Source organism: Saccostrea echinata, unplaced genomic scaffold (assembly GCF_033153115.1).
Source record: "Saccostrea echinata isolate AGI-Se365-2 ecotype Australia unplaced genomic scaffold, CSIRO_AGI_Sech_v1 ptg000036l, whole genome shotgun sequence".
NCBI classification, from domain to species: Eukaryota; Metazoa; Mollusca; class Bivalvia; order Ostreida; family Ostreidae; genus Saccostrea; species Saccostrea echinata.
The window spans coordinates 9,265,911-9,337,999 of record NW_026889785.1 but is presented as its reverse complement, the minus strand read 5'-3'; the positions used below and the strand labels follow the sequence as shown (position 1 = coordinate 9,337,999).

The 72,089-nt window shown below is 35.4% G+C and overlaps 1 long non-coding RNA gene and 3 pseudogenes across 2 annotated transcripts in view; 3 read left to right on the top strand and 1 right to left on the bottom strand.

Moving 5' to 3' along the window:
- LOC133199757 (uncharacterized) overlaps positions 1-4,162 on the top strand; it is an 8,313-nt gene extending 4,151 nt beyond the window's left edge. For both annotated transcript variants that reach the window (XR_009722837.1, XR_009722838.1), the window contains exon 4: positions 3,854-4,162. This is a non-coding gene — a long non-coding RNA (uncharacterized LOC133199757). The remainder of the gene's footprint in view (positions 1-3,853) is intronic.
- Positions 4,163-17,125: 12,963 nt separating this feature from the next.
- Positions 17,126-28,456, top strand: LOC133199756 (putative nuclease HARBI1; annotated as a pseudogene).
- Positions 28,457-30,982: 2,526 nt separating this feature from the next.
- Positions 30,983-35,757, bottom strand: LOC133199997 (nuclear apoptosis-inducing factor 1-like; annotated as a pseudogene).
- A 23,527-nt stretch (positions 35,758-59,284) lies between these two features.
- Positions 59,285-60,303, top strand: LOC133199996 (uncharacterized; annotated as a pseudogene).
- Positions 60,304-72,089: the final 11,786 nt, after the last annotated feature.

Sequence of the window (72,089 nt, the reverse complement as noted above, 5' to 3'; positions counted from 1 at the left end):
TGGATTTTCGTGAAAATTTCAGGAATTTTGTATCATCACTTTGGCCTTCTGAGTTTTTTTTTCTTTTTGGATGTACTCACTTCCGGTCCGGAGATAATGTCGATTTAAAAACTTTTAAAGGGTCGGGTTGTCCGGAAATTTTCTCATGGATGGCTCTAAATAGAAACTTGAAACTTTCAGGTATGATAGACCTAGGTCTGTAGATATGCGTAACGCATTTAATTTTTACCGGAAATGACGCACGTCGGCGCTCGCTATGTTCCGAAAAAAGGCATATTGAAAATTTCGAAATTTACAACGCTTTTTCTACAATATTTCTTTGTCTGTAAGTAATTTGTTAAGACATGTAGAACAATATTTGTGCAAAACTACAAGATCTTTCATCGAATAAGAAAAAACGGGGCTAGCCCCTAAAATAAGGGATCTAGAGAGGCGCCGAAGGTTTTTCTCAATATTTCAATAACTATTGATAATTTGCGACACATTATTGAAGGAAATTGTTCAAAATATCAAGTAGCTGTTGGTGAGAATGTAAAACCGGAAGTGGTCAGAAAATGCACATTTATGTAGTTTTTGACACGTAATTGGGTAATCTGAGTCACCGGAAGCGCCCGATCTCATTTTTTGTTGATCAACATCACGGTTAAACCGGAAATAGTCAGAAAAGGCTTATTTTTGTAGGTATTGGCACGAATTTGAATGATTAATGTCATAAGAGACATCTTTATTTTTCGTCGATCGATGTCACTCCCGGTCAAACCGAGACTTTACCAGTGGGTTGTTGTTTTTTTTTTTTCAAACATCAGCTTGTTATTTTATGAAAAAAGTCCCTAAGACTTCTCACATTATTATAAGTCGAGTGCTCTTGAAAACTGTGTTCTTTTTTAAATATAATTTAATTTCTGTCCTTCATTTTCTTCGTAGAATTGGACGGAAGACCTGCTTGTTGCTCCAGCAATGAGCTTTGCTCTAGTATTTATTATATTTCTATATCATAAAAAATTATTTTTATAAGCACATTAGCTGCAATAATGTAGCCGCCTCCGATCATTTTTTATTGGGAAAGGGCTAAAACTCCTTAGGATCTCCGTGATTGTGCAAGTACAGATTCACTACCGCATAAATTTTGTGGCTATTTGGTTAGTGTTTCTTACCTTAACTCAAAAAATGTAGTTCTGTACACGTAAGACATGAGTTGATCCAAAAATACGCAGAATAATTCCTATATCGGTTATTTTTTGTGTATGTCAACATCACAACTTGAATATATCCACCATTTCTACTGACTTCGATCGAATTATTTTAGGCCAGCCAATGAGAATTCGGGTTCTAGGGAGCAGATCTATTAGGAATCCTCTTATTTTAAGCATAAAAATCACTGTTTTTGAAAAATATTTCATATGGAATGCTTTTAATCATCGATATTTAGTGATACCATACAACACTAGTATTAAACATAGACATTTACTTTATCAAGCCTTTCTAAATTTCAACGAAAACTGTCATGGCTGTTAAGAAAGACGACCGGTAGCCATGCAGAATTATTTTACTTTGTTTTAGTGCAGAAAGGGCTAGGTTATTGGTAATGGATAAAAAAATAAGTCTTATTGGAACGAAGTTGAATCTGAAAGTATTTTATTTTGCGTGCAGTCGCCCGTATTCAAAAAGATATTAATACCATTACGGAGATCCTGTTGGAATTGTTAGCCCTCTCCTGAAAACAAGAGATAAAAAATAGCGGAGAGGGTACATTATTGCAACAAAAACAATTTTACACATTTAAGGAACGCTTTGTTTTAATGTTATTGTGTATATATAAAATATCGAGGAAATGTACACCTAAACATGAAAAACGTGCACGAACTTAAGGTGTACTAAAACTTTGTTGTACACGTTAGTAACGCATCATGTTATATCTAACACGTTTACCATACATTTGCAACATGCATGTGGCATTCACAATTTACTACGTATTATAACAGTTTAAAAGCGATTTAATGCAAACATATTTGATATGGACTGTTGTCATAACTTTAGAAAGTAACAGGTAACCGTTCATTTCCAAAACTGAATAAATAGCAAGTATGTCCACCATGTATTACAGTTGCAACTCGAATCCTTAGTTCACAGTCTTTTGATTCTAGCGAAAAAAAAATAATTTTCAAGTCTTTTTAAAGGGCCCGTCGCCCAGTTGCTGCAGTCGAATTCCAAGATTCTGGTGTAGCACCTGAGAGACCCGTGGTCTTTCAGTCATTTTTGTGAAGATTTTTCATCACATATTGAAAAGAAACGAGTTTTTTTTATGGGGGATTCTGTAATACCTGTGACTTAACAAAAGAAACTATATATATATCAACACATCAAAAACAAATGATGTAAAATCACATTTTCGTGAGGCAATGATGCAAGCTCGTAGAGTCTAAACATTTCCATTCTAGGAGTAAACGTATGTGTGGTAGGGAAACATTGAGAAAACTATAAATATGTCCATAGGAGATGAATGCCCCGCCGAGGGTTTATCAGTTATGTAACGTGAAAATTTGTATAAGTGTATGAAGTTTAATGGGAATATCTGAATAGTATCTTTCAAATTGAAATAAATTTGATATAGATGATAAATTTCCACCAAATTATGTTCAAGTGCATAAGCTTACATAAAAATATCTTAAATGGTTTCTTTAAAACTAAGCAAAATGGAAATTTAAGAAAAGTGAGGTCAAGGTCACAGGAAGGTTTAAGATAACGCAGTTTAATAGTTCTGACTAATACGTATTAAGTTTGATAAAACATCTCGCGTGGTTTATCAAAAACTCAGCTAAACACTAATTTCACAAGTGAGGCCAATGTCAAAGGAAAAGTCAAACTCAAAAAATGTTAATGCAGTTGAAAAGCTTAGGTCAGAAGGTATGAGCATTTGAAGTTTGATAAAAACATCATGAATGGTTTCTATAAAACTGTGCTAAGTATTTAAGAAAGTGAGGTCAATGTCAAAGGAATGTCAAGGTCAAAAAATGTTGATGAGGTTGATTAGCTTACATCAATAAATAAAACAACCCTTGTATCAGAATATGAAGTTTGATTATACTATGTTGAATGGTTTCTCTAAAACAGAGCTAAATACTAATTTAAGTGAGATCAAGGTCAAAGGAAAGGCCAAGGTCAAAAAATATTGATGCAGTTGAATAGCTCTCATCAGTATGTATCAGCAAATGAAGTTTGATGACAATGTCTTGAATGGTTTCTTTAAAACTGAGCATAACACTAATTTAAGAAAAGTGATATCAAGTTAAGGTTTATAAATAATTTAATAATAATAAATAATTGATGCAGTTGAAAAGCTGACTTCATCACGAATCAGCAAGTGAAGTTTGATAACACTCTCTTGAATGGTTTCTTTAAATCTGAGCTAAACATTTAATTAAGAAAAGCGAGGTCAATGTCAAAGGAAAGTTCAAAGTCAAAAAAATGTTGATGCAGTTGAATAGATTACATCAATATGTATTAGCATAGGAAGTTTGATAAAAAATATCTTGAATGTTTTTTTTTTTTGAAACTGAGTTTTGAACCGAGCTTAACACAAAGCGACGGAAGGACATGAAAAACTCTATATGCTCCAGCCATATTCCTTGCAGGACATTATAAACATATGCAGTTTTCTGTTTCTAAATGAATTTTTCTTTTTTCAAAGAGTAAAATAGTAATTTTACTATTTCATTCTTTACAAATATATCATTCAAAGGTGTTAGTACGAATATTTGTTGTTTTTTTTAAATTGTATGTAACCCTGAAGGAAATTGGACTATATTACGCCTTTATTGAAGTACGAAAATAAAGAGTTGTATTTCATTGACAGGAGATTCACAGAGAACGGCTAGAATAGATTGCTGCTGTTGGAGCCGGTGGCGTAGGAGATGCATGTGTGCATGTGTTTAATAATGCTGAAGAAGTATTCATCTCTCTTTTATCTAAGATGTGAAAATTCGATTTAGACAAGGGCTTATGAAACTCTTTACGTGCTTTTTCCCTGAATGTTATGTTAATGGAAGTGCCTCTCTCCTTCCTTTTGTGCCACGGCCTTTAACGAATATCAATTCTTCAAAATTTTGTCTTTGGAAGCTCATTGCATAAAAATTCCTGCCTTGAATAAAACAGTGCATCTCAATTTAGAATATTTTTTATTTTAAAAAATGATTTGATTTGTCCTAAATTCGCGTTTATTTACCCAGCTTCCGTTGACTGGCATCGAAATGGGAGGTTTTTATTGTAGGGAGGTTTTTATTGTAGGTCGTGGAAAACATCCAAGGAGTTTTGATTAATTATCTTTTGACTTTTCATTGCGCTCAACATAGTATTTGATTACCTTCTCTTTCGATGCCAGTCAACGGAAATTGGGTAAATAAAAACGAATTTAGGACAAATAAATCCATTTTGACGGGCTGTGACTGTCGTTTTACAAGAAGCTTATACATTTACCTTGTTATTGGTCATTTACAAAATTATTTTGTTAAAAAGCACTCTGATTGTACGCACAAGTACTCTGAAGCTGATATTAAAAAGATGCTTGAGTTTATGATTGACAATATCTATGTAGTTTTTGGAGATCAGGTCTTCCAACAATCTGTTGGAATTTCTATGGGTACCAATTGCGCCCCCTTATTAGCAGACCTGTTTTTGTATTCATATGAAGCAGATTTTATTCAAAAACTTCTACATGAAAAAGAAAACATTTGCTGTGGCCTTCAACTCGACATTTCGATATAACGTCGACGTATTGTCAATTAACAATATTTACTTTCATTCATATGTCGACTCGATATATCCCAGTGAGCTTGAAATAAAGATATCACAGATTCTGACACAGCCGTATCATATTTAGATATTTTACTAGAAAAAGACGTTAATGGTATCCTAACAACAAAACTTTATGATAAACGTGATGACTTTAACTTTTCAATCGTCAACTTTCCTTACTTATGTAGTAATATACCCTTATCACCTGGGGTTTATGTCTCTCAGTTGATTCGATACACAAGAGAATGCTCTACGTATGAACAATTTCGCAGCTCTTTAAGGCTGCATAAAGGGGGCGGGGTCTAATTTATACGGGAAATGTCTACTGTGACATCGCACAAATATAGCAATGCCTCATAACAATAGAAAATGAAATAATTTGCGATTTCAAACTGCATAAGAGTGATAAACTACATCAAAACTTACCACTGCATTCATATTCGTCGCTAGTTAAATCACACACAGCAAGATAGAAACAAGTCACTGATCGCAATGCACTTGTCGACATGACGTCATCATGGTAAAATTTGACGCATTTTATGTGCAGTGAGAGGCGGATCAAGTAATTTTTCCACAGTGAAAAACGCATTTTATTATTAAACAGAATATTATTTGCAAATCTTAGGTAGACCATTAATACAAATCTGAAACCTTTGTTTAGTGTCATTATTTAAAAATCATAGAGAGAGTGTATTGAATTAATTCTACCATGTTTTTGTGTACAGGGTGTGCATGTTTCACGCCGAGGTGCCTCATTAAATCGCCTTTTCGCAAGGGCATACACTTAATAGATCTTGACCATTTTTTGAATGTGCATAACAGAAACATTCCTTAACTTGAGAAGTGCTGCTGCTTTCCTAAAATCGAGAGTATTACTAAATAAATAAATAAAATACATGGTAAAGGTCACACATATTTCGACTAGGGCCAAATAACTTGAAATTTAAACAAATAAAATGCGAATTCTATTTAAAGCAGCAGCACTTTTCATGAACTACAAGTTATATAGATATAATTTATTACTGAAAGTTTTAATTCTAACTAGGGTATGCCCTTGCGATATTGAAATTTGTTTATGACCTACATACAGTACACATTATATGCATTTATCACGTGACTGTCAAATAACGTGACCAAACCAAATTCTGTACAGAGCGGGGTATACAATGTTATTTCAATTAAAATTAAAGTCAAGTGATAATATAGTAGCTTTACAAAAATAAGTTCAGTTTAAAAAGGTATGTATATATGCACGTTTATATTTCGTTGATTTTTCTTCGTAGTACGCCTTAACAGTCCTGCGTTCCTAAAACGAAGCAAGCTATTGACAAAAAAGTTGATGAAAAAAGGACATCAACAGTGTTTGAAGTCATCATTTCGGAAGTTTTACGGTCGATACGATGACCTTGTCAGCACATACAACCTATCTTTGAGTCAAATGCTGACGGTTTTTATTGTTAGGCCTTTATTTATACACTGACCTGTCTACGGATTTCTCCGTTATTACCCGATCGTGACAAGGAGCACACGGCGGGTGTGACCGGTCGGCAGGGGATGCTCACTCATCCATGGCAGTAGTAGAATAGTGCTGATTGTAAAACATTAAGCCACACCCCATTTGCTATATAATTCTACTTATTATGTAGATGAGGTAAAAAACTCAAAATAAATTAATTTAATTAACATAAATTAACCTAATTAATTAACATGACAAATACTCTGCTGCTATATAATGTATATTCAGCTTAAGACTTCATCCACCTTTGACACCGCATAATATTACGATGCAAATGAATTAAAAGGCTCACACCTTATCTTCTTGCAGAAGGCTCAGAATGATTGACTCTTCAGCAGAAGGCTTCTATGTCACGATTACTATCTATTAAATTAGGTATATGGCAATTAGCAGAAAGCTTCACCCATGCAACTTTCTATATCTTATACAAATTATTATTAGTGTCTATAATTAGCTAGATATAACATGTATAATGTGTTTTATATTATAATAGAAGATTACTGCTAACAAAAAAATACAGACAGCACATTATCATTCCATTAGTTTTTAAAGTAAAACCCATTAATGATGTCAATCTCCCCCTTACATACACCTCAATATTTCCTGTAATATATAAAACAGATATTCTTATCTTTTATTCATATTAGCAATCTACCATCGAGGAATACAGTGTCATTTGCTAAAGCAAAAGATGGACAGTGTTGCAATTGTAACTAATTTAGTCGAGGCGACGTATGATGATGATTGTAAAAAATCATTTAAAAAGATTAACTAAAATGTCTGGTAGCTTATATGTTTTCTACTGTAGTATTGGTACTTGTGTGTATCAATACAATTCTTTTGGAGGATAAGGGAACTGCTGTAAATACACCAGTGACAAGCTACATTCAATGGAAGTGTGAGAACTTTACATACAACCAACCTGCTCCAAGATGCGTTTTTATTGACGAATATCCACTAATCGAGGAGGTGTATGTTAGAATTTGTCAACTTGATAGAAATATTACGGTAGATATTCGCCAAGTTGAAGATGAAAGTCTCAAAAAGGAATTCAACTTAACAAAATGCAATGGCAATATTTAAAGACTTCAATTGTTCATATATTAAAAATGAGTCAAGTAGAAAATTCTTTAACAGTTTTTTTTACAGTGGTGACTGTATTAATAGTGATTAATAAAAAGAGGTAATAAAGAATTGATATTAAATTGTGATTTATTTTCTTTATGTTTTTTACCATACATAAAAAGAAGAAACTAAGTGTCAATAAACGGTTTGTGAATTTATTCATCCTTAAACTTAAAATTCATACTTAAACTTAATACTATATAAAAAGACAATTTTTATCTTTTTCTTATCTTTTAAACCATGGAGGTCCAATTTGAATATTTTAAACTTTATCCATTGATTATCTCTGGGATCGTATTTTTAAAATATCTTCTGACTACTGTATTAGATGTGAAATAGTGCAATCCCCAAAAGTGGAACATTCATGTCTAATGGATTCTTCACAAATGAAATTACTTGTGAATTTTGAAATTGCATATATGGGGCTAGATATTCTAGAAATTTTAAAAGATATGATTCGAGAATATGGATGTGAACACAAAGAGGTGAAAACACTATGGAATTTCATGAAAACATACCCTTCTACCGATTATTGGAAGAAGGGATTATTCTTAACAAGAGGCCCATGGGCCACATCGCTCACCTGAGCACTGTGGCTAGGAAAAAAGCAAAAATCCGATCAGTATTGAAAAGCTTAAATGCATAAGTAGTCCCCTCTAAAAGGGTTGGGGGTACGGGGGTATGATTTGAACAAAATTGAATCTACACTAACTAAGGATGCTTACATATTTCTTTTGACTAACTGTGGCTTCTTTTCCTACAAGTTTAAACTTTCATTGTGGCCCCACTCCCCCTCCAGGGATCCTGATTTGAACAAATTTGAATGTACACTATCTGAGGATGCTTCCATATAAATATGACTAATCATGCCTTTGCTGTTCTTGAGAAGAAGATTTTTAAAGATTTTCCCTATATATTCCTACGTAAAACTTTGATCGTCCATTGTGGCCCACCCTACCCCCGGGGTCATGATTTGAAGAAACTTGACACTACACTACCTGACGATGATTCCACATGAGTTTCATCTTTCCTGGCCCATTGGTTCTTGAGAAGAAGATTTTTAAAAGATGCGATTAATTTTTCGCTATTTTGTAATTATCTCCCCTTGGAAGAGGGCGTGTCCCTTCATTTGAACAAACTTGAATCCCCTTAACCCAAGGATACTCTGTGCCTAGTTTGGTTGAAATTCGTCCAGTGGTTCTGGAGGTTCAGTGGTTCTGGTGAAGAAGATGAAATTGTGAAAAGTTAACGACGACAACAGACAACGGACAAATTTTGACCAGAAAAGCTCACCTGAGCCGAAGGGAAATGGAACAGCAGGCTAAATATCAAGACATTTGCTAGATAAAGCTATGAGTGAAAAAGAGAAAACTAAATTTTTGGAGAAGTACTATTACAACATATGCAATCCCGCAGCTTATACAACACCAGACAAACTTTACCAAGCCTTAAATTCAAACAAGACTTTCAAATCTACCAAATATTTTATTTCAAAATGGCTAAGAGGACAAGACGCATACACTTTACAGCGTCAAGTGCGTCGACCCAAGAAAACACCAAACATTCGTGTAAGTGGCATAAATGTTCAATGGAGCATGGATCTCATAGATGAGCAGAATCTGTCAAAAGAAAATGATGGTGTTAGATTTTTGTTAATATTAATAGATTCTTTTTCAAAGTATTTGCGCATAGTAGCCCTTAAACAAAACATAAAACGGCTGTCGAGGTTTTGAATGGAATTCAGCATGTTTTTGAATCTTGAGTTCAGTGTGAGACAGGTTATACTCGAAAAATTCGGCCAAGAATTAGAGCCATTCCTAAATTAATAAGCCTGTATTTGTGTATTCAGATGTTTGTGATTTCTCAAGTGTTCGTGGACAAGTGCAACCTTTATTAAGAATCATTCAAGCGGATCCACCTTTCGGATGGAATGAAAAATTTCATCCAATATACTATATACCTTAAAGAGTCAACAACCTATCCAATATACATTTTTATTTAAAGGATGATACCGATTCATTAGCCACATTCATTGATTCAGACATGTGGATAACACTTCATTTGATTCGATATCCATTTTAATTATCAGTGCACACAAAACGCTCTACGTACCTGATCCTCAAAAATGGACTAAATTTTATTTGCAAATGCATGGAGGAAATGTGAGTCCATATGTCGATCATACAATGAAAGGCTATCAACGTGGTAGGGGATTACGAAATAAAACATCTCCTTTCATGTTATCCATTGACAAATATGTTATCGATTCAAATGATAAAAATATAAAATTAAATGTGACTTCTCCTGCGGAACAGGTAGTTGATCAGGCAAAAAGTGAAGCGGGAGAAAAGTATTAAAAAAGATATAACAATTCCTAAACGTCGCAGTCAGGAATCAACCATTGCAAAGAACGGTCCTTAACCAAAGAAGGCAAAAGTCGTCAAATTAAAATCAGACGTATTTGGCCTACACTGAATCATGTCGATTTTATCAACTGAAGGATTTAGAGAGGCAATACCTAGTCAACTTTCTCTTTTTGACATACCACCAACACAGACTGCTGTAGAAAATATTTATTTTCAAGATGTGCGACCTGTTTCTCAGATAACTGGAAACTCACCAATTGAATTTCTTCTTTCTGTACAGAATGGAATGGACTACATCGATAGAAGTAGACTTTATGTTAAACTTGGAATAATGAATAGAGAGATTGCTTTAGTTGCTGATGATATTGTTGGTCCTGTTAATTTACTGCTGCAATCACTGTTTAGTGAAGTAGATTATCGATGCAAAACAAACCCATAAACAGTTCTGGAGAGCTTTATCCTTATCTAAGTATATTAAATACTCTTTGAGTAATGGCTCTGATGCAAAATCGTCTCAATTGACATTTCAGTTATGGGAAAGTGATCATGCGGACGAATTTGACGATGCTGACTCAAAAGGTGGAAAAAATTCTGGGTTATTAAAAAGGGCGGCATTAACTAAGTTAAGCAAAACCATAGACCTTGAAGGTCCTATTATGTATGAACTTTTTCAAATGGATAGATTTATTCTGAATCAAGTCGGGATATCTCTGAAACTATCGAACACGACCTGAACTTTGCCTGTCAACAACTGCAACAGGAAAAACTACAACATTAAAATAGAAGAAGTAATTTTCCGCGTATGCAAATGCAAGATAAATCCAGTTGTGATACTAAGTCATGCAAAGATGTTAGAAAAGACTACTGCCAAATATCAATTTAATAAAAAGCGTAGTGAAAATGTACAATTTAGCATCAGGTCTGCTAAATGCTTCCTTTGAAAACATGTTTCCTGGAACAAGACCAGATAGAGTTTGCATTGCCTTTGTATCTTCCCAATCAGTTGCTGAGATTTTACAAACAAGAGGCCCAAGGGCCTTAACGGTCACCTGAGTACAATACAACAATTTAAAGGATTCATAAACTGATAAATGAAGCTTTGTTGCCCAAAAGCAAGAAATATAGTATGATTAGCATCAGCAAAATAATTGGCCTAGTATCTATCTGTCCCCCATTTATCACTCTTACCATGCAGACTATTTAACAAAATGTCTTTTTTAACCCCATATTATTACTTCTCATATTGGCCTCTCTTGGCCTTTGAAGAACATTTAAAAAGATAAGTTATTTTTGTCTCAATTTTATTCATCTATTATTTCCAAGTCTACCTGATCATTAAAACTGTGAAAGTACTTTTTTTGTATTTTACAATTAATATTCTTGCATAATTCTCGTATTCTATTAACCTTTCAAATACATTGTTTACAGTGATTAATTATCAAAGGTGAATGCAAAGGGAAATAACATTGCTCAGCAGAATACAAGTTAATAGAGTACTGGGCAGGACCAGAACACTTGACTAAATGGCCCAGGTGTTCAAAATTCTGGTAAAAATACCTTTGCATATTAAAACTTCTACTCTGTTTGCCTCGAATATGCCCAGAAGCATAGAAGAGTTTCAAAGAAATTCATTTTCACTATATTATTAAATACATAAAGCCCCATCCTTATACCAGAACATCTGACCCAGGGGCCATGAACTCACAATTCTGGAAGAAGCACCCTTGCTCATCATAACTATACACCTGTTTCTTTGCTTTATAACCAGTAGTAGAAAAAAAATATTTTAAAAGAAATTATCCATTTTCAATACATAATCAATAGAATCCCCCCTCTTCACCTAACCTCTGACCCAGGGGCCATGAATTTCACAATTTGGAAGAGGCATTCTTCCTTATCATAACCATGCACTTCCTTTGTATGAATAATACCAAGGAGCAGAGAAGAAGATTTTGAAAGAATTTATGCATTTTCCCTACATAATCAATAGAGCCCCACCCTAGCATCAGAACCCTTGATCCAAGGGCCATGAAATTCATAATTTTGGAAGAGGCAACCATGCTCATCATAACTCATCGTCACTATGTACTTAGTTTATTCAATATCCAGGAGCACAGAAGAAGATTTTCAAAGAATTAATGCAATTTTACTATATAATCAATAGAGCCCCGCCCTAACACCTGAACCCCTGACCCAGGGGCCATGAAATTCACAATTTTGGAAGAGGCACTCTTAGTCATCATAACTATGTTCTTAGTTAGTTTATTTAGTATCCAAGAAAATTTTCAAAGAATTAATGCATCTTCACTATATAATAAATAGAGCCCCGCCCTAACACCTGTAAGCCAATGAAACCAAAATGTTTGCAAAGAGTTTATTAACTGAAAGTTGTGAGTCGTACAGCTGATCGTATAGTGGCTCTCTCGAGGAGCGCCGTAGATCGTATTTTATAATGTACAATACATAATACTCATTTACATAAGAAATAGACAAACCAGATTCAAGTAAACAAGTTATTCAATAAATTTGTATAAAATCCTGGAATTTTATAAAATAAATTGTAATTGAAACATAAACTTTAATAAGCTTCAGTCCAACGTCCTAGTATTGTGCAAAAGTTAATATAATGTTAAGATAATTTTTAGCAATGTTCCGTTACTGTTCCTGCATCCTAGTCCCAAGATAGATAAACATCCTGGTAGCTGACATTGTCCTTAATCCGATTACCAGGTTTGTTTATTCTTACGGAAAAGTCTTACACTTTCATATCCCGATTGGATTATAGGTCAATGCACTCTATCTTAAGTACATTGTAAGTAGTTTAATATGTTTATTTTCTGATTAAAATAATTGTCTCAAACCCTATGGGTTTACACACCTGAACCCCTGACCCTGGGGCCATGAATTTCACAATTTTGGTAGAGGGCTCAATGCTTATTACAATCATGCCAACAGTTTGACTGCTTGATGTCCAGGAGTAAAGAAAAAGATTTAAAGATTGCATTAATTTTGGTGGTTTTAGCCCCACCCCTCAGGCCCCAGGGGGGCAGGGACCATGAAATTGACAATTTTTGTTCCCCTTCACCTGTAAATGCTATATGCCAAATTTGGTTGAAATTGGTTAAGCGGTTTCAGAGAAGAAGCTAAAAATGTTCAAAGTTTAACACACGACGTACGATGCACGCCGACGGACGAGAGCGGATAGCAATAGGTCACCTGAGTGACTCAGATGACCTAAAAATCCATATAACTTTCAACATTTCAACATCACGCTGATAGGATTATACAGCGATGGAACTCCCGTTTGTAATACACCAATGAAATTAACTTCTGATGCTGTAAATGGAGATAACGTTGTCTCCGCTTACGTGAATTTATTTGATAACACATCAAAATGGCTTTTTGATGGTGGTAATGGCATTGCTAGAAAACAATTTGCGGAGGGGGGGGGGGTGTCATATTGTAATAAAATAGAATAATCATAGTGGATTGAAAGGCACCTGGAATCATCCAATCGAATCATTTTATATTTAGCCAATCAACGTTTACATTACAGCCAATCAGAGTTCTTAAATAATAAGCCAATCAGTAGTAATTAGGAATAGGATAAAAGGTATAAATACAGAGACCCATCTAGTTTTCGTTTACTTGGTTGTTACTCATTGCATGGGTAACCTTCTTAAGGCTAGGTTCTTGAGCTGTGTCGGGCAACAACAGAATTGTTAGTTAGACCACTCAGCTCAGGGATCTAGTTCCTTAGTGTCTTTAGATTGTGTCTTGGTGACTTTAGTTTGTATCTTAGTGACTAAATAATAGAGGTGCCTCAGTGACTTTTAGGGTGTGTTTTAGGGTAGTTGCAGACTGCGTCGGGAAACAACAGATTTGTTGGTTAAACCACTCAGTCCGCAGCTACAGGGAAAACGTTATAGATTTGATTACTGGTGATTCATTTGTTATAGTCCGTTTTCAATTAGTCTACTAAACATTATCCAGATAGGACCAAGGAAAAGGTATATATAGTGGATTTCAGTCAGTTGTTCTCTTAGTGTCATTAATATTATTGAAGTTTGTTTTGATTTTATATTATAAGCGTGATTCTTAGGAAGGAAACCTAAGCGAACCCAATTATTAATCATTTGTATTAAGTATAAACGTTACAATATTTTGCTTTGATTTGGAGCCTACCTTTGAACAAGGGGAATATCAAACCTTACAAATGTACGCTTAGAGGTGCAGTTTGGTGTGGCTCTCGCAAAGACTGTGACGGCTATTGTGTGGGCACAGTATTCAGCTCTCTTTGAAATTAACGAGGCTAGAGACATTTCTTTTTAAAGGAATGTCTGCTCTTAGTAATGTTCAACTAAAATGTATGATTGAATGTGATCTACTAATGAGTGAAATTGTAATCGGAGTCTTTCCAGCAGATCAGATAACAAGACGTAAGGCTTATAAAGGATTTATAGTAAATACCAAACCGAGTGGGCATGAAGGAGAACATTGGATCGCCGTTTATTATGATGGCAAAAGTGTTGAAATTTTTGACAGTTTTGGAGAAACAAATGAGAAATATTCAATTGATGGGCCACATCGCTCACCTGAGTAACTTTGGCCATGCTGTTCTTTACCAAATTCCCCCCCCCCTTGTAATACCTATAGTGGCCACACCCTACCCCCGGGGGTCATGATTTGAACAATTTAGAATCTACCCTACCCCAGGATGCTTCCAAATAAGTTTCGGCTTTTCTGGTCCAGTGATTCTTGAAAAGAAGATTTTTAAAGATTTTCTTATATTTCAATGTAAAAGTTGGATTCCCTATTGTGTTCCGCCCTACCCCCGGGGGTCATGATTTCAACAATGGATGCTTCCACTTAAGTTTCAGTTTTTCTGGCCCAGTGGTTCTTGCGAAGAAGATTTTAAATGACTTTTCCTATATATTTCAATGTAAAACTTGGATTCCCTATTGTGGCCCCGCCCTACCCCCGGAGTTATGATTTGAACAATTTAGATTCTACACTACCCCAGGATGCTTCCATATAAGTTTCAGCTTTTCTGGCCCAGTGGTTCTTGCGAAGAAGATTTTTAAAGATTTTTCTTATATATTTCAATGTAAAACTTGGATTCCCTATTGTGGCCCCGCCTTGCCCCCGGGGGTCATGATTTGAACAATTTAGATTCTATACTACCCGAGGATGCTTCCATATAAGTTTCAGCTTATCTGGCCCAGTGCTTCTTGAGAAGAAGATTTTTAAAGATTTTTCTTATATATTTCAATGTAAAACTTGGATTCCCTATTGTGGCCCCGCCCTACCCCCGGGGGTCATGATTTGAACAATTTAGAATCTACACTAACCCAGGATGCTTCCACATAAGTTTCAGCTTTTCTGGCCCAGTGGTTCAGAAGATTTTTTAATGACCCCTCCATATTTTTGTCTTTTCTTGATTATCTCCCCTTGTAAGGGGACATGGCCCTTTATTTTAACAATTTACACTCCCCTTCACCCAAGGATACTTTGTACCAAGTTTGGTTAAAATTGGCCCAGTGGTTCTTGAGAAGAAGTTGAAAATGTGAAAAGTTTACAGACGGACGGACGGACGACGGACAACGGGTGATCAGAAAAGCTCACTTGAGCTTTCAGCTCAGGTGAGCTAAAAATTGGTGATCGCGTTTACTATAACAAAGTATCTATTCAGAGTCATGATACGTTTGTGTGTGGTCATTATTTTGTATTATATCTGTTTTTCAGAGTTAGGGGCATATCTTTTCAAGATTTTATGAGTTTGTTTTCACCTGTTTGTAAAAAAAATGATGAATATGTAGTCAGATTTATTAAACAAACTTTTTCATTCTGTTTAACCAATCATTTGCAGCATATACCTCAAGTTATCTTAATAAATGTACATGTAAAGCAAATAATATTTTTCATTCTTAGCTTTGGAAGGATGGCAGGCATAGAAAATGAGACATTGACAAAATATAGAGCCAAGAGCAATATTATTATATCAGGACAGTCGCAAGCGAGCAAAAGCACATTTGTTTTTTTCCTACTGAAACAGCTGCACATGTTTGAATCTAATAGTAGATATGGGATATGGCAATCATTGTTCGAACAGGTGGAGAAAGAAATAAGTCATATTACTTTTTATCAAGGAATACCAGATAAAGAGACCTTAGAACAATTTACGAGAGATTATGGAAATATTATTCTCGTACTAGATGATGTTATGGCTCAGGGAATGAATAATGTAGATTTAATGAATTTATTTACAATCTATTCGCATCATATGGGAATAACTGTTTTATTTCTGCTGCAAAACATTTTTCCTCCTGGGGAGTACATGAGAACGGTTTCCCTAAATGCTCATTACATTATTTTATTCAAAAATTCAAGAGATGAGCAGCAGGTCAAGACTCTGGGTAGGCAGATATTTCCCAATCAAAGTACTTCATGGATGCATATAAGAAAGCGACAAGTGTTCCATATTCGTATTTATCCAGGCACAGCTGAAAAATATCGTTTATATTCTAAAATGTTTCCGGAAGAGGAAACAATCATAAATTTACCAATGTTAAGTGATGACTTCATCTGTACAAAAACAAGTCGATTTCCTTAAGCTGTTGATGACCACACATAAAAGACAGAGAATCCAGCTACTTCACACCATTAGCGGGAGCCAATTGGATGTCCTCTTAGAAACCGTGTACAACATTTTGAATGGTGTCTCCTCCCTAAGGAAAAAAGAAGAACAAAGCTTTAAAAAACATAAAACATTACTGAGAAAAATTTTTGATAAAAAAAAACTCAGTAATCGCTTTTAACAAAAGATTTTCTTGCGAATTCAGCGTATAATACCAACGTTTTTATCATCAGTATTTAGATATTTATCTTCTAATGGCAAACGTATTAGTTCCAAAAGAAAAATATCAAAAGTTACTGGAAAATCAAGAAAGGTGGATGTCAAATAGCAAGAATGGAAAAAGTATTTTACGTACATTTTTTAAACGAAGCATTTCAAAAAATGTTTGCCTCAAAAGAAGAATTTATAATGAAAGGTTCTGACTGGATTTTCTCAAAGGTGATTTATCTTGAAATTTGTTATGTCGTATATTCACCACTCAAAGGTGGAAATTACATCAAAGAACCAATGGAATTACGAAAGAGCAGGCGACCGTTTCACTAACAGGTCGTAGATCGTAAACGTAGACGTAGCACGTAAGTGCGTTTCACTAAGAGTTACGATTTGCGAGTTACGATTGAAGTTGATCGTAAGTCTACGAGTGGTCTGGGGCACTCGTAAATTGACTTGCGAGCACGTAAACAAACAAAAATGGCATCTGTTTTCCTTCTAGCAGACGATTCTACACGAAACTTTCGACGAGAGAGGATTTTCCGGGATCGGACAAATCCTCTCGATTACCTAAATGACGCAGAAGTAATCGAAAGGTATCGTTTACCTCGAGTCTTCCTATACAGATTGATGGACTTGGTAAACGCTGATGTGCAAAGGACGACAGGACGAAGCCATTCCTTGTCCACATCTACCCAGGTATAAACATCTCTGTATGAAAATATTACGAAGTCCGAGTCCGACACTTAGCATTTATTGTACATTTAGAGTTATCTTTCTTTTCTCAACACGATGCGTCAATATATTTGCGTGACGTTAAGTTACCATCTATGTTAGTATGCCAAAGCATCCAAAAAGTAAAAAGGAAAGAAAGAAATGAACAGAAAAGATAAAAATCAGAGAGAGAATGAGAGGAATGTTTTTTTTTTATTCCATTAGTTATATATGCTATTTAGATTACTCAGTGGCTCAAATAAAAAAATTTTACGTTTAACTCTCACTTGCGTTTTACACAGGAAAAAATGTTCATTCTAAACGACAGAGAACCTCATATTTTGTGTGCATTTGGTATTACAATGCCTGAAGAATTGATATGAATTTATATTAAATAACTCGCGTATATACCAAACATACGCATTAATGGTCAGTACATTGTCTCCTATCAACATGTGAAATGTGAAGTATATATAAGATTTTTTTTTGTTAAAATCGAAGAAAAATATAAACTTATATAATTATTCTGTAATGATGATTTTTTCCCAGTTGGCTTGTGTGTGTGTGAGAGAGAGAGAGAGAGAACGAGAGAGGGGGTTTGTCCTGCATGGGCATTAATAGTTTGGTTTGATTTATAGGTACTTGTGACAGTTAGGTATCTTGCCAAAGGGTCTTTTTTCCGGAGTGTGGAGACTTGCACGGGATATCGCGCTCAAGCGTATCCCGGTGTATAGACAGCGTCACTAAGTCCATCTGCAGAAGACTGGATAATATTCACTTTCCAAAAGGTTTGTGAGACATGTGTATGTACAATTGTATGCATTCTAAAGAACATGGGTAAATAAGGTCTAATGTCCCCGAAGAACAAATATGGGACCAGGCAAAATTTATCACAATGATGGGACCAGTACAGAAAAAATTCTCATTTAAAAAAAGTACATGTCCCATGACTTTCGTATTGAAAAAAAAATTGCCCTATGCCTTAACACTTATTATTGCACCCCCCCCCCCCCAAAAAAAAAGACCGCAGGACATGTAATGGGTATTTTTTTCACCTTGTTCATCCGTGATCTTTGAAAACTTTCTGCCATCATCAACAATGAAAATAAGTAAATTTTAAAAGTGAAAAATACCAAAGAAGAAATAATTTTGGTATATGCAAAACACATGCATGATCTCTCTCTCTCTCTCTTTCATGTCAATAAATGTGAAATTCACTTCCTGAAAAAAAAAATTATCAGATAAAAATTTCTTTTGCATCTAGAGAATGACTCATCACGTACAAAACACGAGTTCTATCAGATTTCTGGTTTCCCCAATGTCCTTGGTGCCATTGATGGAACTTTAGTTTCAATCACTGCACCCAAAGACAATGAACCAGAGTACGTTTGTCGGAAGGGCTATCACGCTATAAACGTACAAGTGGTTGCTGATGCTTCCTTAATGTATAATTTCTTTTTCTTTAAAAAGTGACAAAAGATATAAAATATTTCGACGTTACTGAATGAAAAATAATATTAGCTTTCATTTATGTCTCAAGGTTTACAAACATAGTTTGCAAGTGGCCTGGGTCCACACATGATGCTGAAGTGTTTATAACCTATGCAAGATTAAACCAACTGACGACCGAGGTAATTTTCATACATGTTTAATCTGTAGCACATATAACACTTACAAATATACCAAAGCTGACAAATATTCTCAATCTCTCAATCTCCGCTACACTTCTCTCTCCGACGAACAGACGACAACTCTCTCACGCATGCGCACTTACAAGCGGTTCCATATACATTCGTTCCCTTACACATTCACATCACACTACACTCCCCTCCCTTTTGAAAAAAAAAGGTACTCCTGTACCTTGTGTAAATATCAACCAAACACTTGTATGATTGTGAAAATAAACAGTGATCCTTAAAGATTCTATGATAAAGTGAAGCAGATAAACTGAATATCAGCAGTGGTATTACATATAATTCAGATAATGTTCACAACATACAGTCTCTAAATCATTTTACCTGAGTTCACATACAATAAACCATGCTGAATCCAGATACAAATTATTTCTAAATTCACTATGAGATTTCAATGATAAATATTACCATTATATCAACAGTATGAATATAACTAAAAAAATGATTGATAAGGAGACTTGCACTTCCATCCAATCACTCAAACTACATGCAATAATAGCACATACACTGGCTAAAAAAAATTTAGACATGAAATCAATATAGAACAATTATATGACAATTTAGGAATGACGAATGATACAAAAGAATCATCACAAATTCTAACACTTATCAGACATAATGAATCCCGCCGCATCTCTTGCATATACTTGCAACTATAACTAAAATGAACAATATCAGGATTCAATTATCTATTAGAATATAAAACAACATAGTTTATATGAAGTTTCACTCTCGTCCCGGAACTCGAAACATCAGACCATGGCCGGGGACAATGTATTCTGCTACCTCAAGGATCCTTCTCCTATTCTTGTCCTGGTCGTTCACGTTCCTACTGTACCTCCTCCAAATTGATGCATCTTCCAAGTCTTCCATGCTGTGGAAAAGATCACCAACGACAGCTACTGTTCCCATCTGGGATGCATGGACTAGCACGGAGATGTCTTCTGATGTATGTCCTGGTGGTGTACGACTTCTATTTGATCATTGATCCAGAATGACAACTTGAAGTCATGGAAGTGGTGTAGAACACCAACACACATCTGAGAAGCTGCAACATGGTAGGCATTAGGGAAAACATTCAAGTTTCCCATGTGGTCTAAGTGACCATGAGTCGTCACACAGCATTCTATGTCCTCAACTGCCAAACCCTGTTCACTGAGGCGGGACAGTAAGTATTGTCTATCTGAAGGATTTCCCGTGTCGACTATGATGTTCATCGATCCTTTTAATAGAGTAATACTACTTCCCATTTTCCGTTTTCCTAGGCTTGGGAAGTTTTCCTCGTAACCTGCTTGGAGGACAATAACTTCATAAGGGGTGTCCTCTTCCTCACTACTGCTATCTCCATCGCTGTCTTTATCTGCTACATCTTCTTCACTACCGCATTCATCCAGAACTTCCCACTCGATCTCATCATGTTCTTCAACACGTCTGTGGGGCTCCTGTGGGGCTCCGGCTCCATGTGACCTTCTGGTCCTGACCCTTTCTTCGAGCTCAGCGAGTTCCTTTCTCCCCCACCTCTTGAATGCACGTCTCTTTTCCTCTGATAAGTTACAAACTAGGGACAGAAGGATTCTCCAGTGAAGTAATACTGCTGGGCTGTTTACTGGACTCATGGTGAAGCGGTTCACCAAGGGCCACCACATCGTACGGGTCAGCTGACCCATCTGGACAAATGTCCTACCCATAATTGGGTATTCTCGTGGCAGTGGAATTTCTTCATTGACGTGCACCACTAAATCGTTGATTGTCGCAGTTGGTCCCAAGACGTACTGACCTAACACATTTAAACACGATGCTCTCAAAGTGTGATATTCCGGCAGCGCTGCCAAAGAGTTCCAGGGGCGATCCCAGAACAACCTAGGGAGATGATACTCCCAAGCATGATGCTTGAGGTGCTTAGAGCGATAATGACATCCAGGAACAGGGCATGCTGATCGTTTATCCCGTACATTAGGTATCTGTCTTTGTGTGGACGGTCCCGGCTCCTGGGTCGGTTCCTTGGCAGGTTCCGAATCTGGTGAAAGTTCCTGTGTCGGCGCATCACCTGTCCGTCGCCGCTTAAAAGGTAGTAGGCCCTCTTCAACATCAGACGACTCTTCGTCTGTTTCTTGATGGCAGTACTCATATGTGAGGTACTCGTCAGAATCAGAGATGTCGGCTTCATCTGCCGTGATGTACTCTCTGTCAGATTCTTCCATTGTACCTAAAATAAAATTGAACACAAACATAACATTAGTAAAAGGTACAAGACATATTATACTTGACACCTTGGACATATATACGTCTTCAAGGTATCTGCTAATTCTTCAGTGACTGCGACACATGCTCCGTGATACCAAGTATCACAGGAGTCGCACTGAATCATAAGACGTCCGTCGTCAGGTTTGTCACATATACAAAAAGTGTCAATTGATTGCAACTGGAGAATATTTTCTCCATTTCGCAGACGATGCTGGCATTGGTGTAGCCAGTCAGGTATTTTCCTGTCACAACACTTTTTCAATCTGTCATGGTTAGTAATAAACACAGAATTTTGAAGTTTGACCTTGTAGATATATGATGATACTTTCTGAATAACAATGCCAGGTCCCTTCCAAGGTGGATCTAGTTTCTTAGAACGACCTTTAGTTTTGGCGCTATCCAATACATAGATGAGATCACCAACAGCATATTCTCTGGTGTGAATCTTGACATCATAATCTCTCTTCATATGGACTTGATGTGCCTTCAGTACCTCTCTGGCCACTTCATGAGCTGTTCTTATAGACTCTTGTAATCTTGACACATAATCCTCGTGGTCAATGGATGCATGGGTTTTGGGTGGTCGAAAAACTAGGTCAGCGGGTACGCTTACTTCACGGCCTAACATAAGTTTGTTTGGTGTGAAACCAGTGTGTCTGTTAACGGATGATCTAATAGCGCTAGCAAGCTGAGGTAAATGTTCATCCCAATTATTTTGTGACTTGTCAACAAAACAGCGTACAGCATCCATAAGTGTCCTATTAAATCTCTCGACCTGCCCATTTGCTGAAGGGCGATAAGGCGTTGTGCGGCTCTTATGAATCTGAAGTATATCACAAATAGTCTTGAAGAGCTTGCTCTCAAAGTTTCTCCCCTGGTCAGTGAATATGTTGAAGGGAAAACCAAATCGAGCAAAAAATTCATTTACAGCAGCTCTAGCTGTGACTTCAGCTGTTTGTGATGGTAATGGGACACATTCAACCCATTTGGTAAATTGGTCCACCATGACTAAAATGTTCGAGTTGCCTGAGGTAGATTCGGGTAAAGGACCCAAGAAATCAAGGTGAACTCTCTCCATTGGTACTCTAGCTTGGTATTTTGTCATGGGACACTTTGCTTTTCTGTTGGCCTTTTTGTGTTTACTGCAAATGTCACATGTCCTTACAAAATCTCTAGTTGACTGATTCATGTTATACCAATAGAACTTCTCTTTCACTCGTAGATATGTTCTTGATACACCTTGATGTCCCATAACTGGTAAGTCACGACATAGTCCTAGTACCTCATCTACCAAGGTTTTTGGCACCACAAGTCTTGGTTCTCCACCATTCTTTGGTTGTTGCGTAGGATTCCCTCACCATCAATGAAAAACATCTCTTTATTAATCCAGTATTTCTTAGCTGCCTTGCTGCTTATAAAGATTTCATCTTCAGATGGGGTTTCATTTGACACCAGATAAGGCAGTATCAATCTAAGATCTGGGTCATTTTTCTGAAACTCTTTCAGTTCTTCTGGGGAGTACTCAATGCCAGCAAACCCACTAGTACAGGTGGCTATGCATACGCAATTGCTTTGCTGTTCATCCGTACCAATGGTGATGGAAAACACATCATCTGTAAAGGAAATTTCCACTGAAGTGTGCTGCACTTCCGGGCTCGCTTCAAACTCTATATTTTCATTAAACAACCAGGAAAAAGCTGCATGTACTTCGTTTGTGTCTGCCTTTCTACCCAGAGGGACTACATCATCAACATCTTCAGTGAATTTCGACCAGTTGTTATGCGCCCTTACACAATACTTGCATCCTCCACAGGGAAGCTTGGATGGGTCTATAGTTGCCCTCATTTCTGGACAGGGTTTCGCATCTGGTGCTCTTGAGAGTGCATCAGCATTCCCATGTTTCTTGCCAGGCCGATGTATTACAATCATGTTGTACTGGCTCAAGACTTCGAGCCATCTTGCCAATTGACCCTGTGGATCCTTAAAGTTGAGGAGCCAGGTTAAGCTACTGTGGTCTGTCCTGACAAGGAATTCTCTTCCCAGCAGATAGTGGTTGAACTGTTTCGTGAATCTCACAATAGCTAACAGTTGGTATGGTAATTGGCAAAGCCTAAAAATCTTTCAACTTCTTTTGTAGTCTTAGGGGTTTGCCATTTTTTAACCACTTCAACATAATCATCTCCTATTGCCATTCCTGTCTTGCTGACCTTTCTTCCTAAAAACTCAACTTCCGTTTGAAACATCAAACACTTTGCCGGCTTCAGTTTCAGTCCATAATGACGAAATCTGTCGAAGACTAGTTGTAAATTATGTAGATGGTCTTCAAACGATTTTCCCATAACCAGAAGGTCGTCCAAGAATGCTAACATGATATTCCATGTTAATCCTCTTAAAACAAGGTTCATAACTCTGGCGTAGGTTGACGGAGCATTGCAGAGTCCGAAACCCATGCGCGTAAACTGGAAAAGGCCATATTTCGTAATGAAGGCTGTTTTAGCCTTATCCGAGTCATTAACTTTGATTTGATAATATGCTGAATTGGCGTCCAGTTTAGAAAACCATTCATTTCCAGCCAAGGTGTCAATACATTCTTCTATAAGTGGGAGGGGGTAGACATCCTTTTTAGTGACCGAATTAAGTTTTCTGTAGTCTATGCACCATCTTACTTTACCATCTCTTTTGCGGATAAGTACGGGCGGAGATGCCCATTCAGACGTTGACGGCTCTATGATCCCTGCATTCAACATGGTCTGTAAATGGGTCTCTTTTTCTTTTACAAAATCTAATGGGGTTCGTCTCATTCTCTGCTTGACAGGAACAGCTGTGCCCGTATCGATGGTGTGCTTTATCTCAGTAAAATTTCCGAGATCAAAATCATTCTCAGCAAATACATCTTGGTACTCTGTTATCAAATTCTTAAACTGCTCTTGTTGACTATTATTGAGGTTAGTGACAGACTTCTGTAGTAGCGGATGTAAATAGAGTGGGATTTCTGATGTGGAAGTTTTTATTTCAACTGATATGTTGACTGGTTGAGCTTGAACTGCTTCTCCAACAACAGTTCCTTTGTGAATGGTGTAGTACCTGTCACTTGCATTGACTAAACAGAGTCTTGGAGATGTTTGGTCAGAGTACATGCATCTTGGTATCAAGACTGGTATATTGGCTTCCTCAGGCTCTATAACGTAGCTTCCCTCAATGTGTCGAGATAGTTTACCATTGACATGTATGGCTGAATTTGGCGGAATTACAGTTTTACCAGGCACTGTTACTTTGGCAACTGTTGGAGCTTCCCGACTCTTTCCATATGACATCTGCAAAACTTCAGAGTTAATGGAGAACTGGTTCTTACTGCAATCTAGTATAACATTGTTTTCCCGCATGAAGTCTAAGCCTAGGAGCATGTCATCATCCATAGGTGCTACGTATATTTCAGATGGGTATGTTTTGGATCCTATCATGATGTCAACTGGACCAATGATGAATGTATCCATTTTCATATCACGCCCTGCACCATGCATGACTGTGCGTTTCTTAACAGGTGGTTTGATCTACATCTTTTCATACACCCGATCCGAGATAATAGTGACTTCTGCTCCCGTATCTATTACTGCAGTAATGTCTGTAGAGTTCACTTTTACATTTAATCTCAGCATAGAAGCTGATCCCAACTGTAGAATGGTCATTGTTTTATCTACATCTGCGCTTTTATCTTCAGAATAGGAAGTATGATTTCTATTTGATGTTTTCCTTCTGGGTCTTCTTTGCTTCTTGCGTTTCCTTGATGTATGTCTTATGGATTTAGGGCTCGTTTCTTCTGAAGCACAATTTTTCTTGAGGCGCTCTGTAGTATTTCGGGTCGGATTTACGCCTGTTGACCCGGCCCACTCTCGTTTAAAGGTCTCGTCTCAGACTATGAACTCCCGTTTGTATTCTGACTTCTGCTTTGATTCTGGGCCCTCAACTTCTTAGGCTTTCTGCAATCTCTTGCTAGGTGCCCTGGTTTGTCACAATTGTAGCATGTACGGGTCTCCGTATTTTGTGGTCTTCTTTTCTGTTTATTCTCCATGCTGCTTAATTTTGTTTGAAGCATCTGCATGTTGTCCACAAGAATCTTGATCTGTTCCTCCATAGACTTTAGCTGATCTGATTGATGTGCTGATGGAGAAAAATTCTTGTCGCTTTTTACTGCTGCGTTAATTGTTATCACAGAATCAATCTCGTGCTCGGAATCTTCAGAAAATTCTCGGCGTCTGATGGGTTTACCATAAATGGCTTTGGTAGTATGCTGGTACCACTTGATCTTGTCTATGGCATCCTCAATAGATTTAGGTTTTGACATAGCAGCATTTTGACCAGCCTCTTTATCACAGCATCCCTGACAGAATCTCCATACAGCTTGCGAGTATACATGTTCTTCTGGCAGGTCACGAAAAGCTTTCATTGCTAGGGAAAGTAATCTGTCAGCCCAATCTTCAAGTTTTTCTCCTGTGTTCTGATGGGCTCCCATAAACTGGACTTGAAGAGTTTCTGGTAAATCCACAAAGTTAAAACGCTTTTCTAGTTTGCGAACTAACTCAAAATAGTCTATGCCATAGTCTCTGTTCACAATACTGGTGTAAAACTCGCTGGCTTTTCCATCGAGACACCAACATAACTGATCTTTGCGCTCTGTAGCTGTCCAGTGAGATACATCTGCATATCTGCTGAATTTTACAAAGAAGGCTTCCCAGTTAGAGGTCCCATCATACCGCAAGGCTTTGGGCAGATACACAGGTTTTGATTCGTGTCGCCCCTGGCTCTCGGAGACTGTTGGTTGACGTCGTACGAAAGTTGGCGACAACTGAGGTGAAGGCAATGTGCGTCGTTGTACCATAGGTGTCTGGAACCTGATATGGTCTGGAATTGGACGTTGCACTTCATTGTCATGCAAAGAATTTTCCTGCTCTCCTGATCTGTAATTAGTGTGACTGCCATGTGGTCGCATATTAGATATAGAACGCTTCTGAGTACCCGTCGGTGTTGACTCACCATTGTATGCGTGCAATGCACGGCTACTTTCACCTGATGATGGCGTTCTCCTAGGTTCCGACAAAGGGGTCGCTGTGTGTCGAGGATGAGTAGATGGCTTTGCTGTGCAGTCACTCATCTTGAACTCTGTATTTACTTCACCATGATCCTCGTAATCCTGGAACTCTGTGAAGTAATCCTCCATACCATCACTTGTGGGCTTTGCGTAGCTATGATCTATACACAATGGTGGTAGAAAATCTACACACTCCACTAGTTCTGGTGTGACCCTTAGTTTAGGTATACCCACAAATGTTTCCAAGTCAATGGGGCCTTGCTTTCTTAGTTCCCACATACGGTCAGCTATGACCTGACCCACACCTAGTAGGACTCTTAGATCTTCATAGGCACAGGTGTTTATGTTAATTTTGAATGGACTATTCCTGTGTTTTGACATCATGTTACTGGTGGGGGGGGGGATATACAAACGAATTTGTGTGTTTACTTTATTTCAAAATAATATACATGTACAATATAACTTACCCTATCAATGACCAAACATATGTAAACACCTTTAATTTAATTCAAATTCAAATCAATCTTTTAACTGGCAGTATCAACGCATTCGGTATTACAATACCATGTGGTCGACCAAGTGCATCTTCCGGTGATTAGCCTCACCACGTGTTTATTTTTTTCTTCAACAAAATGCACAAAAAACATAATTCTGCCAGGCTTAGTGATCGTGATGATTATAACTTAATGAATAAATAGAATTTCACATAACTTAATTCAAATTGTCAGACAATTTTCAAGATTTACTGTAGATACACGTGTGGGACTTTGACAGATTCCCGCCACGAGAAAAAATATCAACGAAATTCAATACACAAAATTTCGTGCAGAATCGATTGCTCGCAGCGCCAGTGAAGTGTTTATAACCTATGCAAGATTAAACCAACTGACGACCGAGGTAATTTTCATACATGTTTAATCTGTAGCACATATAACACTTACAAATATACCAAAGCTGACAAATATTCTCAATCTCTCAATCTCCGCTACACTTCTCTCTCCGACGAACAGACGACAACTCTCTCACGCATGCGCACTTACAAGCGGTTCCATATACATTCGTTCCCTTACACATTCACATCACACTACAATGCTTTCATCTTCTCCAACTCTGAACTGAAGACCCACATGGAAACTACGACCTCTGTATCATTTGGCACGTATTTAAAACATTACCTCCACAGGGATGACGGCTGGCTTCTCGGCGTATGCTTTAAAACGTTACATGATGACGCCAAAATCCAACCCAAGCAATGAGGCAGAGGAAAATTATAACTTAGCCCACAGCAAGACGAGAGTTGTTGTAAAAAGAGCGCTTGGTGTGTGCAAATCCCGATTCAGGTACCGTTTAACTAAAATATTTCAAAGTTTTTAAAACAATTAAGAAATTTGGACAGGTGTGTGAATTTTATTTTGATTTGAAATATAATTTCATCATACTACACTGTATGTGTTAATTTAGCGGGATGTTGATTACGCATCGCAACCAGGGAGGAGGTGTTTCAGATTACTTCAATTTTGCTTCATGAAGGCTAGATCAAGATCCATTCAGATTAAAATGTAAATACTAAAATGTGATTTTTTCTTAATAGGTGCATACATAAATCTGGCTTTTATTTACCCCTGCAAAAAGTGTGCAGATCATCACAGCTGTGTTTAAGCTTCACAACATGTGTATGGACATAAAGCTGCCCATAGATGGAGAGATGTTTGATAACGATCCAGACCAAGAGTTTCCTGGGTCAGAAGGTGTAAATGCAGATGGTGCTGGACAAACAGTCAGACAGAGACTAATACAGAGATTTGCCAATTGAAACTATCAGTCCGTCAAACAACTGAAAAATCTCCTGCTATTGCAATTATAGTTTTTTGCAGATGCAAGGTGTCCATACTAATCAAACTGTCTCTGAGCATTTTGTTTGAAGATGAAATGAAATATTCTTAAGGAAGCTCTAAACATCAATTAATTTTTTTTTGGATTTTCAAGAATATTACCGGTATATAAAGAATTAGAACTCTTTTATGTACAGTGTTTAGAGCTTCCCTAAAGATAAAATGATTTCTTCTCAAATAAGACAACTGAAACTGTTTTACATTGTTACTATCATAATCATTTAATTTTTCATCTCACTATAAATGTAAATACATGTAAATACATGTACTTCAGAATTCTCAATAACGGTAACTTTAATTATGCATACAGCTGAACAAGTGGCTGACCAAGGAAGAAAAGCTTTTTTTCTTATAAATTCTTATCACTTAAACATGTATTTCTTTCTAAAGAATAATTTTATTATGGTTAAAGTAATATATATAGCGTGCTATCTGATTAGCAAAACAGAATAGTTTACCAGAACCAGTATTGCTTACATCACAGTATATGTCTTGCATCATCAGCATGTCAACCTGCTTGACATTAAATCGTTTTGTTTATTTTGCTAAAGTAATATTGCTTGACTACTTATCATCATATGTATTGTTACCATATTTCAGAATTTTAAAGATATTACAGTAATTGAACCCTATTTTGCTGCTGTTGTTTTTTCTACAAACATTCCATTAAGATACATGTAGGACATAAATAACTGTAGGATAACTCACAACCATTATAATAATATGCATAATTCACACAAAACAATAACAAAATTTTGTTTCATTAACAGAATAACATTCTTGTGAAATTTGTACAAAGTAAGCATCGTAAGCATTTACTTCACAAATACACACACCCTCAAATGAGATATACATGTACAGTTCATCTATACAACATAACAACTACATGTAATTCAACAAATACAGTTCCTACCAATCTTCCAGATTAATTTCTTCCATCAAAATATGAAAATAAATGTAAAACCTTTCATCTCATTTTGATACTCTTTACATTCACTAAATGATATGAAATGAAAGTAACACTTCATATGATATCATATGACATTTAAATTTTGCAAAATAAGGAGTTAACATATACAAAATGTTAGATTTTTTTGTCACTGCAATCATGGTTTTCATAATATTTAACATGTACAGCATTTTCAAATGGTAATCTAACCCTCAAATAAAAGGTATGGTAATAAGAAAACAAGAGACCCATGGGCCACAGTGCTTACTGAATTACCTTTACCCTGTTCAAAAGAAGAATTTGAAAAAAAAATCTGATTATCTATCCTTATAAATTAATAAATTTCATATATTCATATTAATTCAAAGATAATTAAAAAAAATTACAATTTATCAGTAAACTGTGCATATTTCTTTTTTACCTCTATATAATCTCATGTAAAGCTTTGATTCCCTAATGTGGCCCCCAACCCATGGGACACGATTTGAACTAGAAATATGTCCATAGGACATGAATGCCCCTCCGAGTGTATATTAGTAAAGCAACATAAAAATTTGTATTAGTGTATAAGTTTGATGAGAATATCTTGAATAGTTTCTTTAAAATTGAAATTGAAATCTAAAAAAAAAAATGGATATAGATGATAAATTCTCATCAAATCATGTATAAGTGCATAAGCTTACAGAAAAATATCATGAATGGTTTCTTCATTGGAACAAATCTGAATACTTTTTACCCAGAGATGCTTTATGGCAAGTTTGGATGAATTTTGGCTGAGTTGTTTTGGAGAGAGGTTGAAAATGTATTGGTATTATTTACATTTGTAAATATATTTTTTTAGATGAACCTATTGAAGAGAAAATATGATCAATTCTGTATGCACATATTAGGGGGTCAGAGGTAATGGTGTGACGAAGATCATGCATTTACTACTTCGTAAGATTTTCACCTTCAGTTTGCTGTAAACTAATCTTTGAAAAAAAAAACTTTTTTTTAAAATACTAAACATATACATATACTTTATGTATATAATAATATAATAATAATTATTTTAATAATTAAATAATACTTTAATAATTGAAGTCACTCATGACTACTCAGACAGTATGTTGTCTAGTCTATGCATCTATTTTATAAAGAAAGACTTTAATTAATAAAGCATCTTCACGCTACACATTATTTGCAAAATACGGCAAACATTTATGACGTCAACTTTAGTGCTAGTTTTCTCGATAACGTCACAATGCACATAAGGGTGGTTTTCGCTTTGAATTCATATAAAAAGAACTCATACAATAATAGTAAGATTATTCTCAGTAGCGATCATTGATTATTTTTCATTATGAACAGATATTTCCTGAACTGGACTGCTGAACATCAATGTAAGTATTCAAATGTTGGAGCGAGGTGAACTCTCAAGACCAAACAGCTTCTAGGTCACTGTGCGTCACAACATAGCAATACGGCAGGTCATTCATGTAATAAATGCAGTTCTATTCGGAATATTCGTCTCAAATGTAAATAAAAGTAAAAAACAATAATGTTAAAAAGTTCACTGGGAAATGAACTTAGTTGGAACGTGATCATTCTACTGAGAGGCCCTTTGGGCTTCACAGAATTTGATCACATGACCAAGCAAGTTCATTTCCCAGTGAACTTTTTAACATTGTTGTTTATTTCTTAAATAAATTAACAGACGGACAGAGAACATGTGATCAGAAAAGCTCACTTGAGCCTATGGTTCAGATAACCGAACAATCACGAAGTAAAAAACCTTCTGACTACTGGAGATACTGTTGGTGATCTTTCTATGCCTTCTGTGTAGATCTTCTTCCTCCAGTTCACATAATCTTCTATAATGTCCAATTTTCTTTTCTCAATTGCAAGGTGTTCTTTCATTAAAATCAATTTTTCCTCCTCAATTTCCACAAGTCTGTCTTTCACTGGATCTGAAATTAATGTTTACATTTGGTAAGAAGGAGCATACAGCAGAAAATAAAAGGTGTGTGAATTTAAAGATAAATCTGCACTCTATTAATAATTTGTATAATCTGCTTTGAATGTTTCAACCAGGTGGAACCTGTGTATGTACATGTATTTTACCATTCACTGTGGAGTCCTTTCTTTTGGCAGTTCTGTCATCTAAAAACAGCAGAATTGTTACATGAACTAAACATTTATACATTTTTGTTTTGTAAACCTAAAAATAATTGTGCATTTTGTTAATGATCATTCACATTATAAACAGTCAAGATAAAAATAAAATTCATACCTACAAATGCACTTTTTTCACATTTGATAATCATTTCATGTATATATATATATATATATATATATATATATATATATATATATATATATATATATATATATATATATATAGTCTGAAATGAAATTTTATTAGAAATTTGAACTAATTACACTATGATGTTGTATAAATCTTAAATCCCTTGGCTGGTACAAATGTATATGTATTTTATACTTAGTATATTAGTATTTCTATTATACTCACTAGAGATTCTGCTGTTGACAGAATGACTGTTAGCTGCAACAACAGTGAAAACAAATAAAATGAAAAGCATATTTTCATTGCGGCTATTTAAGAAATGAATTTACTAGCTACCCAAGTTATACTGGTATAATCTGGGTTGGGTCAGTTTACACTTTATAAACTGCAAAGCGGTTTATAAAAAAACGTAACTGTTCCAAAACAGGTTATACCAGTAAAACTTGGGTAGTTATTAAATTCATTCCTTATAATTCAATTTTCCATCATTAAGTGTAGAAAATAATAGAATTTCTCCTTCAAATTGTATGTATTTTTCAGAATAGTTCACAAGAAAAGTTTTGATACTTAAATTTCAAAATTGTGTTAATGACATAATTGAAATAATTTGCACATTGTCGCATTTTTTTTTTGGCTTTATCTGAAAGAGGGTATAATAAAAAGTAACTAACCAGATGATGGTGGTGCCTCCATCCCCATTTCTGGTTCAAGATCTGCTTCCTCTAAAATTTATATATGCAAATTATTATCAAAGATGTAATTTTTCAGTTACCACTTGTATCATATGTTAAATTATAATCATACAAAATTAAATAAAGTATATCTTATAATTATTGACCATGAAATAAATACAGTTGAACTTCAGTATCTCGAACAATAATATCTCATATACATGGATATGTCAAAGTGATTTGGAAGTCCCAACTACTTTTTCCTTATGTATTTTACCCTGGATATATTGAGTCCTAGGATATGTTGAATTCTTTTTCCTGTCCCATTGAGTTCGAGATAATGAAGTTTGACTGTATGTAAAAATTATTTTCAGAAACATATACGAGTACCATATCTTCTCTTTGTCACTGGTATATCTTGTCCGGATTGAGTATCTACAAAAACAGAGGGGAGATAAGTGTTTGAGCATAAAAACAAATCATAAACCTGATATATTGATTATATTCACTCATATGTATAACAGCAATGACTTACCACTTCAGTTAAAAAATAACAAGAGGCCCAGGGACCACATCGTTCACCTGAGCACTGTGGCTAGGAAAAAAGCAAAAATCAGTTTAGTATTGAAAAGCTTAAATGCATAAGTGGTCCTGGCCTACCTCTGAAACGGAGGGGGTTGAGGGGGGGGGGGAGGTATGATTTGAACAAAATTGAATCTTCACTTATTAAGGATGCTTACATATTTTTTTGACTCACTGTGACTTTTTTCCCCTACAAGCTTGAACTTTCATTGTGGCCCCAATTTACTCCTGGGGGTTATTGATTTGAACAAACTTGAATCTACACCACCTGAGGATGCTTCCATATAAATATGACCAAACATGGCTTTGCTGTTCCTGGGAAGAAGATTTTTGAAGATATTTCCTATATATTGCTATATGTCAAAGTTTCATCATTCATTGTGGCCCATCCTGGCCCATTGGTTGTTGAGAAAAGGATTTTCAATGATGCCATTAATTTTTCACTTTTTCATAATTATCTCCCCTTGGAGGAGGGCATGGCCCTTCATTTTAACAAAATCCAAGGATACTCTGTGCCAATGGCCCAGTAGTTCTGGAGGAGAAGATAAAAATGTGAAAAGTTTACGACGCCAATGACGACGACAGACAATAGACAAATTTGGATCAGAAAAGCTCACTTGAGCCTTCAGCTCAGGTGAGCTAAAAACTGTATGATCAGATTCTAAATTGTTTAAGTGTATTTATATTTATACTTGCATGTTTTATCTGTTGGCAAACTTGCTGTACACAAAGAGTCAAAACCCCCTCCACACCAGAAATGACATCCTCTGAGAGGATAGACACAATCTTTAAAGAAAAAATTTGAATTTAAATACAATACATACTTCTCTAATTGATATGAATATACATTTTTTTATTGAAACCAATTAAATATCACATTAATTTATATCTTTTTTCATGTCATTTTCAAAAACTTTAAGTTTTTTTTATTTTGGAAAAGAAAGAATACATTTCAGTTACTTTTCCTTTAAAAAAAATTATATGTTTATTTTAAGTTCTTTTAGAAGAATACAATTAGTCAATTACCTTCTTCTCCCAACCCTTCAGTTCTGGAGGAGGTGGTCCTCCACCCGTCTTCCTGAGCTCGGCTTTCCTATAAAATATTTAAGATATAAGTATCATTTTTAAACTTTTATCAGGATGTTAATAAGATTTGGTCATGTGATCTAATTCATAAAGCCAGAAGGGCGTTAGCGCTTCATGATAAATATCCCGGCGTGAAGCGTTGTAGTTCACGTACCTCACGAATCTTCATAAATTAAATTCATTCCTTATATTTACATTATTTTTCTGATGAGTTGCCACAATTCAACTGTCATTTTTAAAGCAAAACAGTTTGCACTATAGTTTTGACGTCAAGTACGGTAGTATGACGTAACAATGGATATATTCATGCTCATCCATGGTAGTTCATGAGAAAATGAACAGTTTTCTAAATTGCAAAGAATCTTAAGGAAAATGTATTGGAAATGTAAATATATCCCAATAAATGTTTAAAAATTGTACCTTCTTATTTATATTTACATTTAAACTGTGGAGGTAAGCAGACAAGAATATGTAAAGATATCGATATCCGTTATTAAATTCAATTGTTGTCAACTGTATCATGATACATGTTGTATCGCATAACTGTGTTGTGATATATATCGTATCGTTAGGTCGCTTGCGATACTCAGACGCACTGTTCAGTGTATACATTGAAATGAAAGCATAAATAAATTTCTGAGTCTATGATTTTAATGATGATTATCTATGTATTAGATAATTTAAAAAAATATTAATCATCTACCCACCTTAAAAAAATGTGGGTCGGAGTACATCAAACTAACAAATATTTAATGATGACCATAGAACAATTCTTGCCAATAGCAAATTTTTCCAACATTCCAGCCTATGTCTGATCATTGGTATGGTTAATGTATCCCAAGAAACGTCATTTGCAGCTGGAAGAATTTGATTTTAGCAAGAACTATTGTTGATATAAAAGACGTTATAGATATAGGATCTCCCATGATTTGTAGTTGGATATGATTTTTATCCAACGAGTTGTGTGTTATTTATCCCCGAAACACACAACGAGTTGGATAAAAGTCATATCCAACTACAAATCATGGGAGATTCTTTTTATCCCATGTTAAATACTTCACATCCAATGTTTTACACTGTTTTATATAGGACTCCACTTTATTTTACTTCATCACTCTAGCGCAAAAACCATTGTGACGTCACAACTGCACTTAACTGTGGAATATGAAAAATTTATCCAATGAGTCATATCCACGGGATAAAGGGGTAAACACGGGATAAATATATATATATACTACCAAATAAATTTTTTATTTGGTAAAATATCTATATCTTACGTGTACCTATTGGCCTCCTTTTTCTTGGTGTGGCTTTGGATGTCCTGCCATTTTTTTTTTGACATCTTTAACTGCTCTTACACAGGTGGAGCTTGCATTTACCCTACATTTAATTACAGTAATCTTTAGAAAATGAAAACCTTATACAACTCAAGAACATTAACATATTGAATAACATATTCCAACAGACCATTGATTTACTTCAAGTTTTGATGATTGATTGATTATTTACTGATTGACGTAAGCATGATTTCTTCTTTACTTTAGCCTATTTTTATCTGTTAAAATTATTTCCCCTTTTTTCCCTTACTAAGTTGCCGTCTAGCCGTTTAAGTTCGGTAATTTTCCGGGGGAAAAATATTGAAATATGTTGGCTGGGGGACTGAATACAAGTTTTAAAAAACGTAAAAAAAAAAAATGCTTCAACTGCAGATGTTGTCATCTAGGTTCAATCTTATAAAGTACGAGATACCTTTCTGTGATGTCACGCCAGACGCGTTGTTTAGTCTGGATAGTAAGCGATGGGCTAAACTTCCCTCTAATAATAGCCCATCGCTCACAATCTGTAACGAGATCCACCAAGTTTTCTATCGCCGCTTCATTCCAGTTTGCCTTTCTCCTCTCTTCCATGTTTACGATCGTCTGCTGTAACCACAGTTACCTCCTTAGTCAGAAGAGTTCCAATAAGTTGATCGTAACTCGTCGGTCGTAAGTGCTACGTTTACGATAGGTTTAGTGAAACGCTCGTTTACGTGCACGTCTGGCAATCGTAAACGTAGTCTTACGTTTACGATCTACGATTTGTTAGTGAAACGGTCGCCAGGTCTTTGGTAAACATAAAAAATAACGTTCAAAAATGTTTTCTTTATTCTGTTTTGGCAAAGTTTTACCCGGCAAAGCATAATCCTTCCAGACGGTGTCATTACCTACAGCATACTAATGAACTAAATATGAATGGGATCCAGTATCCAGTCCGCCTGTCTCAAATAGCCAAATTCGAAAACCAAAACGACATTCCGATAAATATCTTTGGGTATGAAGATAAGGAAATTTTCCCAATGCGCATTACGAAATCAAAACGGAAGTCACATGTTGACCTGCTTTATTTGAAAAGAAAAACAAAACAAAACAATGACACTTTTCACAATTGTCTGATTAAAAATTTGATTCGATTTCTGTACTTTTGAACCTTGTGAATATGCTTATCATATTGTATCTACAGACAAAAGGTATTCTAAATCCCCCGTTGTCTATCGTGGAGAAAACATTGTAGGAACATTTTTGAGAAATTTACTAGAGGAGGAAAATAAGGTTTTAGATATTCTGCGTAGGATAGAACCAATGCATATGAGCGCTGAAGAGGAAAAATTATTTGAAACAACTACACATTGTCATCTTTGTGGTTTAAAATTTGAAAACAGATTTGACAAAGTAAGAAATCATGACCATGTCACGGGAGAATTTGTTGGAGCTGCGCATAATTACTTTAACTTGCTTTTTAAGCAGGTGAAATTTATACCTGTAGTATTACACAATCTCGGAGGTTTTATGCACACTTGATTATTATAGGGCGATTTAAGAATGAGCGTCTGAACGTTATAGCTCGTTTTCAATCTCAAAGCTAAGATTTGTTGACTCTTTCCAGTTTCTTTCCACATCTTTAGCCAATTTAGTAAAGAATTTGAAATCCAGTATGGAACACAATTTTTATGAATTCAATAATCATTTTAAGTCTCAACAGGAGAGAGAGTATTATTGCAGAAGGGGGTTTATCCTTATTCATTCTTTACGGATGCTTCAAACTTAATGATGAAGGATCTCCTTCCAAAGCATGAATTCTACAATACTATTAGCAAAAATCACATTTCAGGACTTGTTTAGGTGTTCTTGGCGAACATGGTGAAAAAAATTATTTAGAGATCACAACTTCACATAATTTCTAATTTACTGTTTGTAATTCCATTTACTGTTTGTAATTTCGACTTACATGGCTACTTCCCAGGGAGTTACTAAAGACAAGATATACTAAAGACCTGACGATTTAAAAAAAATAATCAGATTGAGTGTTAAACATGATTTGTTTTTAAAGAATTATTGATTATGAAGCATTATGCTATACTAAAATACACGTTTTTTGGAATAACTATTACCAAATAATCAGGTCTTTAGTATATTAAGTCTTAAGTATCTTTCTACTTCCTATAATGTCGTTCGTGGTTGTTTACGTCCAGATTACAAACTGAGGTGATCTTTTGGGATAGTTTCATTCTCATCAACTATTTCATCTATTTCTGATACATATGCATTCACTACACAGGGAAAAGTGGCTCGCATGATTTTCATGTGTTTGCCTTTTCGCATGAAATTTATGCAAAAATCATGCAAAAAGTCCCACATGCGAATTTCATGCGAATGTTATCACACAAATTTCATGCGAAATTCATGCGACTAAAATTTCGCATGATATCCATTCGAATTCCACTTTGTCTGTTTTTCGTGTGAAAATCGTGCGATATTCACAAGAATGTTATGCAATATTCATACCAAATGAGGAAAAGCAATGAACAAAAGAATTGAACATTTCAATGTTTATTTAGATGCATCTGTCACAGTGAGTGGTAAAAAATTGCCAGTCTCTGATGATCCTAATACCATATTGTTTGGATGCTCCTTATGAATCCATTAACATTAATGATGGCTGTGTTTAAAGGCAGTTTTTCAGTCTTTTGTCCTGACAAGCATTTCCTACAAAGAAATTAAATCATAATTTTTTTTATTATATTACTACCCATACTGATATTCCAATTGTTTCAGTCAAAGGGGCTAACTCCTATAATTACTGAATAGGACGTCTTTACATACAGTAAATTCCATGTTATCACCTGAAAGGTCCATGTTTTGTCAACTTGTTTATGTTAAACTGCACTGGTATTACATGTTTTGAGCAAAACAGAAGACCCTGTGTTTTGTACATTAATAACTGCACAATAGAGGCATATGTCAGACATCAGAACATGTTATTGACCAACTCTCTATATAAGCAGTGATTTCCCTAAGAACCAGCTACCGGCCAAATTGGTCACTTCAATTGATAAAAATGCCGCTTTGAAATTTAAAAAAAAATTTAATTGTTGTAAGGTCCACAGAGATTTGTCATAAACATCAACCAAAAGCCTGATACAATTGATCTCTAACCCTTTACTCAATTGAAATAAAGGGAAAACACTGTATAAGGTTTTTATTGGAACCTATTGTCCAAATGAGATATAATAGTCCATTTTAGTTATGATATTCCAATTGGATTTATGAGTTTTACAGACATTATAATGCTGAAAAGATGGATTTTTTATATCTGCATAAAATAATGAGAATATATCAAATGCAACAGTTTAATCATTACATTTTTTTCCATTCATAACCCTCACATTTGTGAGATTAATCCCCAAGAAAATTGGATCTTTTGTGGGACCTGCTTCCTAAAATATTTTGTGTAATACACTGTTACGTCGTGTTTACAAGTCTCTGCACATGTGTCAGAACAATTAATATACACAGTTAAAAATCACATTTAATGTTAATTACTTACTCAGAATTTAGTAAAGCCTTCAAATAGTTGTCGCTTAGCATAAAAAATGCATAACTTCATTATGACTTCGATGAAACGGAACCATTCGATTCACCTGGCCGTGTTACGTTGAACCTGAAATGAAAACGAGATCCGAATTTACTCTGAAAATTTTCTTTGCAAAATGAATAACAAGAAGAATCTACATTTCAAACACAAAATATGACAAACAATTAACAGTACATACATATTCATCGTCGTTTCAAGCGATTAGAGCACATAAATCCAAAAGGAAACTCTGTAACAAGCCATAGAAGGGTACACTCGGGGTTTTTTTTTTCTGTAACCAGGAAGTGCAAATACAGAACCTGGCTAAATCGGCCAGTCAATTTCGTATTCATCACAGGATCGGGAAATATCTAAATAACTATAATTTTTGTCCTAATGCTTTAAATCTTTATTTTGAAAATTTATTTCCGCGTCGAAGTCGGAACTTTGATGACTACGGGGTATACGCTTATTTTACGAAACCAAAAGTAGGTTTTTTTATGGAATGCCGTACGTCACATATTACGTCATGATGCGGCTGAGAAAGCAGACGCGGACAAGAAAGAGCAGAGTAAATTCAACTGCATATTTCTGTAAGTTTGTCATATTTTTACCATTTCCTTTATCACCAGATGGATGTAATATAATTTATTGGCAATCTACATGTATGCTGACAGCTTAATAAGTAGATATGCTGAAAATAAGATGGACCTGGCACAGGCACTCTTTGCCTGTTGCACCTGGGTCTGGTGTAAACCGCACCAAGCAATATACAGCACTGTAGAATAATACATGTATATTAGGATATACCTAATTTTTTTTTAATCAGACTGTAATGGAAGGGTGGCCTGGAAAAAAGTGGAGTGGGTCAATTTCAGGGTTTGAAATTAAAAGTCGCCCACTCGCAATTTGCGACTAATGTTCCATGTGGGCGACTTAAAATTACGTTCAAGTTGACAACATGGCGATAAGAACATTTTCGATAGTAAATATTTGTTTTTCAATTTTGTCCGAATGTTTTGTACTTTTCTCTTGAAAAATTTCCAAATCAGTAAAGTGCTTTATAATTATACCCGTAAGAAGTACTTGTACATATATACATATACTTATAAAGCGTCTAAGTGATTGTGTCGGGCACAATGTGGCATCAACGGGTCAATGAGCCCAAGAAACCAAAAAGTACTGTTGTTATTTGTGAATGAAAACGTGCCATTTGCTCTATATTTGATATTGAATGATCATATCAATCTTCATAAACAAAAGAGTTCCACTTCAAATTTAGATAAGTCGTGCATAATGTTACTAGGATAGAAAAGAAACACAAAGCACATGATAAAAAAAAACGAAAAATGGGGTTGTTGTTTTTATATTCAATAGAAGGTATGATAATCTGTGGGCGAATAAATTTTGATGTGGGCCCCAGAATTGAAAGATTCAGTAGCCCACATGGCTATCAAGGATTACAAGTTATTTTAAAACCCTGAATTTATCCTTCTCCTAGCTCCCGTCCCTTCAACTCGACCATTTTGAATTTCCTTTTTCTTCCTCTGTCTGACTCCGACCTTCCCTATTTCTTCCTCTCCAAACTCTCCTTTTCTTCCTCTCCAAACTCTCCTTTACACCTCACATTCACCCATCGCCACCAATCAAAACATTTATTTGTAAATGTACATGTATTCACAAAGAGGTTACTCTCTCTCTAGAACCATGATATTTATATACTACAATGTACTAATGACATGCACAGTGGGGGCACATCTGTTTAGATACATTGTAGTTCATGTTCACTAGTTTGCAAGTAGTAAATGAGTTGTGTCCCTTTGTGGGGTCTTTTTTTTTCTTCCTATGTGGTACAATCCACTATAATCACTTAACCAAAAGGTCAAGACTTAAAGAGTGAAAACAATAATGTTTTCTTTGATCTTTTTGCCACCAGGGCAGGCATAGGGGTGTGCTGTGATAAATTCAGTGTTTTAAAAACACTAGGAGGTTAATTATAATTGGGGATAGATATAAAAAAATGTTTATAATTCATCGAGTTTGAAGTTTGACGCTCTGTTTTTTTAATTAATAAAAGCAGTAATGTAATATAGCTAATAAATTAATTGATTTCTGATTGAGCTAGAGATAAAAAGTATTTATTTAGGAGCACTTAATGCCACTGCAAACATATTTATACATTTCTAATTGAAAATACAACAGAACTCAGTTCTCATAAAAAGAGTTGCTTATAAGTAAATCTCAGTTGTTTTAGGAGTTAAACTTTTATGCATTCCAAAATACATGCAGATATATAAAGAAGCTTAGTTATAAGAAAGCAAGTCCGAGTAACTTCGCTGTAAATGAGTTGTACTGTATATTCTATTTTGTGTTTACTAATGACATGTTTGATTGATTGATTGTATGTTGTTTTACGTCCCATTCGAGAATTTTTCACTCATATAGAGACGTCACCATATACCGGTGAAGGGCTTCAAATTTTGACCTTTACTCGGCACTCAGGGCCATTGAGCAGTGAGGGATCTTTATCGTGCCAACGCCTGCCGTGACACGGGGCCTCGGTTTTTAAGGTCTCATCCGAAGGACCCGCAACTTTCACGTCAAAGTGCCGAGCGCATGGCGAAGGAACAGTTGCTACCTATTTTTTATCGACTTAGGTCTGTCGCGGCCGAGATTCGAACTCACGACCTCCCGATCACGGAGCGAGCGCTCTACCGACTGAGCTACCGTGAACGGTTAATGACATGTTTGAAAAATATTTACTAAAATACTGTATTCTTAACTTGCAGGTATTTGCTAGAAAATGAGCAGATGGTACCCCACTACACCACACTGATAGCTTCTGAAAGATAATATATATATGTTACATGCAAACAGGTAAAAAAAAAATCTAGAATGAAATATTTATTGCAAAGGTATACATCAATATATATAAATAATGTTGTTATTTATGATCATGTGGCTGACATACTTTTCCCACCATCTTATTTTCGCAACCTGTCTGCTTTTCTGCGACTACTACATGCTGTTTTTCCGATTGGTTTTAAGCTCACCTGAGCCAAAGGCTCAAGGGAGCTTCTCTGATCAAAATTTGTCCATCGTCTGTCGTCGTTGTCATAAACTTTTCACATTTTCATCTTCTTCTCCACCACTGGGCCAATTTCAACCAAACTTAATACAGAGTATCCTTTGGTAAAGGGGTTTCAAATTTGTTCAAATGAAGGGCCATACCCTCTTTCCATGGGGAGATAACTAAGAAATAGTGAAAATTGGGTGTGGGTATTTAAAAATCTTCTTCTCAAGACCCAGTGGGTTAGAAAGACGAAACTTATGTGAAAGCTTTCTGACATAATGTAGATTCAAGTTTGTTCAAATCATGACCCCTTGGGATAGGGTGGGGCCACAGTGGGTGATCAAAATTTTACATAGGAAAACATGAAAAATCTTTAAAATTTCTTCTTTTCAGGAACAGTAAAGCCATGATTGGTGATTTTTATGAAGAAGCATCCTTAAGTAGTGTAGATTCAAGTTTGTTCAAACTATGACCCCCGGGGCTAGGGTGGGATCACAATGAGTGAACAAATTTTTACATAGAAATATATATATAGAAGAAATCTTTAAAAATCTCCTTCTCAAGAACAGCAAAGCCATGATTGGTCATATTTAAATGGAAGCATTGTCAGGTAGTATAAATTAAAGTTTGTTCAAATCATTACCCCTGGGGGTTGGGAGGGCCTAAATAGGTGATCAAATTTTTATGTTAGGCATACATGTGAAAAATCCTCTTCTCAAGCACAGTTAAGCAGTGATTAGACATATTTATATGGAAGCATTCTTGATAGTTTACATTCAAGGTTGTTCAAATCATGTCCTCCAGGGGTAGGGAGGGGCCATAATTGGTGATCAAAGTTTAAAATGAGAATACATAGGAGAAATCGTTAAAAATCCTCTTCCAAAGAATTGCAAATCCATGATTAGCCATATAAATTCAGAAGCATCCTCAGGTAAGGTTAGGTATATTCAAATTTGTTCAAATCATGTCCTGTGGGGGTAGGGTGGGGCCATAATAGAAGATCAAACATAGAAAAGCAAAATTATAATTGCAGAAAAGCAGGATAAGGCCGCAGAAAAGCAGGATTATTTTTCCTGTGAATTATGTGAATCAGACTAGCAGAACTATAAGCATTCAGGTTATTTCGGCTTATCTTATAATTCTTATATATATTCTGCTAATTTACAGAATAAATGCATAAAAATGCAGTGGTACTAAGGAGATAATTAACCAAATGCTATTGAATTGACAGTATCTGACATTTTTACTTTTCACTGTAGGCACAGTTAGCATGTCAATACAGCTTCAAATACCAGAGTACCTATATCCTTAGAAGATACATGCAAGCAGATTTGTCAATGGTACATGTAAGTAAATACATGTACGATTTTTTTTTTGACAATTTAAATTTGACATTAAGCTGAACATATTTAATTTAATTATTCCCATCTAAGCCAGAAGCTTTAGTAAGCTTTTTACTGTCAAAACTTGTCTGTCTGTTGTTGTAAACTTTTGCACTTTCCAGACGTACGTATTACATTCTCTAGAATCACACCTGAATGCCAATTTTAACCATTGGAATATTGGCCAGTTAGCACAACTCATGTTTTGTTTAAGTCTCAGATTAAGGAAATTCAAGTTTTAACAGAAATGTACAGACTAACCATTTTCCAATGGGAGAGCATTTAGGGATACATGTAACGAAAACAGTGATGTGGGTGTAGTAAAACATTGAATTATCTCAAAAGTCAAGATCACTGGGCCATATATTATTGGTAAAGGCTAAAACTTTTTTGCCCCTACAATGTAGTTATATACTAGCTCCTACAAAGAAGTTGTAAGGGTGTCCTGGAATCACCATGTCTGTTTGTCTGTCTGTAGACATGTTTTGTCTGGAAATTATCTTTTAAACCACTTTATAGTAATGCCCTGGTAATCGAAGATTCATGGGTATACAAGTTTTTGCCCCATCCGTCCATATTTCACATGTGTATTTATTGACTAGACCTTCCTTTTGGTACCAACATATTTGACCTTGACCTTGGAGTTTGACCCACTTTTGTAAAAATTTACCCAACTTTAACCTTGGCCATAACTTTTGAACAGTTGGTGCTAGGGCTTTCAGATTTCACATGTGTATTTATCCTGACAAGACCTTTCCTTGGGTGTAAATATTTTTGACTTTTTGACCTTGACCTTAGAGTTTGACCCACTTTCAAAAAACTTTAACCTTGGCCAAAACTTCTGAATAGTTAGTACTAGGGCTTTCAAATTTCACAGGTGTATTCCTTGTGACAAAACCTTCCTTTGGACATCAACAATTTTGACCTTGCCCTTTGAGTTTGACCTACTTTTGAAAAACTTTAACCTGGACCATAACTTCTGAACAGTTGGTGCTAGGGCTTTTATACTCTGCATGTATATTTCTTATGACAAGGTCTTCCCCCTGAATACCATTAATTTTGACCCTTTGACCTTGAAGTTTGACCCATTTTTAGAAAACATTAACCTTGACCATAACTTTTGAATGGTTGGTGTTTGGGCATTTTTGATCTCTCGACTTTGCAGTTTGACTTGCATTTGAGAAACTTTAACCTTCGCCATAAGCTGTCATACGGGGGCATCAGTGTTTCACAAACACATCTTGTTTTTCCCTACACTTTGTAACTATATATGAACTAACTGGTAACAGGAATTTACAGACTGATTTGTCAAACTTTCAAAAAGAGGAATAAGAGAATTAAATTCTTATTTGAACATGACTTTGTAACCAAGAAAACAATCTTAGGCTCATAACTGATAGAAAGGTAGCTTGTGTCAGAGATGAGCCTTGAGCCAGTACCAAGGGCATTTTAGATATGTTCAAGGTCAAAAGGGTACAAATGTATTAAATTATTTTCATTCACAACTCTATGATGGACACACAGTAGACATACCTGAGACAAAAACTCACCTGTGACTCAAAGGTATATCCCAAGTCTAACATAGGGTAATTTGAACTAGATATGTTTTTAAAATATAAAATAATCATAACTTTTATGAGGATATATACTAAATACAAAGGTTGCTTAATTATGACTAGAGGCAGTGAAACACCCTGCATGTTGGTCATTTAAGCAATGTAGAGGTAACAGGAATTGAAGTTTAAATCTTGGCCATAACATAATATAATTGTATATTGAAAAAAGTAACTCCCAAAGATCATACTGCCCTAATGGTTGATGATGATCATAAGATATGCCATTTCCAGAACAGAGGTCATAAGACAAGGTCAAGGTCATAGAGTTGATAGAATTATCTCAGAAAATGCAACTTTTTATTGGAGTAGTATCTGCATGGAGAACATACTTGGCATACAGGTGATTATGACCAAGAGGTATTAATCCTACTTAAGGGCCTAGGGTAGTCATAGTTAATTTAAAAAATATTGTCCATTATGAATTTCAATAACCTGAGATTGTTTACTTTTGTATTTTCAGGTATAACGACAACACCCTCTCAACAGAATCCTCAAGATAAAGAAATCTTATGTGATGAGAACCTCAATAAAGAAGATAGAAAAAGATCAATTGTTTTAGTTTTCAATGTAGAAATTGATGTCACAAATGTCTTTATTTAGTCAGGGAGTCCAGAAAACAAGTTTTGATTCTTTCAAATTAAATGTTACTTTTTGTATAATCATGCATTACTTGTGTCTGGATTAACTGACTAAGTAAGAAAAAAAGAATTTTTCAAGAAAACTTCATTTGCAAGAAGCAAAAATTCTGTTTCCAAGGAAGAAGGATAGAATTAATGGATTGAGGTTTGGGGCACTCATAGATAATAGCTTGATATTAATATCTGGGGTACAAAAAATATGCTTGTCTTCGCATGATATTCATATGAAACCTGGGTTCTTTTTTTCACATGAATTTCGTGAGAATTTCTTTTCGCATGATATTCGTGCGAATTTCATGTGAAAATTGCATGATATTTTCGTGCGAATATCATGCGTGGTCCTTTTCGTCTCCTCATGCGAAGAATTCGCATGATATTCGTGCGAATTTTATATGAAGTTCATGCGAGCCACTTTTCCCTGTGTATATTAAGCTATTCACTACTGAAAAGTTGATGGCTTGTTTTAATAACCCCCCCCCCCAACTTCTCTATCAGAGGCCTTACAATGGCAGTTCAGAAATCAATATAATGAGGAAGGTCGGAAACGTTGTCATACACATAATGTTGATGCACAGTTGTGTTTTGTTGCAATGGAAATGCGAATAAAAATATCCATTCCGCTACGTTAAACGCATGAATGACCGTAGAACACTGACTTGCATTATCTTTGTCACCGGATTCGTTCATTCATTCAAAATGCGGTTGAACTCTGTTGACCTGTATAAGTCAAATACAGGTCAACAAATCTAGAACTATTTCGTCCTGATTAATTGAAGGAAATGTCGCACAGCATCCAGTATTAAACTGAATTTTGTAACAAGTGAATTTGATATTGGTTAAAAAAAATGAATTTGGTAATGCTTGAAAAATATATTAATACTTACATTATTTTCATTGTTTCGTTTGTATGTTTGTTGATATAAATTATAAATATATGTTTACGTTTTTAATGTGATAGCTGTGGTAATTCTCATTGATGATATTGTTTTATTATCTTCAGTGGCAACAATGACGCCAGCAGATACTGCAATCAAACCAATATAAACCTCAAGTATATTTAATGGGTGAGTTGTTTCTAGCACCCCCCCCCCGCCCATTTACAGATCAAAAAATAAGCATAGAATCGGGGGTTCATAATTTTTCAATATCCATAAGATTTCCTTAGGTTTTGTCCTCACATGTGCAACTACCTCTACAAATGTTGCAACACATAAAAATGGATATTTACAGGTTCCTGTGCAACCGTCACACCTATCTTTCTTTTAAAAAGTATCTCCTACAGACAGGCACGACATAGACTTTGTCTAATGTTCTAATTTTTTTTTTTTGGTCAAATGCTTCTTGAATTGTTTTTATTATACTTTCATCTGCAGTTTGCTTATTCAGCGATCTCCCGTAAGCATAACATATCGCAAGAGCTTGGTCCTCGTTCCTTCCAGCCCTGCCGACTTCTTGCCAGTAGGAAAGACATGATTTTGACACACCCCAGTGAATAATCACTCTTACATCGTTTATATGAATGCCAAACTCTACAGTGACGACAAAATCTAATGCGATTGACGGGGTGTTTTGAAGGTATCCGTGAACTCTTGTCCATTCCCAATTAGTACCTGAAATATTTAAATACAGCCATAATTTTTCAAAAGTAGGCCAATTAGTTCACGAAAATATTTAAATAAAGCCATATACATTGCTAAAGTTGGTCACGGTCACCTACTTCTCGATCTCCCTACTCTGAGGACCCAAGATGCATCAACTGATCAATTTGATCAAACTATCACTTTTTTTTTACTGTTTTACCTTGTGCCGCGTTCCTGAACAAATGGCGCTGGAAATCTCTGTTCCGTTTTGGTTGAAAATACTCGTCCACTTTTTTTAACGCCGTCTAAATCGTCTCCCGAGTCACCAAGAGTATAGAATATTTCCTGTACCTCACTTCCCGCGGATGTAGAAACAGTGCCTTTTTGCGCTTTATCGGTAATGCCGGACGCTGTTAGGTAAAACTCAAAAGTTTTCTTCCATCTGTCCCACCTTTGTGAAACACTGGTTTGCTCACCTTTAACATCAAACGGATTGATTGCAGGGAACCCCAATGCCTTTGCCATTGTGCAGTTTTTATCCTCGTCGCCAATGTACTGTCCGTGATTATCGTGCTCTAGACACTTGTAAAACACGTCTGTTCAATTCAATCCTTTAATTCTAAACTACGTCACTAACCAATTTCACAAACCGCGTATTAAATATATTCTGCTGATAGAGCACATTCCTATACGTGAGAAACATTAAACCTGAATGAACTATTTAAGATATAGACATTGCAGTGACATTCACATCTCCAGAACATCCTTTCAGCTTACATTTGGAATTGACTCTTTTTGTCGCCAACTCGAGCAAATGCTTTGTAAATACAAGAACAGGATAGCCATGAACAAGAAAGGAATTAATCTCATCAATGGATCTCAGTCTCTTTATACCAAGACCAAGTTCTATTTCTGGTTCCTGCTGGCCTCCTCCTCTTCTGACTCGCTCAATAAAACATCATGATTAAAAAATATATCGATAAAAATTATATAAAAATCACAACCACTGATGAAATGCCAGCGGCAATCATCCAAGGAGCGTCTGAAATTTGTAACGCCAATACTTAAAATAAATTCCATTTTTTATAAAATTTTATTTCTTCACTCTGTTTCTTAAATATCTAGACATCAAGTGGTCATTTAAAAAAATAGTATAGGATTAAAAAAGTTAACTTACTGAAATTAACAGCCAGTTTTTTCCATCATGACGGTAGTTATTGTGTGAAAAGTCACTGTCTCTGTCAATTCCGATCAGTAGTGGTATATATGCTGTACTACAACATACTTTATAGTTATATAGTATGACTCACCCATTTAATTATACATCTTGCCAAATATGCTAATAAGATGAAAGGCTTTCTCTATATATTTATACCAAAGGCTCACAGTAGTCTCCACCCAATAAGAAGGCTTACTCTATATATTTATTCTAAAGGCTCACAGTAGTCTCCACCCACTAAGAAGGCTTACTCAATATATTATATACTAAAGGCTCACAGTAGTCACCACCCACTAAGAAGGCTTACTCTATATATTTATTCCAAAGACTCACAGTAGTCACCATCCACTCAGACGACTTTCTCTATATATTTATACTAAAGGCTCACAATAGTCTCCACCCACTAAGAAGGCTTACTCTATATATTTATTCCAAAGACTCGCAGTAGTCTCCACCCACTAAGAAGGCTTACTCTATATATTTATACTAAAGGCTCACAATAGTCTCCACCCACTAAGAAGGCTTACTCTATATATTTATTCCAAAGACTCGCAGTAGTCACCACCCACTAAGAAGGCTTACTCTATATATTTATTCCAAAGACTCACAGTAGTCACCATCCACTCAGACGACTTTCTCTATATATTTATACTAAAGGCTCACAATAGTCTCCACCCACTAAGAAGGCTTACTCTATATATTTATTCCAAAGACTCGCAGTAGTCTCCACCCACTAAGAAGGCTTACTCTATATATTTATACTAAAGGCTCACAATAGTCTCCACCCACTAAGAAGGCTTACTCTATATATTTATTCCAAAGACTCGCAGTAGTCTCCACCCACTAAGAAGGCTTACTCTATATATTTATACTAAAGGCTCACAGTAGTCTCCATCCACTGAGAAGGCATGCTCTATATATTTATTCCAAAGACTCGCAGTAGTCTCCACCCACTAAGAAGGCTTACTCTGTATATTTATACCAAAGGCTCACAGTAGTCTCCACCCATTCAGACGACTTTCTCTATATATTTATACTAAAGACTCACAGTAGTCTTCACCCACTAAGAAGGCTTACTCTATATATTTATACCAAAGGCTCAAAGTAGTCTCCACCCACTCAGACGACTTTCTCTATATATTTATACTAAAGACTCGCAGTAGTCTTCACCCACCAAGAAGGATTACCATAAGTGGGTGGAGACTACTGTGAGTCTTTGGTATAAATATATATTTAATTTATAAATACGTACATCTGTCAATATATCATTTAAAATCATGGAAGCAGACAGTGACGGCATTATCCTCTAGTTGCTTTCTTATAGGTGTTTTCTATATATTTATACCAAAGGCTCAAAGTAGTCTCCAGCCATTCATCAGGCTTTTTCTATATGCTTACAATAGTCTCACCCACTAAGAAGAGTTAATCTATTTATTTATCTCACCCGCTGTTTAAAAAAAGCATTAATTTTGATGAATTTAAATAGTGTTTACACTTGTATATATCAAGTCTCTGATGAGTTCGGCCAAAGCGACATCGCTTCCATCACCTTTTTGTCACGTGACAGGTTTAAAATTAGAACATATATGTACTGCCACAAAGATCGTAAAAGTTTAACGATATACAGGTAACTTTCTCCTTAACAATTTATTCTGTTTTGTTCGAGACACATTTCTTAACATGAAAAGTGCTGGGAGCAACTTCCTCGTGCTCGGGAATTGTGTAAAATTTAGCCGTCTTTCTATAAACTTCAGACATAGATATAATACGCACTGGAATAATGTTACATTACGGCATAAATAAACAATGCACAACCAGCTCCCAGCACTTTTGAGAATAGTAGAAATATTAGCTACACGTGTTTAAAAATTCAGAATTTATAGTGAAGCGGACATCGCTGAACTTTTGATATTTTCGACGGACTGGACCCCTCATTCTAGCACAAAATAATTATGTAGGTATTTGGCAATTAATATAGTATGCTAATCCTGGAGAAGTGAACAGTGCTGTGAAAATGATATGAGAACGCATAGATGAAATGTTTGGGAGCCCAGAATTGGTTGAATCAACGCTTCGATTACAACTGGAAAACTTTCGTCATATTGGCCTTAGTGAAAACAGCATACAAAATTGCCATAGGTTACTAGAGAGTCCAGGTACAAGAGAGACAATCGTCCATCTTTTCCCCCTTTTTTTTTTGGTCCAATATATTGAGGAAATGTATTTCATATAAAATGATCTTGCATTTATGGACAATAGTTTAACAGCTACTAGAAATAGGAATGTCCCTACCTGTGAAAACATGAAGTTACTTAAGCTTGTTTATTTCAAAGACAAGGGAATTCAAGTGAATAAAAATAATGGTGCTAACCGTATTTCAGATATGATAATGAATACTCAATTTGTGTCAGATTTTGTCTGTGTTCAATTGGACAATGATCATTGGACAATATATGTAAAAACCACAAACAGCAGGTAAAAACTTCTACACGAAGGTTCTGATGTTAGAAACAGACACATTAATGTATATTTCTCTGTCCCTGGGCATTTAGCAAACGTACAAGTGTATGGTTATGATGAGTAGGGGTGACTTTCAAAATTTTAATTTCTTAAGGACATACAGAACGTAGTTTGAACTTTATTGCATTTCTCCTTGGAGTTGAAAGAGTTCCAATACTTAAAGGAACTGTGTACTACGGTATATTTTTATGTCTATATATGGTATTGTACACTTCTTCTAAAACAAGTTTGGATTTAAAAAAAATCTAGAATAATGTTTCGTAATTTTAATATATTTTTGTTTGAATCATTCAAGAATTTTCATCAGTTGATATCTTTTCGAAACCCCTGGTATTGCATGCAGAATTTTTTTGCCTATGAACATCTGATGGCACTATAATCTTAAATCAAGAATATCTTGAAAAATTATCAGTACGTAAGGTACATTGCGTATGTCCTTAATATTGGATGGGATCCAAATCTGTAGTGAAAATCTAATGATTGTTTGAACATCTTCTCTGCTCCTGGGCATCTAACAGGCAAACGGTATTATTAAGTAATAATAAGCAAAAGTATTTTTACCTGATTTTTTAAATGCTGCACAACTTAGTCAAACTACGACGAAGAAATCAGCTACTCATGTGGAGAGTGTTATGTAACATTCTTGACTCTCCCTTATTTACAACTCCAGTACGATACAAAAGCAACAACAACTGCTTCTTCTTCAACGGATCTGTTTGATGACCCTTCTGAAAGAATCCAAGACCTATATTGTGATTAGGATCAATTTGAAAAAAAAATTGTATGTCTGTTGTCAAAACATCTGAATAAGAATTTGGTAAGCTAAATTATTTTGTTACATCAGTAGATGAGGTGACCTTAATAAAAAATATCAGATCAGTGCGGTCTTGATCTATAAAACTAAAATCTCAGATTCCTCTAAAACGTGCATGCTTATCCAGAAATAATATAATGTAAATCACATGTAAATGCTACATCATAGTAATTTTTAACATATTCATAATCTGTCTTTTTCATTTTTTATAAATATTAAGTATTAAACAATTTTTTGAAAGTACCCAATCCTGTGTTTGCAGTTCTATGATAAATCATTATGAAAGAAAAAGAAAATATTGCACAAATTGCAAGGAGGCATTATCCAGCAAGTATTTTAAAAGAATTCTATGTGAACAGAATAATGGAGGGAATGTGGAGGAATCCAGAAATACTGAATCAGTTTACGAACCAATGGCTGTAGAAATGCCATCAACTTCTTCAAAACGGAAGATTGTGTACAAGCTCTGCATGCTGAAGGTATTTTTCAATCAGACAATGTTCCGGAGGATGTATTTACAGACAGTGAAGGAGGCACTAATATAGATGAGGAGCTTGTTGAAATGTTTAAGCAGGATAGTGAAGGAGAATCTGAGATGCCTACAGAAACAGACAAAAACCATAAATATATACAAATTATTATAAATTATTTTAGGTGGCAAGCAGTTGTTTTCATTTCAGATATGCCTTATCATCCATTTATATTATGCTGATCTAACCATTTTTTTTTATCTTTGCTCATATTCTTCCTCATTTGCTGCATATATATCCTTTCAGATGGATTTAAGATGGCGGATGGTCTAATTATAGATGTATGACGTAAGCTGATGTATAATATGAATCATATTTATATATAGAATCAAAGTGGCGGATGGTCTAATTTTAGATGTATGACGTAAGATGATGTAATTTATGAATCATATTTATTTATAGAATTAAGATGGCGGATGGTTTAAATATAGGTGTATGATGCAATATTAGGTCTTGTTGTAGATTTGATTACGTAAAGGTGGTGTGATCTTAAGATGATGATGATGATTGAGCATGCGTACACAAGTTCTATTATTGATTTTATTGGTTATTGACGTATAGTGTAATATCTTCTTTGTTTTTTTAGTGTGCAATGGTCCAAACGTGCGCAGCGCAAGGTTGTGCAAACCCGTCTGCTATATCATTTTCTAAATATAGAACGTTTATGTCAGCATAAATTTTAATATTTATTATATAAATGTTTTTTAAGGGATGATAATATTGATTTTGAAAATAGAAGAAGAATGGCAATCAGACAAAGTTTGATTATAAGAGACCACGAAATCCCTCGATTAGAAGATTGGGATCAAGAATTAAAAGAAGAACAACGACCATCAGGGAGAATGCGGTGGGTTAACGGTGAAGCTGTTTTTGTATTTGACCATGAATACGAAGAGAAGAACGAAGAAGAACAGAAAAAATAGAGTCATGATTAATGACTAAACCCAACGGCCGTTTTAATGGCCAGCAAATTTTTTTTTTTCGAAAAGATACCACATTTACAGACGTATGTTCCATGATAAGCTAAAATATTCTTTAAGAACTTTGATACAACATCGTATTATTCTTTTTATCGAAAAAATTATTTAACATATTATAGACTTTTAAAAAAAAATATCTTTAAGGAAAAAAGTATTTAAAAAAAATGACAAAGACTAACTCGACACTGAAAACGATGCATGGAAAATAACTCTGCCATGTTTACTCTAATATCGGGTATTTCATGCGCTTACTATACACGCATCGTGAGAGATCTTTCTTTAGAAAAAGACATCAATTTTATTTTTAGGAATATTTTATATATGAAGAATAAAATATAAATAAAAATTATGAAATCCAACTAATAGATCATATATAAGACGTGAAGAAAAAAAGTAGACAGATGCCGTAAATATTCAATTCAGAGATAATACAGACACAGAAAAGGAGGTAGTCAATTACTTTGATATGTAACTTGTAAAATAGACATAAGTAAAAAAAAACACAAACATAAAGTAGTAATTTCCTTTAGATGTAATTAAACATATTATTTTCTTCGATAAATAATTTTTTTCAATTTTAATAAAACTTCCCAAAAAGTAATTAAAAAAACAACTTGTAACGTATGAGAAATGTAAGAAAGATAACTCCGTCAATTTTGCATGACTGCCAAATTTTACGGTTACTTTTCTTGGAAATTTATCTTTCATTTTACACTTTTAACTTTGACAATTATTTTGGTTGAAAAATCCCTACTTATGTTTTTTTTTTTTAAACTTACGTTTTTTATGAGAATATAAAACATCCAAAAACAATATATCACAATCATAGTTTCTTTTTTTAGTTTTTTTAACACTCCATTTTCATTTCCTCCTGTTCTACGCCCCCCCCCCCCGTTTTCTTCACCGTCTTCTTCTCCTTCTTCTTCCTCCTCCTCCTCTTTTTCTTTTTTTTTGCTCTTCCTGGTTTTGCAATTATGTTTTTTTCTTTTGATCATCTTCTGCTTCATTCAAACTGCATTTCTTTTTGCTATAATTAAAAAGTGATTTTAACTCAAATATACAACGCAAAAATTGAAATATAAAGAAAAAAACTATATATCTGGTGAAAAAAAATATTTAAATGTACTTACCATAACGTTAAAGAGATCTTAATTTTTTTCCGGTGAAAGATCCTTTGCGTTTCTAAAAGAAGAAATATTGAACTACTTTATATCATGTATACAGAATCTAAATTATTTTTTGATAAATTAGGGTAGAAAAATAGATAACACAATTACGGTACTTCATTATTAAATTTCATACCTGATTGAACTTTCCATATTTTTAAAGATTTTTTTGTCCGAAAACTTTGGTGTCTAAATGAAAAATGGTGACGAGAATGGAAAAACAGTCAATGATATTTAACATTTTACGGAACTTAACTAAGACTTTTTTTTAATCAAAATCTACATCAATGACATATCTTTAAAAAAGTACAATGATTTCAAACGAAATAATTTATTAATGGGTAAATTATGGATATGAAATTTATATTACGTATTACACAGCATCTTTTTTTTAATTGTACACTTGTATATACAATTGTTATTAATAAAGATAAAAAACAATGCTGAAAAATGTGAAAAAATCTTAGGATACTTCATTTGAAAAATAAATTATATGCAATTTTTTATAATCATACATGCTAATGTATTTAACAAAATGTGCATATTTGTGCGCAGGTGCTAGGTCTTTATTAAGGTAAATTAGATTTACAAAGAGTTTGCAAATACTTGAGATATGATTATAGTAAATTATAATTTACATAGAAAATGAATTAAGGGTGTTTAGATCCGCTCAGTGTATCTGATATATATATATATATATATATATATATATATATATATATATATATATATATATATATATATACAGCGATGTTCTCAATTTACATATTTAACGTAAACCGTGAGAAGTATGAATGTAAGACTGAATGAGTTTAAAAAAAATACTCGTGTAGATTGATAATCAGGGCAATATAGTATGTACCAGGTCAGCGTGAACATTAATACCAGTTAGTGTGACCTCAGATCACCTATCTGTTGAAAACTTAATATGATAGCAAAATTTCCCCCTCTACTATGTAAATATAGGAATGATAAACACGTTAAAATTAATTAATTACAAACAATGTTTCCATTCATTGTGTTGGTATTTTTTTTTGGTTAAATATGTGAGGTCTTGTAGTAGAATGAATGATATAACCCTATATTTTTTAATTGTGAAAAAAGTGATTCATAAGATAATAAGTGATAAAATTGCGACCCATACAAAATTATCAGATACACTCTGCCACAATGGTTCAAATGAGGAAGGTGATTTTTTTTTTTGTGGACAATCGTATTGTCTTTAACTTTGCAAGAAGAATGTCGACTGTATATCCGATGCTGCAGGGAATCTACAAGGGGTTTTTACTGCGAAAATCCTGTTTTTGTGTATCATTTTGTAGAATCGACTACGAATCGCATACAGGTCTTCAAATTGAGACTAGCGTCTGATATTTGAAAGTACCTGCAAGAATTTCGGTAGAACTACTGTCAAAAGAACCAGAAAGAGTTGAAACAATATCATGCAAGGGTAAGTTTTTTAAAATAATAATAATGTAAGATTAGATGGCTGCGCAGGTAGTAACGATAAACACGATATCCGCCTTTGTATAATCTACAGCTTGTGTCACTATCAAAATGTAAGAAATAATTGAATCGTACAAGGTTTACTTACCTGCGCAGACTGAACCTAGAAAAGCATTTATGTTATAATATAATTACATAATGTTTTTTTTTTCGGATCTGTATGCAAACGCGTGATGTCTATTATGTTATTGCTATACATTTGAACTTGATATATGACTTTTCTCACCTTTTTTTTCAGCAAACACAGGAGATGTCACTACCGAAAGATCTGCCACCCCCACAGCGGGTACAGAGACGGGAAAATCAGATATCGGATAAGATGTCAATACCGGAGGATATCACAGCTCCACAGAGGGTACAACAAGAACAAAAGAACAAAAATTCAACCACAAAGGTGCCCGAAGGTGAGAAATAGATACAAAACGTACATAGTTTTTTTTTTAATTTCGCATGATGTTTAATATATTGTAATCATTATGTTATTGATAAATACATTTGAACTTGATATATAACTTTTTTTTAAAATTTTTTAGCGAACAGTACACGAGATGGACTCTGGGGATCTGGCACCCCAGAGAGTACTACGGGCACATCAGCTGATGGAACCGCAAAGGTCCCACGACAAGAGAAGTAAAAACTTATGAAGTAGGTTTGTATACTTCCGGTACTTCGGATGCTGAAGTCACAGATAGTGACAGTACTTCACCCGTCACATATAGTGGCAGTCGTAAAACAACTAACCAATTCAACAGTGATAGTCAAACCATAAGAACGGGAATATATGTCGGTAATGAATATCGATATAATAAAACATATAGTGAACTGCATGCAAAATCTATTTCTAATTATTACTATTTCTTTATTATAATTTTACCCTTAGTATTGACACCTTTAGTAGTGTATAAATTAATCAAGTTCATAAAGAAGAAACAACATTCTATAGAAATAATAAAATAACATTAACTGAATTAGCAGGTGTATATAGTGATACATGCACTAGAGAAAAGATGAAATTTACTGAGGAAGATGAAGACTCTTTTTGTACTAATTCTTCCTTTAGTGATATAAATGCAGAAAATGAATACGAGTCAGTTGAAAACATTTCTGCAGTATACCTTGAACCAATATCAAGGCAAAGAGCAAATATATAATAATTGATGTTTCTTTTTTTAGCAATAGCTACCTTGACCTGTGTGCTTGCCCTCAGTCTAATCCTTCTAACAATTAAGAGGAGAGCCAGACGCTTTAGATCTAGAGTGATGATCCAAATACCAGAATCAATACCGCTGCAAATACCACACCACCCTTATATTTATCCTGTTTCACCACCTTCCTCATCCACAAATCCTCCTTCGCCACTGCTGACGCCATCCTTATTTTCATCTTCTACTAGTGTCTCAGAAATTTCTTTGTTTGACATGTCTACCGAACCTGCTATATCGGCTAACTTTAATTCAGTCATTGAACAACAAAATATTGAATTAATTAGGGACCCTATTGAAATGAGTACATTTTCTAGTCCGTATAAATTTCGAAGAATACGCGATCTATGACCAAAAAAAAATGTATGAAAAAGAGAACTACACAGATACATGATTGAAAACGTATAGATACTTACAGAGTTTTAATACATATAGATATTATTCAGTTTAAAATTTTAAACATGAGAGAAAATGTTTTTTTAATCAGGAATTTTAGGATGTTGCATTTTATAAAGTTATCTAATCGTTGAAATTATCGGTGTAAATTACAGTATTGGTTGAATCTTTGTCATCTTGCATTTTTATTTGATACTGATTTCTTTTTAATTTGGACTTTTAACTGCGTCAGTGGATAGTAAGTTTTATGTATATATACGTATATATAAAAGTGTTGCATGGTTTTTACGATTTTTTTTTCTTGTCGTATCATGCAAATTGAGGATTTATATATCCCTGTACTTTTTTGTTTCTTAGTAACTACTACTATCCCAGTACTCATTTTGTATGAATTTATAATCAACATTCCTATTGATGTAAATATCTTGTATATTTTTTTTAGATTTATACTATACATTTATTGACTGAGTTCGAGGTCAACATGCGTTTTGTTGGACTCAAGAACCAAACTGTCTGAGTCCGTTACACTGACCGAAGGCAGACAGTTTGGTTCGAGGGTCGACAAAACGTATTTTGTCCGAGAACTCAGTCAATAGATGTTTTGTTATACCTTTCATTTAATCTTATTATTTTGACATACATATATTTTGTACTGTCTTCCGTGGTGTAACATCAGGTCCGTCACTGTTGAACACCAACGAATGAAAATGAGATTAAGTTCCGCCCATCCTGTAACGTAAGCGGTCCAACATCTCATCGACAGGTCCAACATCTCGCTCAGCGTTCAAAGATCGATTTTTTTATGCCCGCTCGGCAAAACATTAGAAATGTTAGACTTTTTTTTTAAGTATAGATTTGTTTAGGGACAATAGATATGTTGAACTTTTTTTTCGTAAAGATTTGTATACGAACAAGTTTTTTTAAAAGGTATAACAAAGTTCTTATAATTATATAACTTCGTACGGTAGAGACATCTGTAAATAGTCAAGGGTAAATGTAAATTGATGTGCTTTTTTGCTGGATGAATATTTTGTAATTAATAAAAGAATTCTGAACAATGATATCTTTATTCACTTTTTTTAATAACTGTTGTGTTTAAGCAATTAATATGATCTTGAGAAAATAACTTCCTTTATATTTACTGTGGGTTGCGATTTCAAAATTTTGTAGAAGCTAGAGTACAAAAAAGACAAACACAAGAAAATGAACAACGATATCTATATTTACTTTAACAAAAAATATTTGTTGATCGACTATAAACACTGGCGGATTTAGAGGAGGGGCCCAGCCCCCCCTCCCCTTTTGTGTCCAAAAAAATACACAATATTTTATAAATCAATGTTTTTTGGTGTGACTGTGGGCCCCTACCCCCCCCCCCCCCTTTTTTTCAAAATTTCTGGATCCACCACTGATAAACACAAAGAGAATATAATAAAGAAGTCTGACGATTCTTAGGAAATTAATTTAATCTTGAGAAAACAAGAAATTAATAGGTGTATATACTATACTGCAGATGTCCGACTTACTTTGTATTTATTGCGGGCTGCGATTTCAAAATTTTCTAGAAGGCAGAGAGCATGAAGCCGAACACAGGGAAAGAACGACAACTCTAGTGCATGATGATGAACATGTAGGTTAAATTGTATTGACAACAAAATAAATTTAATGGAGTCGTTGAAATCAATGGATAAATTAAAAACTACTACAAACACCGGTATTTTGCAAGTCAAAGAAGCAAAATTGTTAATGCGGAAACGCAAGTTTTTTTTTTTTATGATGAAGTTTCGGAACTTTGACGGTTTTTTTTATAAATAATATCCCCTACTGAAAAGGAATGCTTGTAAGTCTCATTTCTCTTTTTCTTATTGGTTTATGTTTATTTGTGAACACTGCATAATGTTAAACATTTTGTTAATTGGTAGATGTCATTTATGTGTGGTTACTGTGGAATACAGTTTGAAGATTATGCGGAAGGTCAAGATCACGAAAATGAACACGAGCAAGGAGAGGTAACTCTAAAAACGAGATTTTTGATATGGCAGAGAGTTGCAAAGATATAGATCAATTATTTTTCAATTAAAGGGGGGGGGGGTGTAAAAGAAAAAAAACCCCACATATATGTTAGTTTAATAGATCTGTATTTAGTCGTTTATCATTATTTTTATTCAAAAGTGTTAATAATGATGTAAAAAGCATACTTTAACTTAATGTGGTTATGCTGTACATTTTATTTCTCAAAGGTACAAGAGTATTTGTGTTCCTACTGTGGTGAGAAGTTGAACAGTCAATCAGATCTCCGATTTCATGAGTTGTTTCACGAGGTGGACCAGATAGACTACACTGATAAAAAACCATGGTCACCCATTACATTTGGTAGGGAATTGACTTTGGCAGAAGGACGGCTTCAAGTTAACTCGAATCATTGTGAAATTTCAACTATGAAAATTGATACAGAGAAACGTACATATTCTGAACCCTGTCCATGACAGATTGGTTTTGGTGCCGAAAAACCAATACCATATACCCTTTAAAACATTCAAAAAATAGTGCCGTTGATAAAAATTATGAAGTGCGATTTAATGCAGATGCTCCTGAGCAAAGTGCGAGACTGTCAGACCTTCACTTAGAATTGGAGTCCACTTTCGATGATGTCCTTTCTCAAGCCACTCAAGGGCTCGAACCCGCATTAGATATAGGACGCGTTCTTATTCATCACAAAGGATTGACCAATCCTATTTACGTACCACTCAGACCCCTAAAAATCCTTACAGGGAAAGGCGTTATGGAGCATTTGCAGAATGTTTTGACTAGTCATGAAAACCTCTCACTTGATCACAGCTTCTTCCTGATTGTAGGTACTTTAAAAGTTCTAAAGGGAGGAACTGGGTCTATACCTATCAACAGATTGAATGGAGAGAAAGACTGTACAGAAACTAAGTAACCATGGCAACACCATTTATCGAAATCAAAAACTGATAAACAGAATTATGTATCTTAGTGTAGTTTACTTGTGTGCCAAGTTATATTGAAATCAAACCAAAACTGTAGGAGGAGTAGCATTTTGAAAGTATTTCACAGAAATTTCTATTTTTAGTTACCATGGCAACACCGTTCATCGAAATCAAAATCCGATACACAGAATTATGAATCTTAGTGTAGTGTACTTGTTTGCCAAGTTGAAATCAGACCAAAAATGTAGGAGGAGTAGCATTTTGAAAAATTGTTTTCAGACGGACGGACGACGGACAACTAACTATCGCATAAGCTCTTCTGGTCTCTGAAATACTGTATGTGTACTTAAAAAAACGGGCTTCATAATTTAGCGGCTTTGGCGCAGACAGCGATGCGCTTATTCATGATGACCGTTAATAAATGTATACGATATAATATTTTTCATTTACTTGCTTCGATCTGCCATTTTATCGGCCTCGAACACCGAGCCCTATTTAGTCGTTATCGATTTCACCATGCAATAGGCGTATATATGAAATGTACGTAAATATATATTCATGTTTAATGTGATTTTTTTCCCAAATATACTTTTGAGCATCAATTTTAATATAAAATGGATTATTGGCACGTTACTTGAACCATTCAGTTCAACTGTGTCGACCCGCATACTATATGTGTGAACTTTGACAAATGTATATGCACGTGCTGTATTAGTTACACAATATTACTCTGATATAATTACACATTATTCTCCTGAATTAGAAAATCTTAAGTTAATTGTTTTTACTTGCTAGTAAACGGTGATTAAATGCTCAACAACCAAACTACAACCGCACAATAAATACCTTAAGGCTATTTTCAGCCAGGTGGACACGATAATCTAATACGATGTTTAAAAATTATAAAGAGTAAGATATTAATTTTTTTTAAAACTCATAGACAATAAGATTTTTTGTTTATTTTCATTTTTTAGAGCTACATCTGACCGTTCACGGTAGCTTAGTCGGTAGAGCGCTCGCTTCGTGATCGGGAGGTCGTGAGTTCGAATCTCGGCCGCGACTGACCTAAGTCGATAAAAAATGGGTACCAACTGTTCCTTCGCCATGCGCTCGGCACTTTGAAGTGAAAGTTGCGGGTCCTTCGGATGAGACCTTAAAAACCGAGAATCCGCGTCACGGTTGGCGTTGGCACGATAAAGATCCCTCACTGCTCAATGGCCCTGAGTGCCGAGTAAAGGTCAAAATTTGAAGCCCTTCACCGGTATATGGTGACGTCTCTATATTAGTGAAAAATTCTCGAATGGGACGTAAAACAACATACAATCAATCATTATCGCTACATCTGTAGCGCCAATTCATGACTACGCCAACCAATCCATACACGGTGGTTGCGCTAAATTTTGAATACGTTAATTTATGTACACATACAGTACTAGAAATTTAAATCCTGTGTTATTTCCAGTGTTATGTAAAATAATGCAATGAAAACAAACCAAGCTGTTCCAGTGGTAACACTCCTCTACCTGGAGGAAAAGGCCCCCGGTTCAAATCCCGAAAAATCCAATACTTTATTTTTTCCATATAAACAAATTAGAATAATGTAAACAAATTTCCTTCCTCTTACACCATTAAAACAATACAAATCTGGAGCAGATTAAACACGGACCTCCAAAAACAGAGGTGGGATCAAGTGCCATGGAAGTGTTAGCATCCCCTACCGACTGGTCACACCCGCTGTATGCTCCTCATGATCGCTAAATAACGGAAAAACGATAATTCAGTGTGTAAATAATGGCCAAATAATTAGTATGAAAAACGTCTGTTAACATTACGACATAATAATAGGTTGTACTTGTTGACAAGGTCGTTGATATTCTTATTTCATCAACTTGTTTGTCAGTAACATATCTCGTTTAAAAAAGTTCTTCATACTTAGAGCATGCTCTTGCCTATCGAATCAACCTAGAGACATAAACCCAATATGCAGGTGATAGGGTATATTGCTACATAAGTAAGGGAAGTTGACGATTGAAAAGTTGAGGTCATCTTGCTTATCATAAAAGTCGCCCGCATGGCGCAGTGGTTAGAGCGTCTGCTCTAGAGTCGCGAAGTAAGGAGTTGATCCTTACGTCGCGGGTTCGAATCCCACTGTGGGACGTGGAGACCGGTCCTTCGGATGAGACGGTATAAACCGAGGTCCCTTGTCGCAGTAGGTGCTGGCACGAAAAAGATCCCTCACTGCTCAATGGCCGTAAGTGCCGAGTATAGGACAAAATTTGCAGCTCTCCACCGGCAAGTGGTGGCATCTCCATACGAGTGAAAAATTCTCCAGAGGGACGTTAAACAACAAAGAAACAAACAAACAAACGTATCATAAAGCTTTGTTGTTTAGTTACCATTAACGTCTTTTTCTAGTAAAATATCTAAATATAAAACAGATGTGTCAGAATCGGTGGTATCTTTTATTTCAAGCTCACTGGGATATATCGAGTCTACATATGAAAGTAACGATTGTTAATTGATAATGCGTCGTCGATGTATCGAAATGTCCAGTTGAAAGCCACAGCAAGTGTTTTCTTCTTCTCATGTAGAAGTTTCTGAATAAATTCTGTTTCATATTAATACAAAAATAGGTCTGCCAATAAGGGGGCGCAATTGGTTCCCATGGGAATTGCAACAGATTGATTGTTGTCTAGCGTCCCTCTCGAGCATTTTTCACTCATATGGTGACGCCACCACTTTCCGGTGGAGAACTACAAATTTTGACCTATACTTGGCACTTAGGGCCATTGAGCAGTGAGGGTCTTTTTCGTGCCAGCACCTATTGCGACACGGGACCTCGGTTTATACGGTCTCATCCGAAGGACAGCGGGTTCGAATCCCAATGTGGGACGTGGAGACCGGTCCTTCGGATGAGACCGTATAAACCGAGGTCCCGTGTCGCAGGACAAAATTTGCAGCTCTCCACCGTCAAGTGGTGGCGTTTCCATATGAGTGAAAAATTCTCGAGAGGGACGTTAAACAACAAACAAACAAACAAACATCCGAAGGACCGGCCTCCACGTCCCGCAGTGGGATTCGATCCCGCGACGTAAGGATCAACTTTTTACTCCGCGCCATAGATGCTCTTACCACTGCGTCACGCGGGCGACAAAATGTTGGAAGACCTATCTCCTAAACTACATAGATATTGTCAATCAGAAACTCAAGCATCTTTTTAATGTCAACCTCAGTGTACTTGTGTGTACAATCAGAGTGCTTTTCAACAAAATAATTTTGTAAATGACCAATGACAAGGTAAGTATGTTTACGAGTTACGATTTTGAAGAATTTCCTCCTTAGAAAGGGAGGTATAGATATAAGTTGGATATCCACCCGTAGAATTAAACCCTAGTTCCTCTTAAATACATCTGAGTCTTACAAACAAAGACTATATTGTTACCAGCTTTGTCAGCTAGAACCAGTACATACTGATTGTATAATCTGTCTAATTCCTTTTTGACTTCTGAATTTTTCAAGACAGAAGGATAAACAGTTTTCATACAACCCCTCAATCGCTTAATGTGAGATTTCAGCATCCATCTGATGCTCTTAATCCATGATGACAAAGTGTCAACATCTTTTTTTTTCGTGATTGGCCATCGCCCATCGCCTGGCGTAATCTTCCACAGGATTCATAATATTAATAAAATTATGACGCCAATTGAAAGAACTGGATCATGCAAGACATCTTCTAAAAGTAAGACCAGGGATCTTTCGTTCATCATTGAAATAAGAATGGATTTATGGTTAACACCTAATGCAAAGAAGTTTCACTATCTTCTAATGATTTTTTTTCCAGCTAAACGTTTCATTTCTTGTAGTACCTCTTTATTAACACGTATCTTTTTTGGTTGAAAATCTAAGATGTGGAGTCCCTGTATATTTTTTACTCTGCTTAGAGACACATAAGCCTCTTCAACTGTATAGTGGTATTTAAAACTGATCCTTCGCCATAGAATTAATTTGACATCTAATATTTCATATCTTTAAATATAGAGACATTTTAAGATAACTTCATTTTTTTCTAGAGATTTTTTCATCCACAAAAATAATATATATTTTATATCATTGATTACAAGTCTAGTGTACTTTTAAAAGATCGGCATCAGTGTTTTGCATCCAGGCGCTCGTTGCACACATTTCAGGGGGGGGGGGGGGGGCTGAGGATGTGACATTCGTTACAAAGGAAAAAAATATGCGCTTTTCAGGCGGAAGCGCCTATTATAAATGCGTTGATAACTTTCTAATTCACGGTCATTTTGGCCCCTTGCTGTGGTACTCCAAACAGATATTATTTAGACTGGGGACATGCAACCCTGTTCTCATGGATTTCTTAAATCATAAAAAAAAAAACTTTGCCATTAATCTCATGTGTTGTGACGCTTTTCAGGCGGAAGCGCCTATTATAAACGCGTTGATGACCTTCTACGTCAAGGTCATTTTGGCCCCTTGCTGTGGTACTCCAAACAGATATTATTTAGACTAGGGACATGCAACCCTGTTCTAATGGATTTCTTAAATCATAAAAAAAACTTTGCCATTAATCTCATGTATTGTGACGCACAGTGCTGTTTTGTTACCATAATACGCGCCTCATCCATGATTCTCTAAGTGCACATATCAGCTCATCCCCTTGTGAAACAAGTTTAACCTCATCTCTTATCATTATTTCAAGAACTTCAACTAGTTTGGTATTCTCTTCAATATTTACTCTTCCTGCTAGTTTTTCAGCCTTTAACTGCAAACTTCTTTTGCTTTGTGTCCTCAACGGATCTGGAGAAGAAGATTCAGCTGTAGTCTCGTTACTCTGCATACCAGAAGAATGGAATTTGTTAAGATTGGTTAGGTATTTAAGATTGATCCAATCTTAGTTATGTGAAGAGGCCAAAAGTCACTTGCCTGAATTCTTTAGGTCTTCTAGAAATGATGAGTTCTCCTTTTCCTTTTCGTATGCAAGTCATACCTTAGCAAGTAAAGCATCAAATTTTCTCGTACCAGTCCTGTTTATTACATCATACACCTAGTAGTGAATCAGCCCTGATACAGGCGTTTCGGACTAGGTGAGACAGCCTCTTGGAACTAGGACTGTCTCTGAGATATCTCTGTCTCAGCCCGTTGTCAAGGGTCTGTCTCGCCCTCAAATTTCAATCCATTATTTCTGTTTAATTTGTGTGAATTAAGAGTAAAATTTATATTAAAGTGTTAAAGATAAATATTTTGTATACTAAAACTAGTCCTGAATCTTTAAGAATTATTTATTTATGCTAGAATATTGGAAACAAGAGGCCCAAGGGCCTTAACGGTCACCTGAGTACAAGACAACAATTCAGAGGATCCATACACTGATGAATGAAGCTTTGTTGCCCAAAAGCAAGAAAAATAGTATGATAAGCATCAACAAAATAATTGGTATAGAATCTATCTGTCCCCCATTTATCACTATTACCATGCAGACTATTAACAAAATCTCTATTTTTAACCCCATATTATTACTTCTCACATTGGTCTCTCTTGGCCTTTGAAGAACATTAAAAAAGATGTTATTTTTGCCTCACTTTTATTCATCTATTATTTCCAAGTCTACCTGCTCATTAAAACTATGAAAGTACTTTTTGTATTATACAACATATATTCTTACATAATTCTCTTATTCTATTAACCTTTCAAATACATTATTTACAGTGATTAATTATCAAAGGTGAACGGCAAAGGGGAATAACTTTGCTCAGCAGAATACAAGTTCATAGAGCCCTGGCCAGGACCAGAATACTTGACTAAATAATCCAGGTGTTCAAAATTCTGGTAAAAATACCCTTGCATATTAAAACTTTTACTCTGTTTGCCTCGAATATGCCCAGAAGAATACAAGATTTTCAAAGAAATGCATGTTCACTATGTTATTAAATAAATAAAGCCCCCCTCCCCCTTTACACCAGAAAATCTTACCCAGGGACCATGAACTAATAATTCTGGAAGAAGCACTTTGCTCATCATAACTATACTCTTGTTTCTTTGCTTTATTACCAGAAAAAAAATATTTTGAAAGAAATTATGCATTTTCACTATAAAATCAATAGAGCCCCCCCCCCTCCCCTCAAAAGAACGCCTGACCCAGGGGCCATGAATTTCACAATTTTGAAAGAGGCATTCTTTCTCATCATAACCATGCACTTCCTTTGTTTGAATACCGTTCACGGTAGCTCAGTCGGTAGAGCGCTCGCTCCGTGATCGGGAGGTCGTGAGTTCGCATCTCGGCCGCGACAGACCTAAGTCGATAAAAAATAGGTAGCAACTGTTCCTTCGCCATGCGCTCGGCACTTTGAAGTGAAAGTTGCGGGTCCTTCGGATGAGACCTTAAAAACCGAGGCCCCGTGTCACGGCAGGCGTTGGCACGATAAAGATCTCTCACTGCTCAATGGCCCTGAGTGCCGAGTAATGGTCAAAATTTGAAGCCCTTCACCGGTATATGGTGACGTCTCTAAATGAGTGAAAAATTCTCGAATGGGACGTAAAACAATATACAATCAATCAATCAATCCTTTGTTTGAACAATACCAAGGAGCAGAGAAGAAGATTTCGAAAGAATTTATGCATTTTCCTTATATATCATTAGAGCCCCGACCTAACACCAGAACCCTTCATCCAGGGGCCACAAAATTCACAATTTCTGAGGAGGCAGCCATGCTCATCATAACTATGTACTTAGTTTATTTAATATTCAGGAGAGAGAAGATTTTCAAAGAAATAATGCATTTTCACTATATATATCAATTGAGCCCCACCCTGACACCAGAAACCCTGACCCAGGGGCCATGAAATTCACAACTTTGGAAGAGGCAACCATGCTCATCATAACTATGCACTAAGTTAGTTTATTTAATACCCAGGAGTAGAGAAGAAGATTTTCAAAGAATTAATGCAAATAATCAAAGAGCCCCTCCCCCAAACACCTGAACCCCTGACCCAGGGGCCATGAAATTCACAATTTCTGAAAAGGCAGTCATGCTCATCATATCTTTGTTCTTAGTTAGTTTATTTAATACCCAGGAGTAGAGAAGAAGATTTTCAAAGAATTAATGCAAATAATCAATAGAGCCCCCCCCCCCCAACACCTGAACCCCTGACCCAGGGGCCATGAAATTCACAATTTCTGAAAAGGCAGCCATGCTCATCATATCTATGTTCTTAGTTAGTTTATTTAATATCCAGGAGCAGAGAAGAAGATTTTCAAAGAATTAATGCATTTTCACTATATAGTCAATAGAGCCACCCCCCTTACACCAGAACCCCTGAACCTGGGGCCATGAAATTCACAATTTCGGAAGAGGCACTCTTGCTCATCATAACTATGTACTTAGTTACTTTATTTAATACCAAGAAGCAGAGAAGAAGATTTTCAAAGAATTAATGCATTTTCACTATATAGTCAATAGAGCCCCCCCCCCCCCCCCAACATCAGAACCCCTGACCCTGGGGCCATGAAATTCACAATTTTGGAAGAGGCACTCTTGCTGATCTTTACTATGTACTTTGTTACTTTATTTAATACCCAGAAGCAGAGAAGAAGATTTTAAAAGAATTAATGCATTTTCACTATATAATCAATAGAGCCCCGCCCTAACACCAGAACCCCTGACCCTGGGGCCATGAAATTCACAATTTTGGAAGAGGCACTCTTGCTCATCATAACTTTATACTTGGTTTGTTTTTTTAATACCCAGGAACAGAGAAGAAGATTTTAAAAGAAATAATGCACTTTCACTATGTGATCTATATAGCCCCACCCTAGCACCAGAACCCCTGACCCTGGGGCCAAGAATTTCACAATTTTGGTAGAGGGCTCAATGCTTATTACAATGATGTCAACAGTTTGACTGCTTGATGTCCAGGAATAAAGAAGAAGATTTTTAAAGATTGCATCAATTTTGGTGGTTTAAGCCCCACCATTCAGGCCCCAGGGGGGGGCAGGGACCATGAAATTCATAATTTTTGTTCCCCTTTACCCATAGATGCTATATGCCAAATTTGGTTGAAATTGGTTGAGCAGTTTCAGAGAAGAAGCTGAAAATGTTCAGAAGTTAACGCACGACGGACGACGACAGACAAAAACGGATAGCAATAGGTCACCTGAGTGACTCAGGTGACCTAATAATTGTTTTTAAAAAGTGCGCCAAATGATGGTAGTTGTGACGTAAGAGAGGTAACTTTTGTTTACTGAGAGTTGGACGTTAATTTGCTTTGACAGTAAGACAATATCAAGTTTTCTCTTTTTGTGACATCATTTATTTTAATACATATCGTAAGCAAAACAAACAGTTACTTTAAATCTCAGACCTGTAACGATTTGTTGAGCATGTAACGCGGTTAGTAGAGTTATCAAAAGTTTGGGACCTTTAAATCTTAGCAATTAAATGTGCCCTTGATTGTAACATGTTTTAAAACACCAAGACTCATCTATTTAAAGACCAAATCAGGCAAATCCTCACTTTAGATGATTTATTACCTTTGTGTCACAGATAGTCGAGCGGATTTACTTCTTTACTAAATTTAAATATAACTCAAGTGCTTTTGTCCAGATAATTTACATATTTAATTACAATAAATGTACAAATATACAATATCCGTTGTTTGTCCTATAATGGGTTTTTGTCCTTCCGCGCCTTCCACTCCACCGGCTAGAGGAAGATCTCTAGGGCCTCTCTATTACACATCATTATGGGAGGGCGGACACACTGAAGGCACCTGGTGGCCTCTCCATACAGTCTCTACATTTACTATGGATGGATGGAACCTGCTCCAACATACACATACAAAAGTTTTACTAATAAGCTCTTGTGGCTTAACACAAATACACACTTTACTCATTATCAGATTTACAGATAATGTACACGTCTTAGATAAGACTTAATTAAACACACATGATATGTTTAAACTATACATACAACCCATACACAAATGCAATATTACGAATCGCTACTTTAAGGACAAATAATTGGAAATTTTACACCATACTTATAAATATTCAAATACGTGTTGCTATATATAGTAATCACATTAAACAAAATATACATGCTAAAACTGATGAGAAATGCGGTGACTGGGTGTTTTAGGACAAATGAATGATACAAGAAAATGACTAAAATAAAATTATAAACATAAGCCTTACCTCAGAAAAGCTGAACCATTGCACACAAAAAATACAAAGTAAGCCCTGCAAAACAACTGGTACTCAGTGTAACTATCAATGCTGGTTACAAAAGTTACAAAATATATCTGAGAGGGGTAAAAGCGTCCTCCTCTCTGGACTGCCGTGTCCAAACTCACTTGCACGGACTGGCGGGTTTTAAGGTCCATTGAGCTGAGGTTCAGTGAAGGATATGTACAGTAATAACACATTTAATACGAAGGGGTTTCCCACGGGATATTTACATGAAATTTAAAATACATTACCAAAAGTATGATAGGATGATTTTAATGTGACACTTTGTCAAGCAACATCTTTACCTATCATAAGATCGATAAACATCGAAAATAAAGAACGGAAACTCATTTTAATTTAATAAAACATTTTGTTGGGAAAAACTCTTAATATTTTTTTTTATATCTTTGGTTTTAGATATATGATATAAACAACATCACACCACTGTTTTGATCTCGGCCCTGGTATCAGCCCGAGCGGTTGGTATCGGCCAAAGTCTGAACTGAAATTTGAACAAGATTAACTTTTATTTATTTTATTTAATAAAAAAAAGATTATAATCGATTATAAATAGCCCAGCCGATTACCGATAATCGATTCTGATGTTTTTCCGATTTCCCATCACTACTCCACACCTCCATTTTGCTTCTAGATGTGGTCGACAAGGACTTTTCTTTATTGTATAACTGCAGCACTGCATTGGTGATCTCCAAATGAGATCCAACAGTTGTTTCACCATGGCCATGTCTCTCCATAGAAAAATTCTGCAAGTTCCAATTGCATCTCGCAACTTGGTGCTTCTTCTTGTTGTTTTTTCTCCATTTACTTTTGCAGTTCTGTTCATCTTTGGATGTGCATTATGCTCCTGGGGATGGAAATTGCTTTTTTCATTGTTTGAGCCATGCACTTTAAATCGTGGGGATCTAGACAGACTCTTAACCTTCTGGAGCTGGGCTTTTCAGTTCTAATTGATCCAGCTTGTAGGTTCTGTGACCCTTGTAATAACACCGCATTGGTTCTGCATGTAGTTTGTCACGAAGTGCAAACGATATCCTTCGTAGGGTTCACTACAGGTACTGCATTCTCGTCGATGCGTATTTTGGATTTGCCAGGAAATAGTCCGATATCTTCAGAAATTAAATTCTGCGAGAACATAACGAGTGTCAAGGTGTACACCTGTCTTGCGGGCTTTGGTGACTTCGAGGGACATGGCTCGACGACCATAACGAACTGAATCAGTTTTAGATCTAAATAAGATTTCAAACCAAGAATAGGTACAGATTCATTTTTAACAATGAAAATAAAATTTTCATGAATGACAGTGTCACCATGTGCACTTAAAATATTTGGCTTACCCAACGTTTCTAACCTTTGACCCGCCGTAGTCTTCGAATGTTTATAATTACTATTTTATTTTCTCCTGCTTGGTACGGAAATGGTCTTTGATTCCATGCTGCTTTGGGTAAGTGAGTAGTATATAGTGATCGTTTTTATGCTACTTTGAGGTGCAAGTTTTTGAGGTGCACATATGGTGAATCATGCTCTAAACGGGGTCACGGTTGTTATCCGGATGTTAATTATTGATGTAAATGAGGTAATGAAGGAAACAAACCTGGTTGGTTATTAGCAATATTTAGGTTTGATTATGAATATAGTGATGATAATTAGGTTATATAGGAAATTAAACCCGGATGATTATAAATATTTCTTAAGTCAATGGCGATTGGACCAAACAGTAGATGATACATGTAGTGTCAGTGGATAAAAAAGAATTGACATTTATCAATCAATACGAATTGTATACACAGATAAATTTGTAAAGCTCATGTGATTCTCACAATAATATGATTATAATTGACACGACTTTCACCTAATCCATATGTACCTCAATAAAACTGTTGTCTTAGTCAACGTTTAAGGATGTTTTTACATCTCAAAATGATTACCCTTGTAGTATTTGAATTAGCGTTAGTTTTAAAAATAATTGAAGTAATAACAAACTAAAATTACATATTCAAAAACGCTTTATATATACAAAAAACCTACCATTATACACCTAACCAAACATTAATAAGAACGTATTATTATGGATCCCCAAAGAACCAGTAAAAAAGGAAGTATGAAGTGGGGATATATGTATATGCTATTTCTGCTCTCTTCGTTTACCTGCAGAATGTGTTGTGAAACAAAACTCTGCAATTGTATATGCTATACCTGCAAACAATTAGTATGCTGTATGCAATGTTTTCGTTTACTGCTGGACAGCAGGTGCCCGCTCTGTCGAAGCGGCACTGCAACAGGTAAATTCTTATACTGATTAAAGCTGAACACGCTTCGTAAAAAGAATGTGTCCGCCATATTCGATTGAACTCGAGCTGTATCTGAGGGCCCCTATGTATAGGTTATATATATATAACTAAGGTTTTATTTGGACACAGTCCGGTTTGAAGGGTGACCAACGTAAATGCTCGACAACCAGATAATGATACTAATAATGATAAGTAAAATAAAACAATGTCAGTTTTAAATATTGTC